Below are 51,220 nucleotides of genomic sequence, written 5' to 3'. Positions count from 1 at the left end.
CTCTCATTTAAAAAAAAAATATGAAAATGTGGTTATTAAAATAATCTAAATGTGAAAAGTTATTGAATCTGCACAGTAACATTTCTGGATGATAGCTCTTAAGAGGCTGCGATCTATTTCTGTTCATTTCAAAAGAACATTAATTTCTAAGAGCAATAATGACAATTTAAAAAATCAATGCTGTATCTTTTCTGACCATTTAACAGAAATATGCATCAACAGAATAACTGAAATTGTAGCCAGTTTGTTTTGTAGGGCTCCTATGTCTCTTTCAAACCTGTAGCTAGTGAATAGTTATCACCAACTACAGGTAGAAGAGTGGACACATAAAGAAGCCAGTAAAGGCATTTTCACAAATGACAAATTCACATGGCACACGAAAGGCTTCAAAGTACTGCTGCCTCCAATGATTTTATTGATTTTGAGATGTATTCCCGTCTTCTTACAACAAATTGATTAAGCCTCTATGTCCACTCTGATTTAGTTTCCACATTTGCTTTAGGTCACTAGCTCTGAGAGTTTTCTTTGAGCACTGTTCGAGAGTTTCTTTGAGAGTCTGAGAGTTTGAGTAATTCTTTAAGAGTTTCTTTGAAGCTTTCTTTGCTCCGTGTAATAGCATAATTCTTGTGCTGCATTTATGTTAGATACAGCAGTGAAATTTTATTATCCTTGATTTACTTTTGAAATCTGAAAATACTTGTCCAGAACCACTGAAATGTTACAAAAATAATCTTTCCAACAAAAAATGTATACATGTGTACATGTAATCTGCTGGCAAGATTCCTTTACCTGGTATAGGTAATGCTATTTGCTATTCCATACCTGAGCACCTGCTGCCTGTCTCCTAGGAGAGAGTACAGGCATAGTGGCAAAACATTTCTCATACAGACTGAACCAGAAATTTTGTATAGGACTTTATTTCTCAAAACCACATGGCTCTACAGAACAACGCTGGACTCTATAATGTCTATGTATTTTATCATCTATTCCACTTCTATAAATTAAACATATGACTTTTTAAATGTTCCTGAAGATAAAGGGAAGGCCTGTCTCTTAGTCCAGGCATTCTTCCTAAATCGAGTAGGGGGATGAAGATTATTTGCTTTGGTATCTATCCATTATTCTATGATTCTGAAATGATGAGACTTTTTTTTTTTGAATTAAGTATATGTTTCCAGAATACATAGAGGATTGCAATTTAGACATTTTATACAAAAACACAAAAACACATATTTCTCCTAAGCATCCATCAAGCAGTCAGCCAAAACACTGTATGCCAAACATTGCATGCTCTAAGTAGTAAAGCACTAGTACATCTACAGACAGCAAATGCATTTGCATTCACTTGGCTAGAGCTGTATTCTGTCACTCTGTCTTACAGCTCCTCAGAAATACATGGTGTATTCATTTGCATAGCTGTTCCTATTCTACTTTTATTCATAGCCATGTTTTCCTTTTAATCTTTACCTTGCTATAAATCATGTATGGATTTATTATGTATATTTCTTCTAAAATTTTACTGCACAGTCATTTATGAAATTTGTAATGGGACGTATTAGTAATCTCATAAAGCTGACCTTTTAATTGTTAGTTCTGAAAAGTATTTTTTCATTATTTAGATTTTTTCTGCTTTTTAACTTAGTTTTTCTTGGCTCATTTTATTCATGATTATAGGAGGATTTGTTGTCCTGATATTGAGGATTGTGGTCCTTTTTATCTTTCATTCATTGTTTGGCTTTGTTTTTGTGCCAAATTTTCTATTGTACAAAAAACAAAGTTAAGGCAAATGTATATGTATTTATTGCACTCCTTCTCTGTTATCTTGACAATATTAGCTAAAGATAGATTATCCACACTGATGCTTTCATAACAAGAAACTGATGTTAGCTTTGTTCTTTTCAGAATGATAATTTCATAAATAATTTTAAATTTCTACAGTTTAAAGATTTGTAATCCTAATGATAATTTTTGAAAATAGTAATTTTGGTTTTTCTTATAATAAGAAGTGCTGATGGCATTAGCCATTATTTTATATGATATTATGTTTAAACAATTTATACTTATAGACCTGAAATTAAAAAATATCTAGTTGTACAGGTCTTTTTTTTTTTTCACTTTTCTTGTCATCAAACTTGTATCTTGTTGGCCAAATCTGGAGAAATTTGAAACAGTCAGTTGTCTGGCTACCTGAGTGCTCCCAAAAATATTTCCATGTAAGTTCATGTTATGTATGCCATTTCTGTTTGTAAATACACATAGTAAAGAACTAGAGAAGGTGGGAATACATCTCACATTATCTGATTTAGAATCTCTTTCATTCTCTGATTTTAGGAATACAACAGTTCTTAAGTACCAGGGATTTCACAGAAATCATCCTTTGGCATCCTCAGGGCATAACCTAAGTGTCACAAGCAGTCTTTTGCAACACTTATGGCAAATGAAAGTTGAAACACATTAAGCCATTTTGACATTTTTGCTAGCTCAAGCATGTTGCTTCACACCATTCATAAGCAGGAGCTACATGCCTATACTAGTGTGACAACTGCAGACAGACTCAGTAATGACTACATTTTTTAAAACTTCAAGTGACTGCAAGCAAAATATGCCCCTTCCTCAGCATCTCCTCTTCTAATACATTGCACGGACATTCATTTCCGAAGTAAACTTGTAAACTTGCTGAATCTGACCCAACAGGACTTAGAAAAATGTTCTAAAATCTCTACTATATTGCTAGTCTTCACTGAATTGTGGCTATAAATTTCAGAGGACTTGGATGTCTGTCTGCTTTGAGGGGTACCTTGCATAAATTATTTTTAAGCATTTAAACAAGAGACTTAGTTTAGGGTATTTGGGGTCAGAAACACTGTATTGACCTCTAAAGTGACTGAACATAATTTTTTTCCATGTCTTGTAATTAGGCTAATAGATACTGAAAATACACAAACGTGCAATCTTTCCCCCAAAATAATTTGACTCTGTAAGCATTGCACTGAACACACGCTGAGCAGAAGAAGTGCAGGTAGCTGCCGCCGCTGGATGGGTCTCCGGATCCAGCAAGGCTAGCACTCAGCTACGGGCCCACGAAAGACTCCTCCAAGGAACCAGGCCAGCGTACTGCCTCCCGCGGCACGCTCTCCCCAAACTTCCCAGCCTGGAGGGAATGGTTAATAAAAACGATATGGCCACTGAAGCTGTGATTCTCAATGCATTATTAAATTATGTATGAGCGTTAAACATTTTTACTCCACAGCAGGCCTGCTACAAAAATTGAATACTCTATCTCCAAACACTGATCTGACCCTGCACTTCAAGGGAATAAAGTTTTTGTTCTGTTTTAAATGCACCATATGTACTTGGAGAGGCAGTCAGTTCACTTCTTAAAAATGTATTTTAAATATATGTGAGAAAAGTCTCTAATGTTATTCTTAAGCTTTCCCTTTCAAACTAACTTTAAAACTTATTTTTTTTATTTGCTGCCCCAAAGAGATCATGCAGAATTACTCTCTTGTGTAGTCTTCAGGTACCTGTTTCTTGGTTTTCTCTTCTTGCCCTGTATCTCTTTCTACAGAAACAGCCTGTATTTTCACCTTTTTTCCCTCCCTCCAAAGGGTTCTCCTCACATTTCTGAGATAGTCAGTGTCTCTTATATAACTGATCTGGTACGTTGCATTTTGCTCACCCTTGAGAAATATTACCAGAAACCAAGAACTGGAGAGATAAATGCATGAGACAAAGATTACAACAAAATTGAACAAAAGAGCCTCCCAAGTAAAAAGTTCATCTGAGTTCATTTTTGTAGAATTACAGTTCAGGATATGTATAGCAAAGCCAATATATTTACTTCTATTTCATTACAGAGTTGTGGAGTTGCCTAAGAGTTTGATTATATAACTGGTCACGTACGCTGTGAACGTATTTCAAGGTCCCTTATCTGTGCTCTTTTGAAGATGTTGCAGGAGGGAGAGAAAGGCCCCTGCTTGCTGTAATCCATTAAACATCAGGACACAAAGTTAGAATAAGGCTACTTGTGACAGGAACTCCAGTTCAGACAAGGGGAAAGAATAATTTCTCTCTCTCTTTTCAGGAAAAAAATATTGCAGCATAAATACCTGTTTTCTTCAGGAGAGCATTGTGTTTCCTGGTGGTATGCATTTTTCCTTCTGCCGCCCCCTGAGGCAGCATTTGATAGTTTAGTTTGCAACTCCTTCCCAAAGACTGAGAACTGAGACACATACAAAACTGACGGTTTCTTCTTCATCCCCAGGTGACTTGTTCCCTGTCATTTCCACTTCTCCAGCAGCACCCTGGCGCTGTCATTACATTCATAATGTCCCATGATTATTTCAGAGGTCAGCTGGAAAAATTATGAAAACACAGTCTTCTCAATTACCAAAAGAATTGCCAGATACACTTCCAAATGCGAACGTACTGAAAATAGAAACAAACAGGACTGAACACAGTGGAGATCACGGGGATTTCAAAGCGGTTCCAGATGTTGGCCAAAGGGCAAAACTCAGCTCAGACTCAGCTCAGTTTTACTATTAATTTCAAGGGACTAGAACTTCAGCCAAGACAGCTCATGTACAAGCAAACACATTGCACTCTTTGGTAGATTTATTAGTATTATTATTTCATTATTGGTATTACAGTAGCTCTTAGAGACCCAAAATGACTAGAACATATGAATTAAATGATATAGGAGCAAAGATTAAAACATTAATGTTAATGTAGCATAGCAGTGCATTCTAATTTCCCTTTAAAAACTAGGTATTTTTGTTCTGTCTAGGTAATGTGAGGAGAAGATGCATTCATTTTGCTTTTTGCCAGTATTTAATTATTTTCTGTCATTAGGTAGCATTTTGTTTGTGTATGGAAGTAATGTGATGTCCTAGCTCAAACCTTGTGTTTGTGCAGCACCAAATTTAAGCATTTATTTCCTATCAGTAATAGAACTAAGTTTGCTATGAAAACAAAATGTGGTGTCCTTAAAATAGCACTTGCACACTGCAAGTCCTTGCTGCTCTGAGCGCTGAAGATCGAGTAGCATGTTTACAAGAGTAGCATTGCAAGGTCAGTTTAGTTTTGCTTGGAGCGATGACAGCATTTGCAAGCGCTGCAAACCCATCAACGCTAACACGCATCCAGAAGCTTCCATTCCCAGGAAGAGAGTAGGAAATGTCTAAAAACAGTTTCAGAGCAGGCAAGATGGGCAGTGTCCAGGCCTCAAGCAGATGCTGGGCTGTGCGCATTACAGAACTGCTCTGTGCCGCCTGCGGGCAGCTCCTCTGCCTTCCGGAGTGCCGGCTTTCGTGCATCCAGGCTCGCGGCAAGGCTGGGTTTCTGTGTGTGTGTTTGGTGCTCCTTCGGTACCAGGAACATTACAGACATAAAAGACCACACACTGAAATACGTAAGACTTCAATTTAATGTTATAAAGAAATAACATTGTCCCCGGATAACACAAGTGAAGTAAATTTATAAATGATCACAGTTACTTGGTCAACAGGGGGAAGAGGGGCAGCCCTGGGGCTGCCGCAGCTCGGCCCCGGGCGGATGGTCCCCGAGGGGCTGTGGGAAGCGGGGCGCGAGCTGCGCGACCACAGCCCTGCGCCCGTCCCAAGCGGGGGAAGTGCCGTGGGCCTGGGGGGCTGCCAGCACCATCCAGCGCAACTCTAGTGCTAGTCTTGCCGGAGCACAGAGAGAACAACTTCTGCAGTCAGTTATGATTTAACCTTCTACAGGGAACAAATACGATCTACAGCGTGGAGGCGTCACACTCCCCAAACATCTTGTGCAGGGCCACAGACTACGGTATTTTGTCATGACGGGAAACACATGTAAGCAGCGAAGCAGAAGTATGTCCTGAGCAAGCCCCTGAGGACTAGCGCATCCACTTCTCCCAGAGCCGGGTGGGCAGCGCGCTAGCGAGGGCGCGGTGGCAGCAGAGCCGGGGCCGCGGCGCCGGGGGCAGAGGCCGGCCGGGCGCGGAGCCGCCTCCCCCGCGCGGCGGGCGCGGGGCCGCGGCACCCGGCGGGGCGCAGCGCAGCGCAGCACAGCGCGGCGCGGGGGCGGCGCGGGCGGCTCCCACTGGCGCTCCCGCCCCGCGAGGGCGCCGCCGCCTCCGCGGCCTCCGCGCGGCGCCCCGCGGGCTCTGCGGCGCGGGCGGGCTCCGGCGGCGCCGGTCTCGCTCGGCAGCCGCTGCATGGCAGCCCGTGGCCGCCGGGCAGGGCCGCGCTCGCCGCCCCCCCGGCTGCGGAAGGAGGACGGCGGGGCATGCCGCCGGCGGGGCGTTTCTGCGGGGACTGACATGCTGCCGCAGGAGGGAGGCTGCCAGCCCCTTCGCCTCTGCCGCCGGTAGCGGCCGCGATGCGCGGCGCTCCCCTGGCTCTCCCGCAGGCGCCGGGCTACCGCCGAGAGCAGCCGCGCTCGCCGCTGTGAGCGGGCCGGCGGCGAGGCGCGGCCGCGGGGCGCCGCCGCCGGGGAAGGCGTTGCCCGCGCCCGCGGGGCCCCGCGCAGCGGGCGGCTCCGCGCGGCGGATGCGTGTGCATGAGCGCTGCACCGAGCGGGCGCAGGAAGCGCCCCCGCTCCGCCGCCTCCATCTTCCAGGGCGGCAAGAGCCCGCCGGGCGGCCGGGACTGTGAACGCCGGGGCAGCGGCTCCGAGAGCGCCCAGCAGACCCAGAGAGCCCTGGACGACTGCAAAATGGTGGGTAAACAACGGGGCTTGCTTTAATTCCTGCCCTTCTCGTGCGCTGCGGCCGCTGGCGGCCGCGCCGCTCCCCCCCCCCCCCCCCCCCAGCTTGCCGATTCCCATCACGTGCAGTCGCACTATTTTTAAAACTGCGGTCGCCGCCGGAGGTGCTGCCCCGTCGCCTAACTCGCAGCGGCCCGAAGGCGGGAGCGGGCAGAGGCGCGGGGCGCGCAGCGAGGGCGGCCGGCGGCGGGAGCAGCCTCCCCGCGCCGCTGCCGGCAGCCGCGGTGCCTGCCGGCGCATCCAGCCGGGTTTGGCCCCAGACTGCCGCCTGCTAAAGCCCGGGTCTCTCCGCGGCTAGCGGCTCCCGCTGCAGCAGCACGCTCCCAGCTCGCCGCCTTGCCGTGCGGCAGCTACAGTCCTGCTCTCGCCCTGCAGTCCCTCTAAAACGGGAGGCAGGATCTGAGGCCCCGCAGCTCTGTCCCTGAAGCAGGGAGCACCTGCTGCCAGCCTGCCCGGGAGAGCTGCTTGCAGTCGTGAAATCCCAGACCGAGGACCTGGCGTCCATGTCCATTTTGGACCCTCACGTTATGGTATGACATTCTGCCCCATTCCTGCTCAAAACGTTTGGGTCCTGACACCCTGCTGCAGGCCAGTGGCACGCACCCCACGTCGGGCTCCCCAGGCTACACACAGCTGGACACTGGGCCCCAAAATCGCACCTCTCACCAGTCCCAGAGATACAAAACAAGTGAAGTTGCTGCTACTTCAGCTGAAAAAAATGAATCGTGCTACACCTCGGTCCAGTAGCACTGGAAATATACTGGCTGCTTCTATTCTGGCTATTTTTTGTTTTCTTATACTGCAAATTGGGCTGGCAGATATCCACTCTAATACTTCAGAATCAGTAGCAACTCCCAGATCACCAAGGAATAAAACCCATCACAGTGCGGCTATAAATATTTCCAACAAGTGGATCCTACTAGGTCCTGCCTTTCTGCTCATTCCAGGCAATGAAATTTGGATAGTTAAACAGTAGCGGCAGCTTTATTTCTTCACTTTTTATGCAGTAGAATTCACTGATCAGAAATAAAATACGATTTAGAGATGGATTGCTAAGATGTCATTCAAGAGATAAAGCCAGTGCTTTTTGCTTGTTCTCCATCTCGATGCTGCTAGATCAGTCTGATTTTGTTTTCCTCGGCGATGCCGTAGTGATTAAATGCGTCCTCTGTTTAAACGGGGGATATCAGGTGAGAGGTGGCAAAATGCGTCTGGCTCAACCAGTAACCAGTTGCAGGATGTGCGGATTTTCTTTTTTCTTCTTAATGCACAATAATTATGCCTTGATACAAAGTAGTGCTTTTTTTTTCTCCACTGGCTACATGCATTCTCTGAAGCTACGGAGACACAGGCCACGTTTAGCAGAGTACAAGTATTGCGTCTAGGGCTTTGTTTGTTTGGGGTGTGTGTGTTGTTGTTTTTTTGGTGCAGATGTACCAGAATGCATTGGGGATGGATTGTTTTGCTGCCCCAGAAACAGTGAAACGTATTCACTACTCTTACCAAGAAATTTAAGGGGGCATGGTCAAAAATGGGTCCAGATACTGGTTTTGAGTTATACAGAGTAATCTCAGTGGGATGTATGAAGACCCTGAATGTAATATTGCAGGGGAAGCAGCTAATTTCTATTTCTAAGAATTTGAGGGCTTGACTTCAAAATTTTTAGATCTGACAGAACTCAGATGCGAAACCAAGGCTTTTAACATGCTTGTATGTTGAGATACATTGAACTCCTGGGGATAACGATGGTTATAGAATTATAAGCAACTACTTTTGTCTATTTTTGTACAGTTTGGAAAATGAGGTCAAATTAGCAAAACAAAGATAAATACATATTTTGCTCTAACGCTCCCTACCTGCCACCCCACCACCATCATGAATAGCAAAAAGCCTGCTGTGCTTTCTTTCAGAAGACAGCAAATGCTTTGTTTCTTACAGTATCATCCCACATAGGCTATAAATGGAACTAAACAATAATAATCTTACCATCATTGTAAAAGTTACCCATTTGTCCTGTTGTATCCACACGTATCTGCATATATCTTGTGTTAGAGGATTTCTGTGAAAAGGTCGAAATGCTTATTCACTTCTTTGTTGTTCTTTTCCCCGCTTATTGGAAAACATGCTTTCTAGAATACTACCTGGGAAGTGCCTATCTAGTATATCTTCCCAGCCAGTAACTTCACATCGATTTCATGCGTGAAATCGGGGTTAGAGGCCAGTGACAGAACAGAAATCATTACAAAACAAATTAGCAAAATCTCCAGTGTAAAAGCAAATGCTACATTCCAGTCCCTAAATGTGCTGTTAATCAGGAAGCGGGAGGAGCAAAGGCAATCATTTCTGGAGATATTTTTGTCTTTTATGATAGCAAAAAATTATCTCATGCTATCAATAAAACAGCTGGGATTTTTTTGTGTGCTTAATATTTAGGACTAATAACTCAAACACTTTCAGAGATTAAAAGCAGAAATACTACTTTCCTGCAAATGAACATTTATAGTACACAGAATAGGCAGCTGGCATGAAGGCCCTAGTCCTTCGCTAGATCTTAGGCACTTGATCCTGTATGCCGTGAAATCAGGAGGCGCAGGAACCAAGCCCCAGATTGGGCATGCTTTTATAGAAACTTGTTTGTTTTTATCAGTATAGTTCAATGTCTCATATTAGTAAATCATCTCTGTTTTTTAGCTTGTCCAGGAGTTCAATACCCAGGTGGCCCTATACCGGGAGCTGGTCATTTCCATCGGGGATGTCTCAGTCACCTGTCCGTCTCTACACGCCGAAATGCACAAGACTCGAACCCGAGGATGTGAGATGGCCTATCAGGCTCATCAAAAACTAGCAGCAATTTCTGGGTAGGAATCTCCTTACGTTTAATTAAAACTGCACTCGTGCACATCTTTGCTAAATATTGAAGGTAAATTGAGGTGGCTTTGGGCAAAAGCATTAACCTGTCGTGTTTCTATTTTAGAGAGATGTATGACCACAAATTCCACAGCACATTCATATCCTTACGATAGTGTCATTTTGAGTCAAATCCTGTTACCTTTACCAAGATGGTATCTTACTGATTTCACTGGATGCTTTTACGTAAGGTGAACAGGATTTTACTCTGCATCACTAGGCAACTTAAAAAGATCAAGGGAGAAGTCTTGCACTTCAGAGGTAAAATAGCAATAGATTTCTGCCGAATCCTGCAGTTTTAACACAATGACCTACCATTGGGTATACCTAACTGAAAAGTTAGAGGCAACTAATTCAGCATAACCGGAGACTTAGCAAAATTTGAGGAAAAAATACTTAACTGGGTGAGAATTACATAGGGGGGAATACAAAGAAACACCGTGAAAACAAGTTTAAATTCTACATGTTTTAAAATCTTTAGTTGTGTTGAAATGAAGATCAAAGCCTTCCAGGCATATCATTTTTGAATTTATTCTCCAGTGGACTTACATTATTGTATTACATTACATATTTTTCTTTTTATGGTGACAGAATGTATCATCACATACTTAAGACTGTGTCTCAGTACAGAATAAACCAGCATATCTCACAAAAGGCGAATTCATGCTGCCCATAGTCTATTCATTAGTGGGTTCTTCACAGTATGGTTAGGGCATTTGTATTAACACAAATATGTACCTCCTGAGTGTTTTTTCTCTGACCAGAGTTCATCAGAGCTTTTGGGGCCTGCCTTGTCCAGCGTATGTTTTCTTCCAGTGGCACACAAATGGTTTGTGTTTGGCAGCTCTGCCAAATCCCCCTTGCAGTTCTTTCATAGTTTACTTTATAGGAAATCTGTAGAAATATAAGGGAAGACGACACTAACAAACTAAACAGAAAAAAACACTGGTTGGTCATTTTTTGTAGAACTGTCAACTTTTTCAGATATGATTTTGTGCAAAGACTCTTATGTTGATATTACAACCTCTGATTTGTTCCTCAAACAAAATTCATGCTTTTAAAGTTCTAAAGTCTGTGAGAATTAAAAAAAATTAAAAAGATTTTTAAGCAGTGTATGCTACCTTAACACTGCAGCACTGAGTATATGCAAATAAACAGATAAACAATAGTAAAATTGATCCTGTGCATTTTCAGACTCAGAAAGAAAGTAATACATAAAATAGAACCAAACCTGTTTTTTTTTTTTTGTTGTTTTTTGGAAAGGAAACCATAGAGATGTGCTCCTTTAGAAATACAGAGTTTTTTTAAGTAGTCATTTCACAGTTGCGAGTCTGTCATATACACAAAGATGTCCTGAAGGTTGTGCAGTTGCTATGAGATTGACATTTAGCTAATCTAAAACTGTTTTAAATAACTGTGATAATAATGTTATATCCATAACAACTGGTAGGTGTTAGAAACCCTCTGGAAATTGCTTGTTTAGTTTGACAGGCATTTTTCAAGATGTGCTTCACATGCTCACCCTCCTACAGCTGAGGGAAGCAGTATGAGCCAACTTAACTTGTTCAGTGTATCTGTGATGAAAGATGGGAGATGGAGGTGCAGCAAGGACTCAGTGTAGAAAACAAACAGAAGGAGAGGAGTAATAGACTTGGAAGTTCACTCTTTAATTCAGCTGGAACAGTGATGTAGTGCATATGGCATAGGATCTGGAATGGGAAGATAATTTGGTAAGATGAGAAAGTATCAGGAAGAAAAATATTTAGGGACAGGAATGGTATTAAATCATTTCCAGTATTAAATGGCCAGGAGGGTAGTGTATCACTGAGAGTCAGCATATATGACAAAGACCCATTTAGTTCTCTGCTTTAGTTCAAAACTGAGCAGCATTGCACTGTGTGAACTTCTGGATAACACAACCAATTCCATCTCAGTTCTTCAGAAGCTTCTTAAAGGATAGAGATCCCTGCCTATTGCTTTCCCAGCCAGAGATAATAATAACAATTAGCTAACTATGTTACTAGACTATGAAATTTCATTATATATCATCATTCTATTAGTTAAGCTCATTAGTAATGTTCAGTTAGTCTCTAAGTGACCTGAGCTGTTGCAGGGACATTTGAGTTTCTTTCAAGAAATTGGCATCACTGTATCAGACAACATTAAGTCCATTAATCCTGTTTGCACTGGTGTCCTCCTTGGAAAATTAGTAGACAGCTTCCTTTTATGCTTCCTGTTTGAATACATGAGGATTTGAGCCTCTTGCACTACTCATCCAGGCAGCTAGAAAAGGCACCTATTTACCTTCGTAACTCACTGGTTCTACCAGAGTAGGGAAGGTACCAAAGAGGAAAGGTGCAAAGACTCAGACAGGAATAAGAACAGATTCACTGGCATTGGGAAAGGCACTTCTGTAAGAAAATTTGGGAATTGCGAGAAAGGAAACAGAGATGCTGAAATAGAGGTAATGCATTAGGAACCAAACAGGATAGAAGTCATGAGAAGAAAACTCTGATCATAGGAACATCACTTTTGGAATATTAAATGGACATGAGAGTAGGACAGCAGTGTAATATGAACAAGAACAGAAGGCTCCAGTTGTAGCTACAGAGAAAGTATACACTGATAAGCCATCTAAAGGCAATCCAGCTAGGGAAATTGAGGGAGTGAGAACCACCTTAGCTTTTAAAAACTAATGAGAGAAAGAAAAGCAAAGGAGATAATGACAAAGAAATAGCAAGGAAACATAAAACTTTAAAGAAATCTTCACTGGATTAAACCATATGACTCCATCTAGGCCAAATATGACAGTAGCCAGTAGCAGAGATTTAGTAGAAAAGTATATAGAAAACAGGCTGTGCATAAAATGATGCCTTCCCTAGTATGCCTGCTACTTCGCAGCAGTCAGTAGTTTAAGGGTTTCCTAAGCCAAAGGCTGCATATGAACATTTTGTATGTGACAGATCTGAGCTCTCATAGAAGATTTCAGGATTTGCCAGAGTATTAAGGTCTTTACTCAGAAGATAATGAGGATGAATAATGACATCTTTACACTGTGGTGTGTTTAAATCCTTACAACTCAATTTGAAAAATAGATTTAGTTTATTGAAAAGGAAAACTTCAAATTCTATCCCTAACTTAATAGGTCTTCATAGCTATTAGACCCCCTTCTTAACTTGCTCTGTTACGTATTTTTCTTGTAGAAATGCGTGAAATTTTATCAAAGAGCAGATGCAGGCTTGAGTCCTTTCCTCTAACTAACACTATCTTGACTTTTAGGGAATAAAAATCAGAAATAAAAATATTTTACATTTAAGTATTGTAGTTCTAGCCAATGATCTATTCTTTCAGACCCTGGGTCAATTCCTGGTCACCACAGTCGTACAAAAAATCCTTAGTGATTTTAATGAGACTGTCTTCTGAGTAAAGTGAACAAGGTTTGGTCCTTCCATTACGTTTTCTACTGTACAAATGCACCAGAAATTAAGTATCTCAACGGAATTATGCTGTGCACCTTTGTAGATGTTATGGTCAAACCTGGAGAGACTAAAGCAACAAGAAAAAGAGTCAGTGTGGTTTTTTTTCCAAAGGAAAACTAAAAGAAAGAAAAGACACTTGGAACAAGATGAAGAAGAAAAAAATGTCAGTCTGTTTTGGAAGAGGGTCTGCTTTATGGGATTGGTAAAGACTCTGATTATGGTACAGATCAGAAGTCATCAAATAGAGAGTCAGCTATATAGGAGAGGTGCACTGTTTTGAGGAAGTAAACAGAAAGAAAACTCAAACCTGTATTTTAAGATACAGGTCTGCACAACTGTGTACACACTTTGTCCCTTTCATATTCTCAAGCACTTGGTATGTATACATAATGCAAGTACTTCTGCAGGTACTTGGCATGCTGAAACTAGAACTGGCCATGTGTGTGATAGTCTGATGTCTGTGTAGACAGAGGAGCCCAGGGGTGCAGGGCAATGTACATCTCTGTGAACCTAACTTTCAAATAGGTTGTCCTCTGTTGTTCAGACTGGTTTTGCAAAGTCTTGCACCTGGGGAGGAATAGCCCTACACACCAGTAGAGGCTGGGGACCAACTGGCTGGGAATCAGCTTGACAGAAAAGGACCTGGGGGTCTTGGTGGCCACCAAGTTGAACATGAGCCCACAACGCACCCTTGCAGCAAAGAAAACCAAAAACACCCTAGCCTGAATTAGGAAGTGTTGCCAGCACATCAAGGGAGATGATTCTTCCCCCTTGCTCAGCCCTGGTGAGGCCACATTTAGAGTGCTGTGTCCCGTTCAGGGCTCCCCAATACAGGAAAGACAGGGACATGCTGGAGTGGGTCCACTAAAGGGCCACTAAGATTATTCGGGGCTTGGAGCATCTATCATTTGAGGAAAGGCTGAAATAGCTGGGACTGTTTAGCCTGGAGAAGAGAAGGCTCAGGGAGGATCTTATCGATGTTTATAAATGCCTGATGGGAGACTGTAAGGAAGACAGAGCCAGCCTCTTCTCAGTGATAGCACAGGAGGCAATGGGCACAAACTGAAATACAGGACATTCCATTTAAACATTAAAGAAAGAAATGGTTTTTTACTCTGATGGTGGTTGAAAGCTGGAACTGGCTGCCTGGAAAGGTTGTGAAACCTCCATCTTTAGAGATATCCAAAACTTGACTGGACATGGTCCTTAGTAACCTGCTGTCGTTGATGCCTTCCAACCTGTGACAATAGTCACCACTAATCATCTTATCAGGAAAATTCCAAGATGAAGTTTCCTTATTTTGCATTGGGGTGCATCTGTTACTTTTATAATACAACTTTTACACGTAACTTCCCTTAGTTCAAGAAAAGTTAGGAAGGTCAACCTAAAAATCACATCGTGATTGCATTCGTTTTTGTTGTAGTATGTAGAAGCACTGCCATAGCGTTGCTTTAACTATATACTTCTAGTTCACTTCTACTGTTCTTTTTTCTTCTGCAATCTATAGTAGATTTCTGATGTTTTCGTTAGGCAATAGACGATAATTTCTCAGACCTAATTAATATTAAATCAGTTGTGTTAAAAGACTATTCAAACCCAGTTATGGCTAAATTTTTACTAAAATTTTGATGAGCTTCCTTCAGATTAAAGCATTTTAAAATGACTATCTGCTTTCTAAAGCACACAAGCAAACAAAAGAAGTCTGCTGCAAAATTAAGACACACATTAAGAGAATTAAGAGAATTAAGAGAAATTAAGAGAAAGGAGACTTCAGGCTTATAACTTAATGAGAGCTGCATTAAGACAGGCATAACAGAAACTGTCTTAACTGTTTAACTTAAGATGTTAAATAAAGCACTCCTTGCAGGTGATATAGCTTAGCAGAAACAAAACACAGCAACACTCAGTTCAACAGAGAAGAATTTTTATAGTCATGGATCAAAACAAGGTAATGCCACCAGACAGAGCAACAAACTAGAGCTCTCCCCAGGCTAGATATCAATCATGCAGCATTTATGGAGATGTCCGCCCTCCCCAGCTGTCTCTACAATTGCTGCCATTGTACTCCTTCTCTCACCTATGCCAGAGGTGGGCAGAGTAATGATAAAGTTAATTCTTTGAGTTCTGAATATGAGGCACTACCCCTGTATCCTACCTCAGTTACAGTTAGCATAGTTTTAACAGCCAAATGAAAAGTTGAAAGTAAGGTAAGTATTTGCTTCACAGAGGCTGCACCATGATAACCAGAATGTGGCCTGTTGTGAGCATAACTAAATATTAAAAAATAATGTGATGATCAATACTCTAATACATGATATATCAAGGACATAATGCTCCCTAAATTCATACGGTTTTTACCAAAATTTTGCAGAAATTTTAAAACAGTAAGAGGACAACTCTGACCTTAAGGACCATATTAAGTAAGTACAAAATGTCTAGGTTGTCTGCTTCTGAAAACTGCGGGAAATAAAAAAATTGCCATTTGCACTTGCAGGCATATACTACAAATCATCTCAGTAAGTAGTTCCATATAAGCTGGTGGACCAGATCCCTCTATTCTTGTAATTGTTGAATAGTACCTTACTTAGCGTGTTGTCCTGATGACTTGACTGGGACTGTTCAGTATAAAAAAAGTCAATGACATCTTTGTCTCCATCCAAAGAAGAGCTTTCAGGATCTGGAGCAAGTTCATTACTGAGCATTTTCATCACATAAAGCCTCTTGCTTTCCCTCAACCATTATATTCACCTTCTGTAAGCTTTTACTGTAGTTCTTAAATGCTCACGTCTTTTTGTGACGCAAGGATATCAAGCTCTGTGGGCAAATTCTTACCATGTTTGTTCCACTGTATTTGGAATATCTTCACTAATTTCTCAGTTTGAAATTACTTCAGACTTAATATTGTATATCAGAGACTGCACTTGTTCCAGTGGCTCGGATCACATGGGGATGTTTTGGGAAGTACACTCAGATGTGAATATACTGTGTACTTACTCTCTGTGGACAAGCTAGTGCACAGGAAGTATAACATAGCTTACTCCTCTCTCAAAAGGGTAACAATCTTCACAATTAGAGTTCTCACTCTAGGTTCCTTTTAAAAAAATTCTTTAATTATAGAACAAGTCCTGTACATCTAGAATGATGGAAAGGGACACTAAAAAGCTAAGTCAGTTTTGTACAGAACTGAGTTAAGGTGGGTTCTGTTGTTGGGAAGAAAATCTATTTACTAAATTTAAAGTTGCAAGTAGAAAAGGAAATCATTTAAGTCTGATGTCTCAGTTTCTAATGAGAGAACTCAGAAAGCAAATAATGAAGGAGAAAACAAGGTTACTTACTAAAACTAGATTTCTCAAAATAGCCAACCTCCACAGATGCTTTTTCTTTTGTACACTTGTCTTTGAAAATGTTCTCTAATAGGCAGTTCAGACTTAAAGATACAGGGTATTAATATCTCCCTTTATAGATACATCTTTCATAGCTGGGAGTCAAATTTAGTAAAGGGCAAACATACCTAAAACTGAATTTAACATTTACTTCCGTTCCCCTTTCTCCAAAACAGAAATCCTGAAAAGCCTGAAAAGTTCTACATCTGAAATGACCCAATATAACTTAGTTTTGACAAAGTGGAAGAGTCTTAGCACCTTGCTTAGGGCTAAACCTAATCAGGAGGCAGAAAAGAGGCTTTCTTCCTTGTTCATCCTCTGAGGAGCTTGATCCCATAGGCATTCTCAGAGCATCCTCAGAGCCTAACACACACTGACAATTTTGAACTCCTCACGAAACACAGTGGCAACAGCCACTTTCTTTTAAACCCAAGCTGAACGTGAGTTAACTTAATTTCTAGACCAGTTGTACACTACCTCCTAGAAGAATGCTCTGACTTCCAGACAAGTGGAAGTGCGAGATGAAAGCAGGATAGACATCATCTTTGTCAGCCACTTATCTGTCCCTTTCTTCCACCTCACGCTCCACCAGCACATTCCAACAGGTCCCAGAGCAGCACTGCTGCTTCTGAGACACTCAAGGACTGCCAGTGTCAGGTAAGCCAGACAGGTTTGCTAACCAGCTGCCTTTTATGTGAGGGGTCCTGTAACAGAAAAGAAGCCCAGCAGCCAGGGACTGTGCCTCCAATTCAAGGATACCCACAGGTAGGCATATTCTCCCTGGTAAGAGCAGAGCACAATAGCTTTTCCTCTGTACATGACCTGAAACAGTTTGGCAACTAAAGGGAAAGAAGGGACACACTGCCATCATCTGACCCCGTGGGCAGAGTATTGGGCAATGGAGAGCAAAACGGTCTGCATTCTGCTCCCGTTTCAAGCAGTGCTAGTGCTGGTAAACACTGAAGACTGTTAAGGCACTTGTTTGGTGGTAAAGAGAATTTGTATTCTAGTCCTTTGTCCATCCCGCTTTTTTTTTTTTCTGTATTCTATGCAGATAAAATACAGAAAGATTCAGGGGAGCAGAGATAACTCAAATGACTATTGAGTACACTTCAACATTCTGCATCTTTAGCCCAGTGAATCATAACTTCTTCTACAGAGTCTCTTGGTCTAGGGTTGGAGGAAGCTGTATGTTTAGGGCGATTTGGGTTCCATTCTGACATGCCCTCTGCATTCAGACCCTCCCACGCTCCAAACTCCGCTCTGGAAATGGATGACAAGAAGTGAGGTGCTGCCATATTTGAAGCCCTCCACTGGACTGTCTTCTACCTTGCACCTGCCCAGCATTCCACCCCAGTTAGATTCCAGAGGGTTATTTCTCTAAATCCAACTGACTCAGGAATCATGGAGTTTTCTACCCACAGATAACCCTCTATATCTGTAGCAACGGCTGAAATATCCACTCTGTCTTAAGTTTCTGTTTTGAGCTATACAAACCTTTTAAATCACAAAATTGGAGTAAGAGAAAACAATATATGTAGCCAGAGAGATTTGGGGCTAAATTGACTAATGGTAGAGTCCCTTTGGGAATGCTGCAGCATCAGGGCATGCTGACATTTTTTAGACAGTTCAACATTTTTGCAACCATTCTCTAACTTCATGTTCCTCTCTTGCCCCATTTTGTCCTTTCTTCAGAATATCTGCTATCACAGTTGGACATAAGAAATTTCAGACCTCTTCTATGAAAGCAATTTTCTTAGGGAGCAATCGGTCCAAGAATCTAGCTGTTAGGTACATTTACAGAAACACCAAATGTAGGAATTTTGAAATGCTCACGGAATTTGAGTGCACTACTACCTTTGGTTTTAGGCACTTGTAATAAACATGATTAACAAGAATAGTGAATCTTTTGAATAAATGTTTTTTCATAAAGTTTTCAGAAAATCTTGAAAATCTTTCGTTCAACCTCCCTCTGATGCTTTAGGTTAATCACCTGTTAAATAGGTGTACCAGTACTTGCCATGTCTTAAAAATACTTTGTGTATTATTTAATGTTTTTAGTTCACATTTTAGTCTTTCAAAGAAAGGCAATGTGCCCTTGTGGCCAAGAAGGCCAATGGTATCCTGGGTTGCATTAGAAAGAGCACTGCCAGCAGGTCGATGGAGGTGATCCTCCTCCTCTGCTCAGCCCTGGGGAGGCCGCATCTAGAGGACTGTGTCCAGTGCTGGGCTCCCCAGTACAAGAGAGACATGGAGCTGCTGGAGCATCTCAGGAAAGGCTGAGAGAGCTGGGCCTGTTCAGCCTAGAGAAGAGAAGACTGAAGGGGGGGATCTTATCAATGCGTGTAAATATCTGAAGGTGGAGGGTGTAGAGAGGATGGGGCCAGACTCTTCCCATGGTGCCCAGCGATAGGAGAAGAGACAACGGGCACAAACTGAAACACAGGAAGTTCCATCTGAACACAAGGAAAAACTTCTATATTGTGAGGGTACCAGAGCACTGGAACAGGTTGCCCAGAGAGGTTGTGGAGTCTCCTTCCTTGGAGATATTCAAAAGCCATCTGGACACAATTCTGGGCAACATGCGCTAGGTGACCCTACTTGAGCCGGGGGGTTGGACTAGATGATCTCCAAAGGTCCCTTCCAACCTCAGCCATTCTGTAATTTTGTGATTCTGTGAAGGCATAATATTAAAATACTCTATTTTATTATTGTTATATTGTTTCCTAAATAAGACACACGTAGATAGTATTTTTATCTTGTCTTTCTCTTGAAGAGGCAGCTGATGTGTACTGATTTTAAATTATTTCTTTAAATTTTAATCTTAAATTATTGAGTGGAATTTTAGGATTATCCAGTTATCCAATGGAATTTTAGGCCCTAAAACTTAGAGCAGTGAGCACCTCCTGTATGTGTCTTCACATGTCACAAACTGAATCAAGTCAGTAACATTTTCCTGAGAAAAAGCTTCATCGATATTAACTTATATCTGTAAATGGTGCTTTAATAAAGAATTTAGAACTGAACTTGAGAAGGTTTTTAAGGACCTACAGATGCAGATAATTACGAGGCTTTCGAAAGTAGCTGTATTTGTACACCATTTTGGATAGCATTGACATTAATTTGTTTGCTTTCCATGGAATTCATAGAACAGGTACTCTGATACCATCAATAAGCTTGTTCTCTGCAAGACTACATTTCATACACAGCATCATGGTTTCCATTTCTCCGAATTCTCTAGCTTGCCACCGCATTTATGGGCATTGTCACGTCTTGTCTGCTAAGGACCCTATGCCCACAAAAATTAGGGGCACCATGGTAATACGGATTCAGAATTAATGACCAACCCAAAATGAATGTTTCATTTCAGTCTTCTGAGAGGAAATTTCTTTCTTGGCAAAATTTTGCAAAAAGCACATCTGTTGAAAAAATGTAGACTGAAGCTTCATGCCTAGCTTCACAGATGTAATTTAGTGTTGCGGCTGGGCTGGTAAAGAACCGTTCCTATAAACAAGACAGTAAGAACAGCTCCCTTACATCCCATTTAGATCCATTGCTTTGAGATCTGTCTCACCAGCATGTGACAGTGATTTTCTTCCAGGGATCTCTACTGTAACACAGCTATGGCCGAAGCTGAGAATTACTCATGGGTTTTAAGTGCTTCTTTCCTGGTCATTTTCTTAAATGCTATTTGATTTAGAAATCCCACGTTGCTGCACTTTTCTAGAGTTAGACACTCTGCTTACCTTGGCTCTGTATAGCTTTGATTATATTGTCTTAAAAATATATTTCAGAGTCTCATTTGAGTTCTTATAAATCCAGACTATTTTAGCAGTATGTTCACATAGAGTAGGACAGAAGTAAATTAATACAGACATGAATAACTAAAAAGAGAGATAGTTACTAAAATGTTTTGACAAAGGAAGAGCTGGGGAAAAGGGGGGAGGGATGCATTAAAATTCAAATAAAAAACCAATAAAATAAATTATTTTAAAAACTTGAAAATAGTTTGAAAGAAACATTATTTTTAAAGCCCTAGAATATAAATAATCTGAAATTTTACAGTTAAAGCACCTTTAAAATTATTTAAAATATGGAAAACATTATATAATGTGAGACTGTTGCTCCTTCAAATATCTGTGTATCTTCAAGGAAGTGGAAACAGGAGTGAGATACTGAAATTGTGTATTAGAAAAAGACCTTAACATGGGCCCTTAAAATACCGTGTTTACTGTTTTTTGCTTGTGATTTCTTAATTACTTTTTAGGTTTTGGACTGAAATCTTCCTAACACAAATATTGTCAGTAGTTCTCTGCAATCTGAAACACTTATCTCTGATAGAAAAAAATAATTTTGATTCTGTGCTTCAGTGAAATCGGCCAGTGCAGATCCTAAGTTAACTGTGCAGGACCATGCAGTTAACTGTATCTCCTTCTCATAATCCATGTTCTGCCCTGCCCTTTCAAGTGGTAGACTTCCTGCAGAGTCATCTAAGAAAAGACTTCTTGTTTATAGTCACTTCTTTGGTGCCTGGAGATTTGCTCTAGTAGTTGCTCTAGTTGGGCCCCAGACAATAAAGGATAACTGCTCTCAGCAGCAGCGGCTTGCAAGATCAGTCTCCTACCAGGGGAGATGTGAGCTCTGTCAGGCTTACCCCGGGAAGATTCCAGCTGAGTCCAAATTTATTACAGGGTGCGTAAGATCTGTTCTAGTTTTTCTAACTGCTTTGTAATTCTGTTTCATAATAACTAAATATTCTAAACTATTGTCTAGGCATTAAGGCCTCAACTGAACAAGCATTCCTTAATCAGGAATCATTCCGGTGCTGTCAATTAAATAATGTTTAAATTCAGGTTTTAAAATTATACTGAAGTGTTTGGCTGAAGTTCTGCCTATTACTGAATACTGTTCCTTCCTTCCTGAATATATTTGCAGATCTACACTTAGATTTTCTATATTATTTTTAACTGTAAGAGGAATAATATGCTCGGTTATTTGTACATGAACAATCTTTCCCTGCAGCTTCTTCCCTTCCCCTCCTTTGTTCCATTTTCACCTTGCTCTTCTTACCTTTCTTATGAGTACTTTCCGGATGGACAACATTTCCTGCCAGCAGATTTGGCCTAAGAATTCAAATACTATCATATTATATTAAATGATGTGTTCAGAGTTGTTGAAGGAAGTGCCTTGCCCTAGCCGAGGAAAATAAGTTTATGTTTATTGGGTGAGCAAAGAAAAGCTGATGCTTCGTATCTCCATCTATCATGGCAAGAGAGACAGCTGAAAGCGTGCTGTTCATAACCTTGTCAGCATGGGAAACAGTTAAATGTTAAAATAGAAAAGTGTCATGTTTATACAGTAGCCTCCAATTATTTCCAACAGTTCTGTATTTGTTAGTGTGGTGAAGCAGAGCTAGCCACTCTCACGCATTTACTGAAAAGAAAAACAAAGAGATGAGGGTACTTTGGGACAGTGTGACAGCTGCAGCCATAGCGCCGTACTTCGGCTGAGCAAAGCGGGGGTCATGCGCTGCGGGAGAAGTCCTTTCGTGCAAGCTGAAGAAGAGCAGGGGGCTCCCCCATGGCCACTGCAGGGGCCCTGAAGCCACGGGGAGCACAAAGTCTCGGCATTTATTTCCCCCCAGATCTCCCCGAAGCAGTGTGGACACAGCCTTGCTACTCCTTTTCCATCACTCAAGAAGCGGAAATGACTAGTACATCTGTGCGGTTGCTAATGCAGGATCCTGGGTGCCCAAGGAAGACTCTGTGGAGCCATCTCTGCTCTCCAAGCAGAAACAGGCGTTTCAGAGAGGGAAATAAGTAACGGGAACTCACACAGCGGGACTAGAGCAGAAGTAAAAAATCCAAAGTGAAAGTAATCTGAAGTTCTTTATGCTAAAATACTGCTTCCCGAACACATTTTATCAACAGATGGTTTTAAAAATTTCATTCTCTATACATAAATTTAAAGGTTTCAGGAAACTTACGTATTTTTTTCTTTCTTTTTTTTGACACATGTTCAAGTTTTCTCACAGTCTCTCAGCTGTGATTTTTAGCTTAACAACTCATATGGATTTGATCTGTGAAATATCTGCTGGGGCTGTGTGATACTTCTACTGACATTACACCAAGGTTTCATTTTCAGTTGGAACACTTTTACATGGAGGTATTTGGATACTTAATTTTAAAAAGATAAATACTCCAGAGTGGAAGAATTTACCTATTCAAAGTACTGCTACAAGCATTTGACACATCCAGAATCCCAAATATTTCCTTATTCTGGACAGCTTATTAATAATCTCTTTCGTGGACTGTTTAGTTTCCCATTTAAGGATTTTAGCAGTCACATTGTTTGTCTACAAGAAGAAAAGGATTAATGAGAATGTATGGATCTTTTCAATATTTTTTAATGCAAATATGGATCTTATCCAAAACCCTCTAGAGCTAACAGAATATCTTCCCTTTAGTTTCAACTGGTCGTTAGACCAACCAAAGTGTTTTGTCATCTTTTCTGAGGAAATGTAAATACATTGTTCCTTACTGTTTTTCATTTTACCCTCTCTTCACATCTGCTCTGTTTTTCTCATTTTGAAATGTGGAAAACCAGAAACTTGCATCATAAACACAGATAACAGGTCTTCAGACCACACGAGTGCTTTACGGACTGCCTTTTAGGAAAATCTTATTAGAATTCATATTCAGAGTAGGTATTGAAGACAGAAGGATGGGAAAATAGAAGTGTCATAAATCAAAGCGGTCATCTGATTTAGTGTCCTCTGGATGGTCAATAGCAGCTGGCATCACTTGCCTGCAGCAGAGTTCCTTCTAAGTCCCATATGTTAGTAGTTTTTTTATGACCTAGATCATACAGCACCAAGTACCTGAAGCATTTAATTCCTTTTCAAGCATTTCTGGCAAATCTGACCCTATTTGTCCACACAGATCAGAACAAATTTGCTAGATCATCCTGCATGACATACTTGTTCTGATGATATCCAAACATTAATTCTCTCTCCAAAGGGCCTACAAACCAAATTACTACAAAACCTGTTAACTAAAGGAACTACCTGGGAGTGTAGGTATGGATTCTTAGCATTTGAGCTTTGCAGGTACAGCATAACTAAGAACAAAAAAGATTGTTACATAACACTCCTTTTTGCTATGAATGGTTGAGTTCATAAATAATTTATAAATGGTTACTAAGTGATTACTAAGGGACATTTTAAAGAATTTAGAAACATGATTAAAATCAAAGGAGAAATGCACAGAAGCATGAGTTTCTGCTGTCTGCAGTCAGTTGTAAGAGGCAATATGGACACATACTGGGCTTGAGCCTGTTGCCTGGCACAGACTTGACTCTGCACTCACTACTACTTTATCAAAGATACTCATTGGAAAGCGGCGTGCAGATGCTGACAAGGCAGAGTGCTGAACAGGCATCTCTTTGAGAAGCTTAAAAAATTGTTGCATCTTCAACTAACCTGACTACTTCTTTCCCAGTTATTGCAGATCTTTTGTGGAAGGTCTGTGCCGTGGTTTGGGTTTATCTATTATTTAGTAGTGTCTGTCATATAATTAGAGGCTGTGAGTCAGATTGTTGGTCTGACTAAAGTAGAGCTAAGCAAGGTTGATTTGAGAGCTAACCCAAAGATTTCTTTTGTCTGACTTGACACCAGCTCTTCTCAGTAGGGAGGCTGATTATGCACAGAGAAAGAGGTACTGCTCAGCTCATTTTTGGCCAATGCAGAGGTCTGATGGATTTCCCTGAAGGCAAGGGACAGTCAACTGAAGAACAGAAGGATGAAAAGGTGGCTTAGAGTTAGTTTCTGCAAAGGTGGTGTTCAAGCCCTGTGTTTATTTTTTGAAAATCTTCTAGTACCTCAAAAGCATAATTAAAGATACATATGCAATTTCACTTGGAATTTGGATTGCTTAGAAGTATTGTGTCAAGGATTTATAATGCTATTGTATATGTTTTTTTAATGTTATTTCATGAAAAACATGATTTCATAATGCAGTACTATATTGCTGGATATCACTGGATGATGGACTTTAGGAGGGCTGCAAGAAAGACTCTCTTATGCAATTTAGGAGGTCCGTGTAACCTTATCCTTATACAGTGCACTGTGATTAAGACCATGGATAGATAAATGGAGTTGCCCTAAGGCAGGAATCTTAAAACATACAGCCCAGAAGTAACTTGCTTTAGGACAATTGTGAGAAAAGGAACAATCGTTCTAGAAATAAGCTGTCTTTCCCCAGGAAGAAACCAGCATTTCCAGAATACCAGTTTGAGTTAGCTAGTCTTACCTAAAGGTACAGTGGACTGGGTTTGAATAAAAATTCCTATCAGTGTGGTTACACTCAAATTCAAAAAGTTTTATCAAGTAGTCATAATCAGTTTGTTCTCTAATGGAATAGTTTGGATAGTCCTGTGATAATTTACTCATCTGTCCACAGCTTGAATTAATTCAGTCAGTAAAATTCACTTCTGAGGGGAATAAAGTCTAGAAAATTCCAGTCTATAATTATGATAGTTTCAAAAAAAAAGTCTTCGGAATAGCATCTGCAAATACCAAATAAGCTGCAAAGTACCTGAACAACTCTTAGCTACAGTGACTGATACATACTTGTTCTCTTGATAACATAAGATCAGAAGTGTGGAAGAATCATTACAAACTGTATGTAAAGAACGTGGCAATTAATGAATGCATTTTAAAGGCAAAGTTACTGCTTCTGTAGTAATCATCTCGTATAGGGAGCTTCCAAAAGAATTTTGTAAATTCAACAAAAATAGCAGATGACTTTAATAAAATAATGATAGTATAAATTTTCCTCTGGAGGTATTTCTGAAAGAGGGGAGCCAGAAAAATGAAAGAACAGCATATTCAAAATGACTCCATAATCTGCAAACCATACATGGCCCCTAATATACAAATGAACTTATACTGAAGTTAATGAGATTTTCTTGAATGAATAAGAGAACTGTATTTCCTACTGGTATGGTTTTAGCTATCCCAAAGTGTTCTAGCATGGAAATCAACTTGGGGGTTAGAAAAGCCTCTACAGTATGAGCCAATGTATTGGGTCCTTTTCCTGCTTGTATTACCATATACCCAGAGTGACTCCATCAGCCTCATCAGAGTAACTGGAGATTTACACTGGTTTAACTAAGCAAAATCTGGTCACATGTTTCTGTTATTGAGAGTGCACTGGAGAGCACAACAGCTTCAAAACAGCAATATGATGCAATAAAAACAATGTTGCAACCATTTACAGGTCTACTAGAAAGAACTAGTCCTGCTGTTCCCCTGGCTGGACTGGGATGTTGTGCAGCACAGTTGTATTACATTATTAGAGTGCATTAGTATAGAACAAAAAAACAACAGGAGATACTAAAACATGACAGCAATTTGCCAGAACACATGTATTTCAGAAAAAAAAAACCTGACAGCTTTCTTTCATTATTGAATCTAAAATAACCCTAGCAAATGGAAGAACACAAACAAGAATGTTTTCTCAGGATCAGCTTAGAAGAAAACTGTAATTTGATGACTCTTCTACTTGCATTCAAAGTAATTCAGCAAGTGTTTTGTTACTTTTAAAGACTGGTTAGGTGATACAGAAATAAATGATGTGTATAAGATACGAAAGCAGAGGCAGGTTCAGTAGGCTATTGCACCTGAGCCATAATGAGAGGGGCTGCTTGCCACTTGCCCTCAGTATCTAAGGAGATTAAGTGCATCTCCTCTGCAGTATCTGTTCCACCAGAAGAAACATAATCTCTGAGGTAGGTCTTCTATCCCGACCATTTCTGCAGCATTTTATGTAGCTGCTGTATATTTCTAAACAGCAATATTTCTGATACTAAATTAAAAGACAGTCTACAGAGTAATGTTTTGGACAATGATTTTCCATAGTTTATCAGGCCAATTTACATTCATTTTCATGGGAAGTGCATATATGGGGCATAAGGCAGAATTTTATTAATTAGTGTTTTCATTTCTGATTTTCCAAAGGTTTATTTTCCTTTAGTTGATGTGATACATTGAAAACACACATGCTTTTTTGTGTGTCTAGATAGTTGTTTTACCTTATAATATTTTACAATTATTGATGCTGTTCATAAAGTTGTACTTTTCCTAATAATTAAGCACAGACCTTGTCAAACCAACACTTTTACAAAAGGGTATATCAAACTCTTTGGATAACTCAGCCCTTCTTTTGGCCATAGATAATATATCAACATGTATTTTTAAATGTCATTGATAGTAATATTAAAATACTGCTCTGTTGTAAGTGTGTGATTAAAATTTTTAAGTTAAAATAAGAATTAGACTGGAGACTTTATTCAGTTTTACCAGACAAGTTTCATTAATTTCAATGATACTATGATTGCTGGACACCAGTGTGAATTTCAGGAGAACCTCGAAGATGTTTTTCAGTTTTAATCAACATTTTGGTAAAGGCAGTATAATAAAATAGTCTGCCAACTATTTTGAAAAAAAATCATTTTTTAAATGGAATTGAAAAATAACAACCATTTTCACAGTTGAGTCATGCGTACTGTATGTGAGAATGATTATCCAAAGTGCTGCAGAGTGCTTCCCCCCTCTTACTTACACCAGGTAGAAAAGACAATGATTGGTACAAGAGCTCCCTCTATAGGGTTTATTTTAAATATCAGCTTAGAAAAATAAAAAGGAAAATAAATTCCATCTATTAACAGTGCTTCATAAACATATTCAGGTGAACGAAATCATGTGATTTTAAAAAAACATGATTTTAAGGAAAGAAAAACATCAATTTTACCAATGGTCAAAGTATGAAAGCTGCATAATAATGTTATAGATTTAAGTTAAGATTTATTTGTATACTTATACTTACAATTTTAATAGCAGCCTGATAAAATGTGCAATTTAAGTTACTGGTATATAATCCAATAAATCATCATTTTCTCTTCTGTAACTGCTTTTCACACATACAGATATCAGAGCTCTCAAATTGCAGAAGTGTGGTTCACATAGTAATGCAAGTTTCCCATTGACTGAGTAGGATTCACGTCTCTAAGTAAGGATCTCTACCCTTTATGGACCCTGGTGGTACAATATTCATGTGGTAACTACAGAAATTCCTAGTGAGGGAGCAACATGATATTAGAAAATATTTAATATACAGCTATCAGCATAATTTAGCAGAGAGAGAAAAAGAGGAAAGTAGAGCCAAGTGATCTGCCAGTTTTCCTTAGACATCAACAAGTGTTTCTAGGTCAAATAAGTAATCCTACAGACCTCATGGTGAGAAATGAGGTTGTCAGTAGTACTTAGCTCACCATCTGGCTTTCTTTCGTACGGAGCATTTATTATTAAAAACAAAACCATAAAACCTTTGTATGATGGAACCCATTCTCTTACTTCCATTTGAAAATCAAAGCCTAAAATTTTCTAGTCAAAATCAGGCTGGAATGAAGCCTAGCATAGGTACTGTATGGATCCATAAAGTTTACTCTGCATGCAAACAGACATTATTATTTTGCTTAAGCACATGTGCCCCCACCTCACCATTTCTCCTTCCTCATGTATGGGAACAGGTATGTCTTGCAGCATCACTGGAAGATCAACAGGCTCTCTCAGGCCAGTGGAACTCCACACATCTTATCTTTGGCCTCCCCTACATGGGCACCCATGGCACTTATCTTGTAAAAGGCAGCAGTGCTCCCCTATCAGATGAAGTATCCTCCAGAGGCCATAACCTGTGTATCCAAATCCTGTATTCTCACAGGTTATCGGCACCTCTTTGTCTTATTTGAGTGAACAGAGAAGCAAGAAAATTGCTGTTCCACAATGGATGCATGAAGGGAGCAAGATTCCCCTTCACAACCGTGTGGCAGCTGTGCTCAGAAGCCAGTGATGAGGAACTGGTCTTTGGCTCACTGGCAAGTGCTCAGTGCTGTGCTCTCTCTCCCATGTCCAGCTGCACTTCTACTATTAAACAGCTCCACTGATAACGTTTATCACAGCAGTTACATGACACTGTTATATGAGATTTCTCTTGAATATCTAAGTGGTGTCCATAAATAAATCAGCTGGACTAACTGAAATAAAGGTAGCTAATTTGGGGGGTGGTAAAAAAGTTTATATGAATTTTTCTATTTAAATAAATACCACTTTGCTACATAACTAACAAACTTGTACGATAATCAGCACTATGACAGTTATGTTTGTACTAGTCCTCTCATTCTTAACATTTCTCACTGAACATGTAGGCATAGATTGCTGAGAGAAGCCAAACTGATGACCCTTTAAAGGGAAATGTTAAGCCCACTACAAAGAACGTACACCAGGGATTATAAAAGAAATTTGATACGTGTTGGCATCTGAGCATGTGGTTTTCAGAGATGATAATGAGGCCTACATACATGCGTAGGAGAAAATCATTTGGTTGGAAGCTAATGGAATTCTTGTGGGCATTATTGCAATTAAACACTAATTAACCAGTTTGAGACAATCAGTGAGGGTAGTGGCCTGGAAATAACTTTCTGGACTATTAAAAATGCTTTTCTTGGATGCCACTGCTCTTACCCTGAATTTACAAATGACAGCAGAATCCACAGTCCAACCACAGATGCTCCATGTTCTTGAAAAGACAAGAATGGGTCAGAAAATGCCCGTATCAGAGATGTCTCTAGTTCATGCTTCTGTCCTACTCAGAAATTTGAGTTTATAAGAAAAATGTTAGATTTACAACAGCGAAAAGTCAGTCAAAATACCTGTAACTGTTTTTTCCAATTATTCTTCCAACTTATCTGTGAACAGAAAGCCACTGAGAAATTCAAACTGGCTTATGAGCAGCCCGTCTTGCATTTAGTTTCTGGCTTCTTAGTCTGCACAATTAAAACTTCTGTCAGTAAGATCAAATAAGTTTTTCTTTTATTAGGCACAAATGGCAGGGTTTTGGTAGCAGGGGCTGCAAGGGGTGCCCTGTGTGGGAGGAGGCCATAAACTGCCCTGTGCTGGTCACAGACGATTCCAGCCAGCTCTAAATGGATGAAAACAGTCCACACATGCCAAAACCTCAACCACTCAGAAAAGCAGTTGACATCGTTGCTCACATGTATTTAAGAAAGGGCAGTAGCCACTGGGGACAGGAGACAAAGGAGGAGGTATGTGAGAGGAGACACAGGAGGACACACAAAAAGGGACACAGGAGGCAAAATGTGAAGAGACAAGTTTGGAGAAACAAGGCAGAGGAAGCAAGTAGAAGGAGACACTGCTGAGGACACAGATGGAGGTGCACTCCTGGAAGGAGGCACTCCACACTGGACAGGAGCCCCTCTGAAGGGACTGCAGCCCAGGGGGAGCCCACGCCAAAGCAGAGGAGCATTAAGCAGCAAGGAGCAATGGAGGAAAAGAGTAAGGAAGGAGTGGCAGAAAGAAATGGCTACACACAAGACACCAACGTCCTGTGCTCACCCATCGGCTCACTGAAGGGATTGGGAGGGCCTGAGTGTAACATGCAGGTGGTGGAAACAAGGGAGTTGAGACTAGGAAGAAGGGAGGAGAGAGGGAGGAAAGGGGGGAGGAGAAGTAGTGGACTGAAGTTGAGCATAGCAAAGAGGATGGAAAGATGTTTCCTTAACCGTTTGTTTAGTTGTTTATGTCTTGCTTCTTGATACTGAATTACTGAATACTGAAATTAAAAGTTTATGTGAATTGGCAGTAAATTAAATGAAATTCCCCAAGTCAAGATTATTTTGCCCACAACAGTTTTAAAGAAAGGCTTTCACTGTTTTTGCTTCTCAGAAATGAAATAGCTGTATGAGATACAAACTGTTTTCTTATCCCTGTGTGCAGACCCTCAATCTTTTTGCCAGCGACAGCTAGAAAGGAAGTAAGAAATACACCGAATATTTTAAGTAAAGTTCCTTAACAACCATGACTCCTAAAAAATATAAGGATTTGTAACAATTGAAACAACGTAGAGAAAAACAGAACAAAAATAATCCAGTTTTATCTAAATCTGCTATAAGGAAATTATTATCTTCTCAGTGTAAGTTTCAGTACTGCTGTCAGTGATATCCTTCTGGTTAAAGAATCATACCCTTGAGAAGAAAGAGGCAGATGCAGCTTTCCTGGGATTAGAGAGTGGAGTAGATCAGTATCTCTCTCTGTTGGAAAGTGCTCTCATCTGAGCAGATGACTGAGCAACTGAGCAGAAAAAGGCCATTGCTGCCATCTGTGGTGACTTTCTTTTGTGTGGTTCTGCTTTGCCCTGGGAACATTTAGCGGGTAACACCTTGCAGGTGAAATAGGCAAATATCTTGTTTATCCATTACGAGGTGTGTTACTGCTCATCTTCAGGACCGAGGAAGTCCTGCTCAGAAAGAAATTTTAGGCATCCTGGAAACTTTATGAACAAAAACTGAATATGCTTGAGTGCACACTGGGAGGCTGAAGGATTTACGTATTAGATGAACAATGATTTTGAAGAGCTAAATTTTGGATTTGGGTGATAAATATGGCAAGCAGGGAGACCTCTGTACTCCTAAATCTTTTTGTAATCGTTTTATTGGTAGGGATAGCTCAAAGGAAATTAATTACTGCATGAGTGCTCAGGAGGAAACAAGAACTGCAACAGTAAGAGACTCAGATGATGAAAAAAGCTATATCCCCATTTATTGAAGTAATTCCATGGTGTTGAACTGGGGAATACTGTTCAAGGTACATGGAAGACTATCAATGATACTAAGGGGTATAAGAAAACTCATCTCTAAGCTAAAAGGTAGGACAAGTCAGGATAGTAAAAGACTTAAGGAGGTCATGTATTATCTAAATATGTATTGTGTGAGTCTTAAATATAGTTATCAGAGAAATAAAAATGTATCTCAGACTCAGCGTTCAGAAATTTAAAATACTATTGCAGAGTAAGAAAATGTGGTGTGCTGTGTTTTTGCTGTATTTAGCTAGTTATTTGTTTGTAATCTCTTTGGTTAGATGGACTCTGTAAAGTTATATTTACTCATGAGACTGCCTCTTGCAACAAATTAACCAGAATCCTATTCTGCTCTTGAGATTTATCCAATTTGGTAGCAAGCATTTACAGAAAAGTTTGAAATCATTAGGAGTGGTATATGGAAAATGAAAGAGTGGATGCTGGTCTTGAATATGTTGGTATGATTTAGGAGATACCAGTCTACTGCTGAAGAGCTGTTCCTGATTTATACTAAAGCAAATTAAATTTAAATCTGGGCTACATTTGTTTTATCTTCTTTGGTTAATACCAATGGCATTACATTAAAAACCTTTCTTGCCATCTGTGAATTTACAAAAAAATGCTGCTACATTTATGGTTATTGTTTATGCAGAGAACAGTCCATTTCTAATCAGCTAAGTGATCACAGGTCTAACAGCTGCAATTCATATAATGTATAGATTGCTTAAAAATGAAAGAAACAGCAAACATCTAATTGCGGAGAATGTTAAGGTTTAACTCTTGCTAAACTGGAAGAATTCCAGTAAACTATGGAAGAATTCAAGATAAAAAGTATTATAAAATATTGTAATATACATAGTAGAACTTCTAAGTGTCTAAGGAGACTTCAGTTAGGTATGGTTTTTAAAAATTCAAATTTAGTTTATCCCACAGTCATTTCTGTATGAGCTGCTGTGTTGCTGGGTTTCTTCTTCTAAGCATCATTTTCAGCCCTAACTGGCATTCATTATTCCCTTATACTACTGCTAGTGCAGTCACAGAAGACATTTATGTTCATATCTTTTGAAAAGAGAGTGATACTTGAACAAGGATCCATCTCCAGCAAATGCATGTTTTCATATGCAGTAAAGGACTTTGAATAAGGAAAGTTCTCTTGGGTAGCTAATTTTTCAGGAAAAATATGCAGGGGCTTAAGGCGATCAAATGTTTTTGGAGCTGGAATCATTGGGAATAGGAAGAAATATTACAGCAAGCATCTGAAAAGACATCTATAAAATATTGGGGATAACACCCTTTTCTGTTCTGCCATCATGGCATTATGCTGTATTAATGGTAAGACACATGAAATAACGTATCATGTATGGCATGATTTCTGAACAAATGCAGCCTTCATGTTGAAAGTAGAAAACTAGGTGTGGCTTAAAAGAAATACACATATTTCTGGTCTAGTCAAGGGAAATACAGCTCCTACAATTGGCAAGTTTATAATCATGCATATGGTATTGGTTCTGAACTAACACAGACCACAGTAAATGCATTTTGGACTCCAGTTATTTTCTGCCTTTTTGATGAGTTCTGCTTTATAATGGATTGGCAGGAGGGACCGATCTTCCTTTGTCCCTTCCTAGTAAGTCCAGCATGATTTCTTTCCAGTCCTCACTCCCACCCAACCTTCACTTTTTTTTCCTTTTTTGTCTGCTTTGCTTATCTAAGCATTCGTGATTGCACAATTTGCCACTACTGTGGTTCTTAACAGTTTTTATTGGCCTGTACAAACATCAGTAGTCTTCCTTGATGTGCTGTGGAAGTGCTAAGGTTGTTCTTTCCTTTTAGGAAGGTTCTGGCCAATTCTGTGAAACCTTCATGGTCCCATTTGATTTCTGCTGTCACTTGGAGGGACAGGAACCCTTGAGGACCTTGGAAAAACCACACAGTTTCTCCCTCATTGGAGGCAAATTATGGCAAGTCCTTGCATCAAATATTCCTTTGAGATTGTTCCCTTCTCCTGCCCACTGAGCCATGTGCACAGGAATAAACCAGGGCCTATCTTCTTCTGGCCGTGTCTATTTTCACACCTCCAGAGTATGGCTGGGCTTAATCTTCCCTGGTGTCACTGAAACCAGTGGCAGAAGGATACATGCTTTCTAGGCAACATATGGTCTCTACTTTGTTTGAAATAATAATGAATCTGAAATACAAAAATTAACAGCTTTTAGTATGCAGTATTTGTTTGAACTGAGCTTCAGTCAAATTGTATCAGCACAAACTGGTAGGATTTTTCTTAAAATACAGTTTTTCAGTCTTGTTCATGACAAAAGAGCCAGATCTAACATTTTGACTGGACCCAGGGTTTGACTGAGCATAAGTAATGACCTCTTACCTTGGTGTCAGACAGAATCTATTCTGCTGATTTAAATAAACATCATCTGCTGTAGGTCTTAAAAGTCTGTGGCCTAGATTGGTATTAAGAAATGATTTGAGCATAACAGCTCACTTCAGTGTTGCTGCAAATAATTTATCAGGTAAGTTGCTTTCATTCCCTTGAGACAATCCACAAGTCTAACTTTATTTCATATACAAGAGGGTCTTTAGAAGTATCAGTTTAACCATAGGAAATTCAATCCCTATAAAGAATGCTAGCAATCTTTTTACTGTGAAAGCTTCATTTATATTATTCATATGCTAGAAATCTGAAAACTTGCTGAGAAAATTTTTTAGTTTCATACTGGTAACATTTAAATATGCCATTAGGTTCAGTTTATTTAGTAAAGCAGGAGTGCCAATTTGTTATAAAATCCAATTTTGTGGGTTGTCTTACCATTTAACATCACTGTGTAGCAAGCCAATAGCAAGAATGTCTGAATATGAAGTGGCTGAAATCCTAACTCTTCAACCTTACCACTTACTTCCCTACTGAAAGGACCTTTGGAAAGGGGATTGAAAACCTATTTTTCAGATATGGCTAGGTAAATCATCTCTTTGAGCACTCGAGGAAACAGTTACGTTTATAAAATAATATATTTATGCATGTGCACCATTCTGAGCCTAGGAAAGGGAGATTTATTGACCAGTTTCGCAGCGAGGCATGAGAGTAGCTGGATCCTGAATCTGGATAAATGATTTATTCTGGTGTTCTATGCAGTTAATTGGAGTTTGAGGATTATTCTTGATTTCAGTTTTTGTTTTAAAAATTGTTACTCCCGAGACACTCTTGAAAGACAGCTTTTCTGAAAAATTCTGTAATCTCCTCATTCTCCTCATAGTGCAGTATTAGCTAATCATATGACTAGTATTTTAAACACAGGGGAAAAAAAAAGAAATTCAGACAGAAATCGCAAAATCAAAAGACTCAACTGCCTTGTTTCTGATTAAAGTGTCAGCAAACTGGGGTTGATGATGCCTCATCCAGCATTTCTAGCCTGAACAGCGACAGTAGAAGGGGCCCTGCAATCTCCTCATGCAGCTGCACCAGGACCAAAGGTAACAAAAACTGAATGGCACAAGAATTCTTCAGTCTACCAGAAAATATTTCTCTAAAGCTGGTAAAGAGGATAACAAAGCTCAGATTTTTCAGGTCATTAATTTACTACATTTCCAAAGATACGCGAAGGAGAAAATAAGTCTTACCAAAGTCTTACCATAGAGTCTTGTCCAAGACACCCCAAGTTTAGCTATTTTGAGTTCATGTAGAGCTAAAGATTTATTTTTAAATCCAGTTTGGTAGAAACAACGTGTTTATCATATATGCATAGCTTAATAGCTTATGAAGCAGTTATAATGTTGTTGCTTGCAACAGTAAGGAACTGGATTTGATGACCCTCAGGTCCTTCTGGTCCCATTCCTAATTACATTTTTTCTCTTTTTTATTGCAGCCCAGAAGATGGTGAAATTCATCCTGAAATCTGTAGATTATACATCCAGTTGCAGTGTTGCTTAGAAATGTACACAACAGAAATGCTTAAGTCCATATGTTTGCTAGGATCCCTTCAGTTTCATCGGAAAGGTATTGAATTACACAAATATACAGATGCTAATTTAAACAAAAAACAGGGGTTTGGGGCATGCTTGGATATGCATTAAATGCACAGCACCAGACTGTAAAATCACCTATGCAACTGTAGCTTTTCAGCTTCTGCAAAAAGCTCTATTTCTATTGCATTATCATCATTCTTACCTAAGTGTTTCACATCAGGCATGTATCACTAATGTACTTGTGTAGTTCAGAAGTCTGAAATTAAAAGAAAGAAAAAAAGGTCCCAAACCAAAGGCTGTCATTACTCAGATTCCAGGGAGTAAGCTATCTTAGTCCTTTTATTAGAATAACTACTGCAAAATGGAAGGGTTTGAAAAATTCCAGTTCAGGCATATAACCATGTTTTGTTTCAGGTCAGGTTTCAACAATAATGTGTTTACTTTGTTATATGAGGTTTATAGGAGCTGTAGTCAGGATGCCCTGTGTCCATGTTTTTCTTCATAGGAGGATTTTTCCAGCCAAATTGTAATTCCAGTCATGCTCAGTAGTCAGAGGATGTCTGCAGGACAATATTTAAACTAGAAGGTAGCAAGGAGCTTGGCCAGTAACAGAGGCAGCCTAGCAACTTAAAATCCCTTTAAAAGTCCCTCTCATTTGTTATGTCATTGTTAAATAACTATTTCTCAAACTAAAGTTTTCTTTCTTTTTTGGTTCCTGCAGAAGAATCTGTTTTGTTCTGTCATTTTGAATTTACCACAGAAACAGTTTTGTTCCTAAGGGTTAAGTCTGAGAAAACGGCTAATTATCCCCATGTGAAACATTTTGTAACAGCCCTTCCAGAATACTGGTGTCTCTGTGCCTTATGAGTAGAATTAAGGCTTGGCAGGTCCAAGAGTTTACAGAGTTGAAGCTTGTCAGTTGGACCAGACATATGAATTTTATTCTCTCCAGAAAAATCTAGTCAGAATGGAGCAGGTTATAAACCTCCATAAATCACTTGCATATACTGAATGAAACTTTTTAGAGACTCTGTACAAAACACTGCACTTGCCATCTACATTACACAACTTCGGGAGCAGTTAAAATTCTCCAAAGTCTCTGAGTAAGGACAGACCTATATTAAAGACACAGCCTTCACCCCTCCTAGTCTGACAAAGGAAGTGTGAGAACACACGGATGACTTAGAGTAGTAATGACGTTCACCTCACTTTTCATATTACTGAGCAAGTAATCACAAATATTTTGGAAGACTGTCAACTGTCATTTTGCAGATGGGCTTCCTAAGACATAGCCATTGTATGCCAAGATAGAAGAAGCTACCAAAATTAGTCTGTTCTTTTTTTTCTTTTTAAGACAGATTGTGCTATATTTCCTAGCATTGGCAAGATTTGTCAAGGCACCTTGTGTAATTGCAGAGAGAGAGAGAGAGTAGTTTGAGGTGGCCTGAGTAACACAGAGATGTGCCTGTGGATGCAATGTGCCCCGTTTGCCTGTGCATTGAATCAACAGTTAAACTAAAGTTCTAACTATTAAATGACTAAAGTTAGGTAAGATGAGCTACAGCATTACAATATGGACCAACTTAGTTCCTATTCTGTTGTACTTTTGATATCCAGTGGTTCCTAATCTAAAAACTCATGGTAGCTCTTGTGCCATTGCTAAATGGAGTAACTTTTTTCCTGTATCTATGTAGAGATATCCACAGTAACCTGGCTGCAGGTTTCAGCCGAGTGACATTCAGCAAAGTTCATAATAGACAAAAGTTATATAATCACAGGGATTTGAATAAACTGAATTTTGGAACTTAGTCAATAAAATGTTGTGCTTATATATTAAATACTTGGGTATTCACAATGCCTTGAGGCACTATAAAGGGATCATGCAACAAGAGAAATACCAGTTAGATATTAAGAATTATTTTTTAACGGTGAAGGTAGCCAAACATTGGAACAGGCACCCAAGAGGCTCTGAAATCTCCAGCCTTGGAGACATTCACAACTCAAGCGGACAAGGCCATGGGTGACCTTATCTAAGTTGGCCCTGCTTTCAGGGGAGGGTTAAACCAGATGACCTCCCAAGGCCTCTTCCAAACTAATGCATTCTGTGATTCTGTATCTGCCAAAACGGACTATTTTACAAGGAGCAGAATGAACCTGCATTTTTCTTGAAATGCTTTACTTAATGAGAAAAGTACTGCAGTGTAGGCAAAAGTGCATAAATTTATCTCTAGGGATGAAAGAGCCAGTAATTTGACCATTACGAAGTATTTTGTGCTGTTGCTAGCATATAGCTTTTTTAGGTTTTCACCCGCATCTGAGTGATATTAAAACAAACATTCAGTTCGTTTTCCTTGCCTACAAAGAGTACTACCCTTTAGAAATTGTGAACATTTCCAGTATGTATTAACTTTGCTAAATTTATACATGCGTATGTCTATTGTTATTCCCTGCATGTGATTTCTTGCTGTATCTTGTAGCTCATTTTTGAAGGTAATATTTTCCATTTGAATGTAATATTTTCCATTTTCTAGCCCTCTTACCTGTTGGATAAGTAGTTTGTTGGGCTTTTTAAATCTCTCTGGAGATTTCAGCAAACTGTGTCCTCTACTTCAGAGCCAGCAGAGGTTCATGTAGAATAACATGCAGGCTGTTCTCGGCAACATGCAGCTAATAAATAATAATGTGGGTTCTGGTATCTTGACCAGACATTATCAAACAAACTATGGAACTGATAACTCTAAGGCAGTGAGCTGATGCTGATGCTCTTTTCCCAAGAGGCACTCAGCCAACACTCCCTACTGGGAACAGATGCTGTTTCATAAAACACCACACTACTATTTGAAGGGCTGAGCTCTGGTACTTTCACTGTCTTTCTCAGCACTGATCTGAGCTCTCCTTATCTTTCTGTGCTACTGAACAAACATTCCTACATATACTGTATCAAGCTTCCTGTACAGAAATTTCTTGCATATTTACAGTACTTCAGATTAACTTACTACTGTCATACAGCCTCTGTTATAAAAGTAAGACAGTCTATTATTTCTGTGAGATGTAACAGCCACAGTGGGGCCAACAGCCATAAATATTTCCAGCTGTGCTATGCAGTAAGTAAACTGAGGTAAGTGCTCTCTAATGAATTTATTTCTAAGATACACACACCACAAAACCCCAGTGTTGAAAACACATTATGACTGCAAAATTGGACATTCAGAACATCTGCAAATGACAGAATGAAACGTGCCTAAGTAGGGTTAATTCAACCTTTTTGTATGTACTAAGTTCTTGGTTACCTGATCGTATACTTCCTCACTTTCCTTTCCACCATCCCAAGAGTCCTGTTGGATTGAGACACATGCTAATATTTACTTGGGCAATCATCTGTGTTTTATTCTAATTGTTCAGTGTTATATGTTGTATTTATTGCACATAATTCTGTTCTAAAGGTAGAATCCTTCTGTTCCTCAGACTTTTCTCAGTAATTCATTCACTGATGAGTGTCTTCAGAACTGTCTTGGGTAGTGAGATAGTAACAATTTTCCCATTGCAAAGGAGGAACAAGGAGATTAAGCTAAAGATTGCTAATTTAGGATCTGAGACAGCAGCATACTTAGAGTAATCTCTCAGTAGTTTCAGTTGCATCTGTGAGTGCAGAGACTTCAAACTGGGCAACCAGAGAATGAGAAACATGTTGTCAGTAATTATTATGAGGAGCTGTGTATAGACAACTTGGCTAGAATCACATGAAAACTCTGGGGCAGAGGAAGGTACAGAGTCCAGTTTTCAGGTCAGCAGTTGAGTGTGTTAACTGTGAGGAACTCTCCTGTGCCTTCCTGCAGTCCCTAACATATAGCTTTAAAGGTCTTGCTGTCCCTTTTGTCATAACAGGGTGACTGTAGCAAATACCTATTGGCGGTATGGCAAATGGCAGCTCTTCTTCCAGGAAATCTTCTGAAATGTCTCACTGTGTTTGTTCACCAGTAGCATATTTCACCTAGCTTTCTTCTGCATCACTGTCATGCTCTAGCAGAACTTCTCTGGATAGCATCACTTCTCTCGGACTTCATCAAGGAACAGATCAGTTCACTTGCCTGGGACCTGGAGCTTCTCTCCTGGGCCTAGTTTTGCTTTATTTGTCTCCCTCAATTGTTAGAATTTGAATTAGCTTGAATAGCTTTACGCCTTAGGGAGCAGCATCACACACAGGTCTTCCACCTGGTAATACTTTTTTTAAAAATCTGAATTATAGTTTCATGGAAAGCAATATATTCTGGACAAGCTTTGGTACCTCTCTGAAGTGTTTACAAAATTCATCTCTAATTCCTTTAAATGTTATATGTCTACTTTATTGATCTTGCTTGTACATGTTCCCAACACCGACTATTCTTGTGATCAAATAAACAAACCCTGGCTTAGCTAGCAAGCTGCTAGAGGAAGCAGTTGGCATAATTTCTCTCTACAGAAGCTGCTGGCTGTGATGACCCTTTTTCCAAATAAATACTGAGGCTGTTTAGATCCCGCAGTGAGAAAACCCAGAATTACCTTAAAGTTCAGCATACATCAGTGTATTCTGTCACAAGTATTTCTGACTCAAAGATTTTCATTGATAATATAAAGGACCGCAGTGCATCTGAATGTGTAAAAATAGCAGATAAAAGAGCTTTGTTGATTCATATATCCACAATAATATCATCCCTTCATTATAAAAAAATGTAGAATATTATTATAATCACTGGATCATTATAGCATGTTACTGTGGAAGTATGTGTCACTGAAGTTTAGTGTCTATACATGTTTACAGAGAAACCATTACTTTCTTAGGATCATCTACAGATATAATTGGCTTGTTTGGTTATGCAAAAATGTATAACAGAAATATTAAAAATTCCAAAACTGCAAATTGCTAGCATGTTATTAGCTAGCTGTGCAGCATTTGTGCAAGGTACTCACTTTTCTAGTTTTGGGAGCAAGCACATATAACAGACCAAAGGTAAGAGAGGACAGAAATTTTGAAGGTTAAAATGAAGTGGAGGTATTTTCCAGACTCAAAACATGCTGTGAAAATAATTAAAGCTGCCATGTCATAGAAGTACAAGGCTTGAAACTGGTAACCATTTATACTGAGTTTGGACAAAGCAAGTCACTATTCATTTATACTCATAACAATATGTTATTCTTATGGTCCAGAATCAGGTGAACCCACTATGCTAGTTTGTAACTTACTGAAAAAGAAGTGTACAACCATAGAAAGGTAATTTTTGCTGTCAGTTACTCACACATAGCTCTGGTCATTTTAATAGAATTTGGGTGAATATCCATGAGCAAAATGAGTCCAGGATACATTAGGTTACACTTGCTTATATGAAATGCTCTCAAATTCTGATTTGTTTCCTGTGTTTTTTCCTAAATGAGGTGTTTATACATTAATAATTTCTCAGAATTAAATGCAAAATACTTTAATGCTTCTAACCACCACATTGTTAATTCTTCCCAAAAGTCTATTTGGAAGCCCTAATGAAAGGCTGAGTTAGCTAAAATCACAGTTCTGTCACTGTTACTGAGATGCATGGGCCCCTCTGACTTTATTAAACATAGCTGAGGACAGAAGGATACCACACTAGGATACCAGAGTGGTAGGTACCTGAAGAAATGCTATAAATACTTAAATAAGAAATGAAAGAATTGAGTCTAATGGAAAAATTATGTGTATGCATTATAGAAAGTATAAATTACACTTCTGTGATGTAAATTCAGACTGATCTCATTCCTGTATTGTTGGTTCATAAGACTAATACAGGCAAGTGTGTATCATGTACGGTAGAAAGTTTTACAAATTGAAGTTCATAATATAACTGTTGTTTTTCCATTATGCATTTTGTGATAACGTACATTTTCTTAAAATAGTGCCTAAAAGCCTTCAATAGCTTACCTTACAGATTAGAAAAAGAAACCTTGAATTCAGTGAAGGGATTTTTGTTTCATTTTGCTTTGTTTAAATTACATCCTATTTAGCATTTTGAAGAACATGAGAAGAATTGTTCAACTGATCTGCTGCAATCTCAGCATTCTATTTTAAAGACTGGCAGATATTTGTAAGCAAGAGGGATAAGGTGTGAGAGAGAAGAGAAGCACATACGTGTGGAGAAACAAGCACTTAAAATCCAGAGAATCACCCATTCTCATGTGGACGCTAGGAAGAGGCCAACATGAATATGCCAAAAACAGGCATGGAAGGAGGAAAACACAATATCCACTACAGCCTTATAGTTTTCCTTGATGATAATATTTCCACGGAGACAATCTCTGTGTTCTCCCAATTCCAACTATAACTCAAGGATTAAGTTCCTCAGATTGAGTTAACCATATTTGCAGCAACACATTTCTTCTTTCCTACAAGATTCTCTGCTATTTCCCATTGTATGTTGTCTTTTTCATTCATTTTATTTGTGTTCTAAAGCTTTGTATTTATTTTTAATTGCTAGGTTAGAAATCTGATACAAATGCTGCCTTCTTTTGAGAGATGGGTTCCCTCAGCTTAATTAAATTCTGTTATTCCCCTCAAAGATCTTTCCAGTTCATCTGGAGTGAAATCTAACTAGCTGTAAGGGACCTGTAATAATTTTTTTTTTCATTATGTAAGTTTTTCTGGGAAGCAGGTGATGATTAAGAGTAGGAGCACAGTGCAGTATGGCAGAAGCAAACACCACAGAGGTCACCACAGAGGCAGTAAGAAGCACAGCAGGTGAGTATGTCCTATAGCACCACGGTCATAGGTGATGTAGCCTTACTGGACAGATCATTTTTTACCCTCTTATTTATCCTCATTCAAGTTGGACCTTCAGCATTATTTAATTCAAGAGCCTTTCACTCCATAAGCAAATCTCTGCTTCTTAAAATAAAAGGACACTATGAATTAGAAGCTAGAAGACACAGAGTACATCAAGTGTGTGTTATATTAAAATTTCACCAGCAGTAAAAAAAGCCACTGCCTAGCCAACTGGCAAGAAGAGCAACTGCATGTGGACACCTCTGCAAGCAGTGTGCATGATCAAACTCCTGCTGAAATCAGTGAAAGTTCCTGACTATATTGAAAGTAAAATTTATGGCTCACATCTCTATATTAAGAAAGTGTGTTGTACAAAAGATATCCTTCCCCCCACTAGGATGAGAAAATTAAAGAGCTTTTATTTCCCTACAGTGTGTGCCATACAGTAGGAAATGTTGAGCCTGAGTCATAGACATTATTCAAGCGAAGCCTTTATTATTAGCTGACTTTTAACTGTTTTCAAGTGATTGAGCAGATGCTCTGAAATTCAAGGCTTCATGAACTGTTCACAGTACAACAAAATTACTGGTAAAGAGCTCTTTTTGGTTGAAAGGAAATCTGTGCTGCTCGTTCTGTTAACCTGCAGGAGCTTGCCTTTGTGCTAACCAACAGAACAATGCAGGCTCTGGACTTCTGTTCTCAAGTTGGGAAAAAGAATCGTTATTGTTTCTGTTGAAACACCCTTCACATCTATAGATGCGCTGAAGGATGCATATATAGACAGGGTCGTTCTTGACGGCGTGTCACCAAAGGTCAGGTCAGTTTCAACATAACACTTCCAAATCACAGCAGAATTAACTAACATGCAGTGCTAGCAAGAGCATCTTGTATTCTGTGACCTCAGTGACAAATCAAATAGTTTTCCCAGGGTAACCCTCTTTTACAAAAAAGCTGTAAGTGAGAGATATTGTGTTATGGGCTTCTTGTACTGGAAGAAGTAATGAATAATGAAGCTTACCCAAATGAACAATTAAAACTGTATATTAAGATCTATGTTAAAAAACAGCATAAGCTGCAGTTGCCACCAGAAATAATTTGAAAGTTGCACCTAAAAGGTGATAGATACACAATAAAAAATACAATCTGGGAAACAGGCTTAGGCTGCTGTTCCACAAGCAACGGAGTCAACATATGAGCTTGTTGCCACCAAAAAGGTCTTGATCTCTTTCTCTGTATTTCTGCCCTCATCTTACCTTCACTTCTTCCTCCCTTCCACTGCTTCTGGCCATATCATCACCCCCATCCTCTGTCACTTGCTCTGGAGCATGCTTGGTTCTTTACTCACCCCATTTAACTCACTGAAACAACAGAAAACTTTTCACTTTTTATTTTTCTTTTTGTGGAGGTAATCTTCTACCGCTTGATGGGTTCACCTGGCTCACAGAGGGATTTGGCAAAGCCAAAGTTAGCAGTAGGTGCCAAAATAAGCAGCAGAGAAAGGACGAAGGACACCATTTTTCAATGATAAATTGTTACGTCACATCATCTCTTGGCATCATACAGTTAGATGACTTTTGGGGAGGAGGTATAATGCAGGGAAAAGGATACTGCACTGACTTTAAAGGATAATGAAAACATTAGGCAAAGATCTCTTGCAGTATAAGTAATGTCTAGTTGGACATTCAGACAATGAGTAGCTGAGAATTTTTCAACAAAGAAATACTTTATCAAAATATAACAGTTCAAAGAACCTGCTGAAACAGGTTTTTTCAGATCCAGGAGTTTCTAGTTTAAAGAAAAACAAGAGAAAGTTAATAGCCTGACAGCTCAGATACTGATTTGTGATGTGGGAGAGTAGTATAGCATGGTCTTAGTCTCTAATGCCCCAGAACGATGGGATAACCACTAGACTCTGGTCCTTCCTGTTCTTTTCAAACCTTATAGGAAGTGCTCAGGTTTGTCCTGAGCAAATTTCTGAAAATTGAAAATTTCTGAAATAGCAAAAACTGTGAAATGAAAGAACACCTCCTACTCAACTTCTCAGTACCACTGGTTTAAACACTATTTTCTCTTTTTTTACAAGGCTTTATTCATTTTTTTGTGAGATTGTTTGAGCTATTTCATTAGACAACAAAGAGGGGGAAAACTACCCTCTCTGTAAGCGATCCATTTTGAAATTTCTCATTTAAATGAGGTATACAAAAAGAATGTGTCCCATCCAATACTTAGTACCAGGGCTGTACTTGCCACTACAGACAAAGAATAGCCACAGGCTGTCCATGGGGAGTTTGCAAGGATACTAACTAATCTCACTAATAACTCTCTTGCGTTCGGCACTATCATGGCCTACATCCTACAGCCCATTCTCTCCCTGACAAAAGCCCTGGCAGATCTGGCGTGAAGTCCCCAAAGAGTTCCAACATGGCCTGTATTTTCATAGAGTAAGCATGAATTGGGCAAGTGTAAGTATGCAAATTCGGAATATGCAATGTATCGAGTTGTGAGTGGTGGCAGCTATGTATTGCTATCAACCTCATCAAGTGCAAAACTGCACATTATCGTCTTTTATTTTTCCATAGTACTGCAGTGAGTAACACTGAAAGACATGGATTACAATGTTCTCTATTATCAAAGCTTTTGATATTGCTTTCAGAAGATATACTCCAGTTACCTATTTATTTTGTTCTCTTTTGTCCTCTGGTTCTTATTTTCTGTGTCACATGTGAGCCACTGGAGTTTAAGGGAAACTCTTCATAATATTTACTGAACAAAATCCCAAGCTCAGCACATGCCTGTGTGGGCTTCCTCTTAGTCCTGTTTGGCAGAAGTAACATGGACCATACAGCAGCACTCTGATGAGCAGACTGGTCTGGTCCACTCTCTTTTCTCTGAACAGTTCTTATTTGGAGTTAGCATTCACAACTCTTTCTCTTCATTTACGCTGGGCAGGATCAAGCCCAAAACATTAATGATATAATCTGAGTATATCTTTTAATTAAAAAATAATAGAGATATATGTTTTGTTTCAATATTTTAAAGGAAAAGAGCTTTGTGCACCACCCAAGATCCTAGACACTAAAGTGGAGGAGAGTTCTGAAGTACCTATTTTAGAAGACACGTCATCATCTCCAACAGATATTCAACAGCATTTATGGCAAGTTTCCACAGATATTGAGAACACTGACAGGTATCTGTAGCACTTTATTCCTAAATAAAACAAATTTCTGTCTAGAGTTTATTTAATCTTTTCCAATTAGGCAGCCAGTGTTGTTACTATAGGTGTTTGTAAATTATGGCCTGTTTAACATTTTTGTTGTATTTAACACGCCTAAAAGCAATATCTGTAAGAAGGGCAAAGAGAAGTGACATTCTTACTTTGGTTAATTACCAGAAGGAACTACTGCCAAAAACAAAGGGCAGAAAATTATAGTGCTAAAAGAGAGAGAGTTTTTGTCTCATCTTAACAGGTTTCTGGTTTTGTACCTGAAATATGCTGCCTGCAGTTTTGCATTCTTAAACCAAAGGCACAGAAACTAGTTCATATCAGCTGTTTCTGCCCATAGTTACACATGTGGAAGGCTCAGGAGTGGAGGGGAAAATCATCCAAAGGTATATCAAAGTGGACTTTAATTCTCTTGACTGTCCAGGTGAAACAAAACTGAGACCCTCTGGTAGGGAGTAATCCTGATGGCCAGCATGTATTTACTTCTATAAAATAAAGTTCTGTTCTACTAAGAGGGTAACTCAGAGAATAGAACTGAGCAGTAAGACAGTCATGCTGCTTCACTTCCAAGACGCATATCATATGTAGATGAATGAGGCAGGACCACATTATCTTTAAATCCTGAAAGCCTTAAGACATCAGAAGCCCACCCACAAAATTACTGGTCTGTCACCTATCTGTAAAACAGGAACCTTTTTACAACTTCCATCCTCTTTCAGAGCATATCCATATGTAACCTGCTTTGTGAGATGGTATTTTGTTACTGTACTTTCCATCTTCTGCCTTCTAAAATTTTAGCAAATTCCACGCCAACGTCCTCCTAAGAGGGGCCAGAATGAAATCCTTGTTACCTAAAATTTTCTCTTAATCCATAGGGAGCTTAAGTGACATGGATTAACTACATGTATAATAATTTCTTACTTTTTAAAACACTGACCACATTCATGGTACAAGCTACAAAATGCCGATAATTATATTAGCAGTAGTACTGGCCAGTGCTAGTTGTAATGCATATTGAGTATTTTGCCACTAAGATCACATTGTGCCCACCAACTCATTTAATATGGAATACTTGAGATGCAGAAAAGATAACAAATTTGGACTAGAAAGCTACCAGTTACAATCAGGCTGACCTAAAATTCTTCCCTTATTAAATTTACTGTCCTTTATTTTGGTAGGCATCTCCTGATACATTTGAACCAAGTGCTTGCCCAATAGATTTTTATATTATTTAATTTGGGTTTTTATTCCATTAGTTCAGCATACAAAACAATACTGTGAACTATCCCCTATTGTGAGTCTTCAGCTGCTGTTCTGTTGTATTCCTTTTAAATTTGTTTCTGCAGAGATATGAGAGAAATGAAAAACCTTTTAAGCAAACTCAGGGAGACTATGCCTTTACCACTGAAAAATCAAGGTAGGTTTTCTATTTTCTTCATGTAAGGTAAATTAAGATCATTAAAGATTTTGGCTTCCATTAGATATGGAAAATATGTTTTCTGTAGAAGTTACAGAACGAAAAATCCAGGTGAAATCCTTTCCCCACTGATTCAGTAGTGCCAGAATTTAATATGTGAACTTTGTCCTCTTGAGTTTCACTTGCGAACACTATACTTCAGAGTACTGAATTTTGGATGTTTATAGATATGGTATCTACAGATAAAATAACAGACTTCTGGGGAGATAAGGCAGCAGTACAACTAATTCCCTATCTGAGGCGGCATTTTTTTTCAAATGTAATGATGGCATAAATTGCACAGACTATGATAGGGATCATGCTGCATGATGGAGTTTACTTTACCCCTGCAAGGGTTGTAGCATCTGTATTATGACTCAAGGATAACAAGACACTGACCCTACGCAGGGATACCTGCCTTGAGGCTGGTAACACCTTGCTTTACCCAGTAGCCAGGTATGAGGCACCCTATACAAATGCACAGGGGCCCATTCATCCTGAATAATTTATTTAGGAATGGGCCTTCATTTTTTGGTCCAGCAGTCTCATATATTCCACATCTGCAGGCACTTTCTTTCTCCATGTGAACAACATTAAAAAGATAATCATTTTCCTTTTTGTTTTCTTCCTGATAACGTGTTTTTCCTTAAGTGCTGCATACTCTTGATGAAGTATGATGAAGTATGCCTAATGTGTCCTAGATCTTGTCCTGAGGAACTAAGCAGTCTAACATTCATCGTAATATAGTAAAAGATCAATACAGAATGGGTGAATTCATTATAGAAGTAAGTCTATGGCAGGGACAGATTGAGTGGAAATTATTTGGAAAGAGAAACGGAATCACACTTAAGATACATGATGCAGATATGCCATTGTAAAAGAATGAAAAAATGCCATGAAGTCTATGCCTAGCCTAGAAAAAAGGAGCATGGTGGAAATAAGGACAGAAAAGACAAATTTGGGTGGGTATAAAACACATAGAAACTTGAATTCAGAACAGAGAGAAAGGCACACAGAACGCTTCCCTGCAGGTGACCGTACAGTCCTTCAAAAATGGCCTGAAAATCAGTGATCATCTGTGCAGCAGGCTGGGAGACATGTGTCAGCCAGAGAGTTTAAAGCTCTATGACACGCACCAGGATCAGAGAATCACAAATGGTATTTCTGCTGCTCCCACAGAGTCCAGCTATGATCACAGTTTACAGCTGACCTCAGAGAATTGATGCTTCAGGAGTGGACAGTCATACGTATTATTGACACAGGAGTTAAAACTACAAAATATTCCAAGACCTTTAATTAATTAAAGCTAGAGGAAAGTATAAGAAAATAGAACAAACAAACGAACAACAACATTATAGGTAATTAATATGGTCTGGACTCAAATTTGTACATATGTATGAATTACAAGCACGGTTTATAAGAATGATTATGAGATGACTGAATGCTGTTGAATGAGTCGATCTTTATAAGACTTGATCCTGCTTTCAATTAAATTAGCAAGTGTTTTGCCATTGATTTCAGTGAGAACCAGAACTTACGGTTGCAAGCCCAAACAAACTTCACATAATGTTACTGACTACTCAGAGATCTGCTTGAATAATTGTTTTTTGCATAGAATTCTCTTTCACAATTTAAGTGGCAACAGGAAAGTTACTATGCTAAGAAGTTTAGTTGATGTGGTTTGTGAACTTAATGGTCACATTATTAAATGTTGTCTTACCTAAGTTTTTATACTTAAGTATTTGTATTACAATAGTGTCTGGAGCCTCCAATCAAAACTAGGTCCTCAATGTATCAAGAATAGGAACATAATGAGATATAGTTCTTAGCCTGAAACTCTGCTTGAAGATGGAAAGTAAATTCTAAAGAATTTTTGAGACAGTTTGCTGACAGGGCACAAATTAACATAATTATAGGCACTAATATATATGTTCTGTATGAATTTAAAAGGAGTTAATATACAAGGTAGAAAGCTAACCAGAAGCAGGGATAGCAAATTGTGCTAACTTTCCAAGGAGAGTACTTTTAATCTTCATGTGCCAAGATGTTGTGATCTTGGAGTTTTAAATTGAAATTCTCACTGATGTGCACAAATGGCACTCAGTATTTTCTTTCATCTTTAAAGTAAGCCAGAATTTAAGCTTAGGTTGTCAAACTTGCATATCTGCAATTAGGATCTCAAGACTATTGTGCTTTGGGTTTTAGTTGTTGCCTAATATTATTCATCAAGCAGGAATATTTTGGTTTAGGTTTCTCAGCCCTGGAGGTATAATTTCATTAAGGTTTTGTCATTGAACTGATATTCCTCATGCCAAAATTTATATTGCATTTTCATGGAGTCCTGATAATTGGCATTTTAAGACCCTTATTCTAATACAGAAAATTCAGTTTATTTGCTATGTGCCTAGAACAATGGTGCCTACTACTTGATCTTGTAGGTGCTGCGAGGACACACAAAGATACAAACTCTTGTTTATGTACGTGTGTGTGTGTGTACGTGTGTGTGTTTGTGTGTTTATGTAATTGTATTAAAATTGGGGTTTTTTCCGTCACAGATGATAGCAGCCTCCTAAATTTGACTCCTTACCCATTAGTAAGAAGACGGAAGCGAAGATTCTTTGGACTGTGTTGTCTTGTCTCCAGTTAGAAGATTAAGTACAGAAATGATGAGAAAATCGTAACTTTGATTAAACCACTATCATTTGAGCGCTGCAAAGATGAACATTACTACTCTTGATTATAAAGTATATTTTCTACGCTAGCCTGTTCCTTTTTCTCTTCTGCTCCATCCCCCTTTTCAAAATAGAGTTTTAACAATTTAAAGTTATAGTGTTCAAGAACCAGTTGTGGAACAAATCTAGAATAACTAAGAATGTTTCTAAAACTTTTTAAAGTATGTTTTGCATGCTTAAATGGCTCAGAGAAAGACACATGAATTATGGTTAATAGATCATTTTTAAGTTTTTATTGTTTGAACTGCAGCTAAAACTTTGTGCATAGTACAGTACTCTTATTAGTATCACATTAAAACAGTCTTTAAGCATAGAAAGCTATTTAATAGCAAAGTATTGAAGTTCTAAACCGTTTAGACAATATTGTAACAGAATTTGCACAAAATCTACAGTTGCTTTTTGTGCTCTCATTCATATTTAGTCTTCCACTCTATCTCAATCTAAAGGCTTCATAGAAAAGTATCTTAATTTATGATACACAAACCGTATATAAAAATATTTAGATCTTGTAAATACAGAGAAATCATAATATCTACATACTGTACAATGCATAGAAATAATAAATTTCCTTTTAAGCCAGTGGTATCTCTCCAGCCTTTTGGAAAAAAAATAAGTACTTTATTAAAAGCAGGTGTAGTAAAATAAACAGTTACCCTACAATGTACAACATACCACTAACCCATTTTGTTTCCAATAGAATTTAAAGCATGGTATCTGCATATCACTAACTATTAACTCTTACAGGGCATGCCAGAATTAGCTCAGATTGTAAGATATTAAACATTTTACATTGTTAATAAAGTTTTTTATTTAAATTAAGTGTTGCCTTGTTTCTAGTTATATTGCCAGAATATCTCTTTTTTCTAATCTTATCATCAGGATACTATACAAAGTTTGGTAATTTTTTTCATTTCAAGATGTATTTTTAAAAAGACAGACAAAAAATTACGATGAACTTATAAATGCTAGAATGACAGCTAGTAGCAGTGATAGACACAGGTATGTCAGTCTCACTGTACTGATGTTTCAGGGCGACAGGCAAGACATCAGAACTAAACTTGTGCTGGACTGCAACACTATGGAACCTGGACATTGTGCAACACCATGAAACACACAAAAACCTGTAGCTACCATGCAGGGTAGGTCACCTTACTCCTTGCAGCCAGTAATAATATGAGCCCTTCTGCCACTCTGCTATGACCCAGCATGTTAACAGGAACCAAAATCTTTTTTTTTTTTTTTTTTTTTTTTTCATAAGGGTTTAGTGGTGATTAAAATGGAATTGTTTCCTTGTCATAGAAAACACCCATACAGTTATATCCTCCGTGTATTTTTTGGAGGATGTTAATACATTTCCAAAAGCAGTTATCAGGGACATGTATTCACTGAACTATACTTAGCAGCACTTAAGTTTGTTTTGACTGATTTTTCTTACCGTATATTTTTCCTGGAATACTGTTTGCTGAAAAAGGAAGAAAATACCTACATTGTAGAAATACTAGTGCAGTGTCTGCAGCAAAGCCCAAAAATTGAGTTCTAATTTAATCCCAAAAGGGAAAAGCAGGAATTTGTCTTTCTGAACAGTGATCTGATACTGTGGAAACGGTTTGTAAAACCCACTGAGTGAACAAGACCTTGCATACTTACTCTGCACTCCTCTGTCCAACAAACTAGACACCAAACCCCTGTCCCAGAGCCAGCCTTAAATAAAGCAAAGCCCTGAGCAAGATCTGTGAGAGGCTGGGCCCATCTCCATTCTTTCTGTGTCCGTCTAACTCTCACCTTTGGCATTGATCCCTGACCACCTGTGCCACCCTCCTAAACACTGAGGACTCTCTCTC

At 39.1% G+C, this 51,220-nt stretch overlaps 1 protein-coding gene across 2 annotated transcripts; it reads left to right on the top strand.

Annotated features, from left to right (window-relative positions):
- The first annotated feature begins 6,092 nt into the window (after positions 1–6,092).
- On the top strand, positions 6,093–50,198 carry RGS7BP (regulator of G protein signaling 7 binding protein). 2 transcript variants are annotated; one of them, XR_010385483.1, is made up of 7 exons: positions 6,093–6,705; positions 9,445–9,611; positions 35,106–35,236; positions 45,008–45,155; positions 46,538–46,608; positions 47,827–48,005; positions 49,203–50,198. XR_010385483.1 is itself a non-coding variant. In XM_064499715.1 (6 exons), exons 1-6 carry the CDS (start codon positions 6,547–6,549, stop codon positions 49,292–49,294), a joined length of 768 nt encoding a protein of 255 aa, XP_064355785.1. In that variant the 5' UTR covers positions 6,099–6,546; the 3' UTR covers positions 49,295–50,198. The 2 variants fall into 2 exon arrangements, 1 of the variants encoding a protein (XP_064355785.1); XM_064499715.1 differs by lacking the exon at positions 47,827–48,005 and having other exon boundaries at positions 6,099–6,705.
- The last annotated feature ends 1,022 nt before the right edge of the window (positions 50,199–51,220 follow it).

Source organism: Dromaius novaehollandiae, chromosome W (genome assembly GCF_036370855.1).
Source record: "Dromaius novaehollandiae isolate bDroNov1 chromosome W, bDroNov1.hap1, whole genome shotgun sequence".
Taxonomy (NCBI): Eukaryota; Metazoa; Chordata; class Aves; order Casuariiformes; family Dromaiidae; genus Dromaius; species Dromaius novaehollandiae.
The sequence above is the reverse complement of the archived record's forward strand: the minus strand, read 5'-3'. Positions and strand labels throughout refer to the sequence as shown.

Bases quoted from the DNA above. Each gene is read 5' to 3' on its own strand.
- RGS7BP (XM_064499715.1), top strand. From the start codon at position 6,547: ATGAGCGCTGCACCGAGCGGGCGCAGGAAGCGCCCCCGCTCCGCCGCC. The intron at 6,706-9,444 runs GTGGGTAAACAA...TCTGTTTTTTAG, and splicing joins CCCTGGACGACTGCAAAATG to CTTGTCCAGGAGTTCAATAC. The intron at 35,237-45,007 runs GTATTGAATTAC...AATATTTTAAAG, and splicing joins CCTTCAGTTTCATCGGAAAG to GAAAAGAGCTTTGTGCACCA.